We start from the raw sequence: 72089 nt of genomic DNA, 5'->3' as shown, positions 1-72089 counted from the left end.
AAATTGTGGCATATGCGCCTTGCTCATCTTAGTGAACGTGGTATGGCAGAATTACACAAGAGAAACTTGTTGCATGGTGTCAAAAGCTGTAAGCTCGATTTTTGCAAGTATTGTGTTCTTGGTAAACAGACTAAAGTCCGTTTCAAGACTGCGAAGCACACAACTCAAGGGATTCTTGATTATGTGCATTCTGATGTATGGGGGCCTTCCGACATCGTCTTTGGGTGGATCTAGGTACTATGTTACTTTTATTGATGATTTTTCACGGAAAGTTTGGGTGTATTTTTTGAAACAGAAATCTGAAGTTTTTAAGAAGTTCAAGCTGTGGAAAGCTGAGGTAGAAAACCAAACAGGACGAAAAATCAAGTGTTTGCGGTCTGACAATGGTACGGAGTACACAGATTCACAGTTCCTACAATTCTGTAAGGAGCATGGGATTCAGAGGCATTTTACAGTGCGCAAGACACCACAACAGAATGGTGTTGCGGAAAGAATGAACAGGTCGTTGAATGAAAGAGCCAGATGTTTGCGGTTGAATGCGGGGCTTCCCAAAACTTCTGGGCTGAGGCTTGTTAACATGGCGTGTTACCTTATCAACAGATCGCCAAGGGCATCGCTGGCTGGGAAAGTTGCAGAAGAGGTATGGACTGGTCATGATGTTAGTTTTGATAACTTACGGATTTTTGGTTGTCCTGCTTATGTGCATGTACCTGCTGATGAGAGATCCAAACTTGATGCAAAATCGAAGGAGTGCATTTTTCTGGGTTACAAAAGGTGTCAAAGGATTCAAGTTCTGGGATCCAGTGCGAAGAAAGTTGTGATTAGTAGAGATGTCGTTTTTGATGAACAGTCTATGTTGCAGCAGAAGCAAGACACGACAGTGGTAGATTTCGAGCAGTTTCCAGTTGAGAAACCAGAAACTTCTCAACCGACTTCTGGTGGTTCCACTACGGATGATTTGCAGGATTATAGTCTCGCCAGAGACAGGGTGAGACGGACGAATATAAAGCCTCCGAACAGATTGGGTTTTGAAGACTTGGTATCTTTTGCACTTACTGTTAGCAGTGATGATCCAGTTACTTTTCATGATGCCGTTACTAGTCAGGAAAACGACAAGTGGATGGCAGCCATGGTTGAGGAGATGGAGTCTTTGAATCATAATCGCACATGGGAGTTAGTTCCCCTTCCTGAGGGTAAGAAGCCAATTGGTTGCAAATGGGTGTATAAGAAGAAACCAGCAGTAACAGAAAAGAGGGGGAGAAGTTCAAGGCTCGTTGGTAGCGAAGGGTTTTTCACAGCAGAAAGGAGTGATTATGATGAAATCTTTTCTCCTGTGGTCAGGCATACTTCAATCCGAGCAGTACTTGCATTGGTGGCTAGTTGGGATTTGCATTTAGAGCAGATGGATGTTAAAACTGCTTTTTGCATGGTGATTTAGAGGTGCAGATCTACATGCGGCAACCTGAAGGTTTCACTCAACCTGGAAACGAGCATTTAGTTTGCAGATTGAAGAATCTTTGTACGGGTTAAAACAGTCTCCGAGACAGTGGTATAAACGGTTTGACTCCTATATGATCAAGATTGGCTACAACCGATGTGAGTATGATTGTTGTGTCTATGTTAAGAGCCTTGATGATGGTTCTTTATTTTTCATTACTGTATGTTGATGATATGTTGATTGCTGCGAAGAACATGGATGATGTTATCGGTTTGAAAACTTTATTGAGTCAGGAATTTGATATGAAAGATTTAGGTGCTGCAAAGAAAATTCTTGGAATGGAAATTTGCAGGGACAGAGACTCAAGGAAACTGCGGCTATCTCAACGGGGTTATGTTGAGAAATGCTAGAAAGGTTTGCGATGAGCAGCGCGAAACCAGTTAGCACTCCATTGGCGAATCACTTTAAGCTCTCATCAGAACAGTGCCCTAAGACAGATAAGGAAGCTGAAAATATGGCAAAGGTTCCGTATTCTAATGCTGTTGGCTGCTTGATGTATGCGATGGTATGTACTCGTCCTGATTTAGCTCATGCGGTTAGTCAAGTTTGTAAGTACATGTCTAAACCTGGTAAGCAACATTGGGATGCAGTCAAGTGGATCTTTCGGTACTTAAAGGGTACTGTGGGACATGGAATTGTTTTTGGGAGTCAGCGGGATAATCCTTTGGTTGTAGGATATGTGGATTCAGATTATGCAGGTGACTTGGATAATAGAAGATCTACGACAGGGTATGTGTTACTCTTGGTGGAGGGCCTATTTGCTGGAAGTCTACTGTTCAATCTGTCGTGGCACTATCTACAACTGAAGCTGAATACATGGCAGTGGCTGAAGCTGCAAAAGAAGCTTTATGGCTTACTGGTTTAGTGAAGGAGTTGGGTGTTCAACAAGGTGGAGTTCAGTTGCTTTATGATAATCAAAGTGCTATTCACTTGGCTAAGAATCAGGTGTATCGTGCTAGAACTAAACATATTGATGTAAGGTTCCACAAGATCAGAGAGTTGGTTGCATCTGGAGAGGTTTTTGTTTCAGAAGGTACATACTGATGAGAATGCCGCTGATATGTTCACCAAGGCAGTTACGACAGACAAGTTCAAGTATTGCTTTGGACTTGTTGAATGTTTCGAGTTGTTAAAGAAGCAAGGTAACCCAACCCACATTGAAGTTTCCAAGGGGCAGGATATTCGCCAAGGTGGAGATTTGTTAGGTATGGCTCATAATTATACCAGTAAAGAGGACAGGAGATGGAGCGAGCGAAGCGAATATCAACTGTCCTTACAAAGAAAGTCTCGTTGTGGGGTTACAAATTATGTGGGTTGGGGGTGCGGGGGCGTAGCCCCCGCGGTACGGTACAGGGTTGATTTTGTAATTATGTACCAGGGTTTTTCTATTATAAATAGAGATGTAACCTAGACCTAAAATATCATTGAATAAAATTCTAGCGCCGCCTAGGCACCGAGGACGTAAGCACATTGCCGAACCTCGTAAAATTCTCGTGTTCTTTCGTTTTCTTTACCCGTTTTCGTCAACATAAATAAATAAACCCATTATGCAGCTAGTAATTTTGAATGAAGATATTGTGTGGCTTGGACGGTGACTACCAATCGAAGAGGGTTTGGGAGGCTCTTCGGCGCAAGCAAGGATAAGGCCCTCGGTTCAAAATCATCTGGGCCTGGGGTGATTTGTTTATCCTCCATCACTCCATCTCTTGATTAATTTTTTTTATCGTTTGTCGATGAAAATTCGTATGTTCCTTTGGGGAGGGGGTCACATAGACCCTACTAGTGTTCATTGTGATTATGGTGTTGAAAATAGTGATCATCTTTTTACTGAATGTAGCTTCTCTAGGTGGGTTTAGTCTAGTGTTTTACGAGCATGTCACGTTGATTGGTCTGTCTGTTGTTGAGTGGATATAATGAGTTGGATTCAAGCTCATCGTAGAGGGGAGTCCTTGAAGGCGACCATCACTCGAATAGCCTGATGATGTATCTTTATTATATTTGGCATGAGAGGAATGGTAGATTACATGGGGCTAGTCCTCATCGAGTTAAGTGTATGGTTCTGCAGATAAGGCATTATGTCAGATTGAGGTTGAAGGGATGTACTAGGATAGTTCTTTCTTTTGTGCTCGCTGCAGAATGAGATTTGGTATAGCTTTTCTTTTCTTTTGCTTATGGTGTTTATAGGTGCTGCATTATTTACTTTCCCCTGGTTGTAATTGGTTTGTATAGTGGGTTTCTTTTGGATGAATAAAATCAACATTTATCCAGAAAAAAAGATATTGTGTTGTTCATATTGGTCACTCATTCCCTGGGAAAATTCCGTACTGTAACCTAAGTAAGATCCTACTTTTGTATTAAACTATAAAATGATGTATAGTATTCAATCGAGTCGAATAAAAAATCTTTTAAATTATTCGAGTGATGAGTCTCATTTTATAACTCAAAGTTTTTTCTCTTAATATATGCATGTGCCCACCCTGAAATTTTATCATGCCCACCCTAATTTTTTTTTATCTATTTAGGTATAAAAATTTTATATTATTAATATACTTGTGCACACCCTCAAAATTTTTCTAGATCAGTCACTACATATATTGTACATAAATGAGGGATTCAACTCAAACTCAAATTTAATTTTTTTAGATAATTCAAATTCATGAAATTATGATTCAAGTCAAATTTTTAACGTTGATTCAAAGTTTTAATCACTTCTATCATTTTAATGTTTTAAAAATAATGTTTTATATTTATATAAAATAGTTTTAATAATTTTAAAAAATAAAGTTGGAATTAAATAATTATAATAAATTATGTAAAATATAATTTAAATAAGACATGGTAGCAAAATAATACAGGAGAAAATAATACTCAGACAACAAAAAAATATGCAAATATTTTCAAATTTAATTATTATGGTTTAAAGATTAATAATATTTTATCAATAAGGGTTGGTTCAAGTGATAAGTAGCTTGATATCGCTTGAGTAAGGTCTCGAGTTTGAGTCCTTGAGTATGCAGAAAATCTCTGTTGGGAGACTCATTCGTCAAAGTCAGTTGTGCAACGTGGGTCGATCTGGATTAGTTAAGGTAAATCTTTAGAATCGAGAGGACAAAAAAAATTTAAACACATAAAAAATCGAGAACACTAATATAAACACATTTTTTTTTCTTTAAAATGAATAGTATAAAATATAAAAATACGAGATGAATTATAACATATTATATAAAATATTATTCTATAAATTAAATCACTATGATATACCCTTCAATACATAATGTGACATGAAAATGATATGCACACTTAAGAAATATAATATGAATTATTAACACGTGTCCTTATGATAAGTATGAATTTATCTCTTAATTCAAATTTAGGGTTCGAAACGTCATATTGATAATAAAGTATGTGAGTTTATATTAAAATAAATTTATAGTGAAAAAATTAAAAATACGATACTCAAAAAATGAATACAATACAAATAATTGAAGAGACAAACTCAACCTAAAATAATTTTTAACATTATTGATAACAATTACAAAAACATTATTATTTAAATATTGATAATAAAGTTTGTGTATTTTTTAATAGATTAGATTAATTTTTTTATTTAGTCGGTATTGACTTCGGTTTTGATGTTGGTTGTCGTCCGTCAATTCTCAGTTCTCTTTGTTTCTTTTTTGATATTTTAATAAAAATAGTTATACCTTTGTGACACGTTTTTCGTTTTCTTTCTCAGTTGTTTGGTCGTTATTTACTTTATATTTTCTTAGAGTATGATTTGATGACGTCACGACTGATGAAGATGACATTTACTTGTAGTCATGTTGATCTTTCCTGATATGGACTCTCAGATTGAATTTGGATGCGCGATTTTGCTTTCGTGGATAGTGTCTCATGACACTCGGCTCTAATTTACGGTTCTCGATGGTCTTTCAATAGCTTAATCCTCTTTTGTGGTTAATTTGCCGATGCAATCAAATTTATTAACATCTATTTTTTATCTGAGTATTTTGGTTGAGTTTTTAACTTTTTCTAGTCTTCATATGATCTAAAGTGATTAGTTTCAATGTTATGGAGAAATATCCAAATTATGTATTATTTTACGGTGATAGTTATAAACCCTTAGGGGACGTTTGGATCGTGGAAATCTTGTTTATTGGTAGGAATTTTCTTTTCCCGGGCTGTTATACTCACGTTTGGATGGGAAAGATTCCCACTTGAGGGTATTATCTCATTGCAAAAAGAATTTTTTTTACCTTTTTACTAGGAATGTCATTCCCACATATTACATAGGTTTTTATTTATTCCCGGGCATTTGGGCTAAAATACCCTTTCTTCTCATCTTCTCCCCGTGACCTCGCTTCTGTCCAATTTCCTTTGCTGAGAATTTTTCCTAGCAAGATTTCTCCTCCACTCATTTTCTTTTAATTTCCCAGTAATGTTACTTTGCTTTTGATTTTGATTATTTTCCTTTGCTTTTAATTTTTCCTTTGCTTTTGATTCTTTTCCTGGTAGTCTAGTTTCAACTTTTCCTGAATTTGACATCCATGCTTTTGATTTGAGCTTACTGTGAGTACTAGTTCTGTCGTGAGGATCCAGAAATCACATGAAACTCTTACTTTCTCTGACTTTGCTTCATAATGTTACATTGCTTTATTCATTTTCCTATCCACAAAGTACACAATTTCATGCTTTCTCAGCTGAGCTTGTTGCTTTTCGTATGTTGTTTAAGCGTTTGGAACGTTTCAGTGTTGAGCTTAGAATGCGAATTCTTGTTCCTTTTCTGTGCAAATAATCCAAGTAATCAATTGTTGAAGTTACGGGACTGGAAATCTTTTACATTGAAGTTGGGTCTAACTTGAACCGTCTATACGATTGCCCAAAAAATTAAGTTATTGATAAGGCATAAACACAAAAATTTAGTTTATATGCTTCAATGTAATTACTTAACAGAAATAGGTTCTTTTTCTGAACTTCTATGATAGAATATGATAGAATTTGAAGGTAGAACCTGCCCTTTTCTAATTCAAATTTGAGGTTGCAATTTCTTACATATGTTTCTGGATAGAGTGTGGATCTCCACAATGTTTTACATGTTTTGTTATCCACATTTCCATATACTTTTCCTTGATGTAAGAAGCAACCATGTCCTTTCTCTTTGAGTTTATTAGATCTACCCTTTTTCCTTCTTTCCTAGCAGTCTTTGATTTACATCTACTTGAATTTAATCTTACTGAACTTATCAAACTAAAATTTACTTGGTTCTCTTTTTAAACTTCTTGAGAATGTTGCTGCCCATTCCACACACTTGGCCTTTCTGAACTGCCACACCAGTCTTGGGGATTGACTTTCATCCAAAATAGTTTTCCAGGTACGTTATGTTCTTGTTTTGCTTCATTTTGAGTTCTATACTGTTTGGAGTAATGTTGAAGAAGGATAGGAAATACAGAGACGAGAGATTTTGAGGGAAAAGGGAAACTACAGTTAGTTAGCAAAAAAAGGAAATATCATACCAACATTTAAGATTCTCAATAATTTATAATCTAAAGTTACGAGTAAGCAGGATGTTTATGGTTGTTAGGGCATGAGAGTAGGGAACACATTGGGTACATGCAGATGACAAGAGTGATGAAGCTATAGGCTGTTGGGGTCCTTACATTTTAATTAGTTATCTTTCGAAATTAGATTTTGTCTCTAGCATTTAGTTTATGTAATTCTCATTTTGTGAACTTGTTTGGTGTTTATCTCCATAGGTTATTATAAATTAGTTTTATCATGTTGGTTGTTTAGGCTATGAACATATCCTATTTTCTTTGTGGTTATAAACCAAGTGGCCATCGGTAGCTTAAGCTCAATCTGATAGTATCCATTGACCGAACTGTTATATGGGTTTAATCAGTTCACATAGACTCATATCAGATGCAGGATGGCATTTCTACTACCCAAATTTTAGGCAACCTCATAGTACAGAAGAATGCATCATTCTAACATCTGTCTTTTTCTTTTCCATATTTTATAATGCTAAGCTTGTGCATCTTCACTTTTTGCCTCCCTTAAATTTATTGGTTAAAAGCAATCAGCCTTTGGGATGTGTATTGTCTCTATCATTGTACCAAGGCTTCTTGGTTAAAATATAAGAACGCCATGCAAGTATGTTTCAAGCAGATATTGTTATGTTGGATATGTTTGCCTTTGGTTATTTGGTAATTACTTCCAATTCTTGCCATCTTTACTCTTATCTCTATGTTAGAGTCTATGACTTCGTTTATCAACTACTTCCAAGGATTTTGGAAAGTTTATAGTAACCAAAGCTTCTGTTCTTTAAATAACAGTTATAGAATTAAAATTTCCAAGTAATCTGTTTTTTTTTGTTACAAACGAATCTTAAGTTTTAGTATTGAAATTTCCAGCTCTTGGATTGAAATTTGCATCAGTGGGTAGAACAGTGTAGTTGTTAGCTGCTTTTGTCATACAAGGTTTGCTTATAGAATGATTTTCCTGGTAATAGCAGTTGAAGTCCACCGCTTGTAGATGAAAAGAATCACAACCGGTGCACTGATAGACATATGAGAGCTTTAGTGCCAAGGCCTGAATAAAATAACACTCTATAATCTAGGGATTAATAATCATATACATCTAATCTGATATATATATATATATATATATGAGAAGATTTACTTGAGAATATCTGAAATGGAAAAGAAGAATGTTTGGGTTAATGCAGATACCCTTTTTTTTCACCAAAATTAGAAATATCACACTCAGGTGCCTTCACGGTGAAGGCAGATTCCTTCTAGATTCCGAGGTTGGAATAAAAAGAACCCTGGATACATCATAAAACATGAAGTTGGTACGAAACTGGACCAAGAATAGGTGACACTGTTCCTTGCATGCACGTACGATAAGGCTCGACTGGTAGAAGGAACCCCTTATATGCTTTTTCTTCTTTTCGAGAACTGGTTGGAGCCGTAAATACGATAAAGTTGAAGGTGGTTTGTCTAGATTTTAAGTTTTGCTGAGATGGTTACTTATTTTTCTTTCTTTCTTTTTTTAACATTTAAAGTTGCATACGGGTTTATCTTAGCCTGATTCTCGAGTTCCACTAGTCCAACAAAAAAATGTGTGGCTACCTATTTGTTTTACAGTAACTTACTGAACTGTATTGACATAATTGTTCTTCTATCATCATTTTATTATAGTGTCATTTTTATTGTGATGACAAATAATTATTCTTGTTAAATATTATTATTTTCTAATATTAAAATATTTGTTCATAATAACAGTTATGACTCGTTTACCAATGCGAAAGAAGACGCATATCGCCACAATTCTTATTTTACAACTGCAAATGATGGAGATTGTGTGTCATATGCTTATGATTATTTCAGTTATTCTTAGAAAATATAAAAATCGACCTAAAATAACTTATGCACATGAAAGACTTCATAGACATAATATTATATCACTTAATTTACATAAAATTGTATTTGAAAGTGATCGACAAAGTGTTGATAATTGTCGAATTGATAGGAGAGTATTTATCAAATTGTGTCACCTATTACAAAGTCAAGGTGGGTTAAAAGAGAGTCGATATATGTCTATAGAAGAAATGATTATTATTTTCCTTCATATTATATCCCACCATATTAAGATTAGAGTTTTAAAACGTCAAACAGTAAGATCTGGTGAAACAATTAGTAGAGTTCTCCATACAGTGTTAGCTTCAGTCTTGAAACTGCATCCGATCCTTTTTAGAAAACCAGAACCGATACAAAATAATTCAACAGACGATAGATGGAAATGGTTTAAGGTATTGTATCATAATTCTGAACTTTCTTTTAAGTTAATTAGTAATGCTTAATACATAAATGGATGATAATAATGAAATTTAACTTTATTTGATGAATATAGAGATGTTTGGGTGCTCTAGATGGAACGTATATTAAGGTCAATGTAGATGCAATCGATAAACCAAAAGAATTCAAGCAAGATTATGTGATTAAGCAATTGGTTGAATGCCGTCAATTTAGACCATCATCTTGACTGTCGTCCTTCTACAATTATGTCGATCTATTTTTGATTATGACTTTATAATATGGTCCCAACTTTTTTGTGTAGCTTAGCCAAGTATATGTCAATATTTTGACTTGAAGAATTTTGTGTGTATATAATATAGCAACATATATGATTACGTTTAGAATGTCATGATTATTATCTTTTGTAAGTATGAACATTGTACAATCTTTTGATGGTTAATGTTAAACTTCTTTTTGTTATGTAGTATATGAGTTGCAAGTAATGTGCTAGTTTTCGAATATGTTAATTACTTTTGATAGTTTTTGTTATGTAGTAAAAATCTTGTCTTTGATAGTTAAGAGTTATCGCTTTCTTGTGTATCGCAACTTATCGGTAGTGAATATTGGAAGTCTTTGACAGATGGTGTTACATAGACAAGTAGAGCACCGTACTGGATCAGCCACTGAAATTGTCTATAAAAATCAGCATATCTATCAGTCCCTACGCCTTACGTGTTCATGAGGAGATTTCTGAAAGCTGCTCAATCAAACAAGAAGCTTGAGTTTCTGTCATACTTCATGATTGAGCTTTGCCTGGTCGAATACGAAATGCTTAAGTTCCCACCATCTTTGTTAGCTGCTGCAGCTATCTTCACTGCCCATTGCAGGCTTAGTGGGTGTAAGCATTAGAGCAAGACCAGCGAGTGGTATACTTCCTACTCGGAAGAGCAGCTTATGGAATGCTCGAGAATGATGATAGGGTTCCATCAGAAAGCGGGGACAGGAAAACTTACAGGCGTTCAAAGGAAGTACAGTACATCTAAGTACGCCTATGCTGCAAAGAGTGAACTGCCAACTTTTCTTTGGAGGCTTAAAATTCGAGCACAGTTTGCTTGCGTTGCCATTGATTGATCAAAACTCTATCCTACCTAAGGATCTGCTATGGTCCCAACAACACTAGTTGCTGCCTTTGTTGGTTCCATTATTTGTCAGTCAGTATTTCTCATCAATCATAATCACCCACTTTCATGTATATTTTTTAACGGTAAATTATATATTTAGTTATTTAACTAAAGCTAAAAACAAACAAAACAAAACAAAAGTAATTCCCTTCTTTTAGGAAGTTAAATAAATTTATTTTAACAAACTAAGAATCAAGTGAACAAAAACTCATATCTTCATGTGGGATTTGGATTATGAACTTTCATTACACTGTATTTGTCATCCTGTTCAACTGAATAAATTCATGTGAACACTTTTATGGATTACATAGTCATCCATGAATTAGCTAGCTACATTTTGTAATGTGGTTCTTGTTACAATAAAATAAAAACTGATAATCATAATTCCTCAAAATAAAGATACAGAGTTTGAATTTTAATTTACATTTGTATTCTTACTCAAGTATTATCTCATTTGTTACATAACAAAAACTCATTTTAATATATTTTTACATAAATTATGTAAAATTTAATATTAGTTAAAATTAAAATAATACATTATATATTTAAATACTCAAGAAATATATTATCAAAAAATAGAATTTTTATATAAATAATTTTTATTTAAATATTTAGAATTTCACTTGTTAAAAAAACAAATATAGAACAAGGACAATTTGGTAAAATATACATTCTAGTAATCTTTTATTCCTTCAACCAAACACTGTAATCTTGCATTCCTGCCAAACTAACTAAACACAGTAATGTAACATTCCCAGTAATCATATTCCCTGGTAATCTTTTATTCCCACTGGTAATCTTACATTTCGTGAACCAAACGCACCCTTATTGTAATTTTAGACATTTTCACCTTTTAATAATACTATCTGCTTCTATTCAATATATATATATATACACACACGAAATGACCTAAAATTAAGGTTAAGAAAACTATTAAAAATTGTTTAAACTATTATTCTAATAATGTCTTAAAACTACACGAATCAATTTACCTCAGTAGTTAAATGGATAGATGTTATCTTTATAGGTTCCAGATTCGAGCAACAATGTCTGCAGAGATATTTGATTGTTTACTATCAAATAATTTAGAATTTTTAAAATATATACTATCTTATAATCTCTTAAGTTAAGAAAAAAATAATCCCTCAAACAGAGACAAACATTAATGGATTAGAAGGGATACGACCCTAAATTTTAATAAAATTATTTGATTCTTTATATTTTTAAAAAACAATTTGACAATTTAATACTTTTTATTCTCATTAAAATTTAATTTCTTTAAATATTTTAAATAAAATTTCCTTTTAAAATTTTTAAAACATCTCAATAAATCTTTTTTTTTTGGAAAATTTAAATAAACCTTTCAAAATTATTTTATTAAAATCCGTAATTGTCTCAAAACAAACTCACTTCCTCGTATTATTTAACTCAAAATCAATAAGTTAATGTTTCAAATTAAACATATCACATGTCTTTTGGGATACGATGCACAAAACTTGACTCAACTCGAAAAATTTGATATTTTCAATTTAATTTGATTCATAATTTCATGAATTTGACTCAACTAAAAAAGAATTCAATTTCAAGTCAAGTTATAAAGTTGAACTCGAATAATAATTCAAATAACTCAAAATTTTTAGTAATTAATGTATTGATTTTTAAGTTTGAGCAAAGTCCGTCAAATTTATATGATATATATTTCACATATGAATAGGGATGGCAACGGGGCGGTTTCGGGTCGGGGATTGGTCTCCCGTCCCCGCCCCGTTTAAAAAACCCGTACCCGTTCTCGCTTAAAAAATCACAGAGATTTAAACGGGGATCCCCATCGGGTAAACGGGGATCCCCATCGTGTAATCGGGAAAAACCGCGAGAAAACGAGTATCCCCGTTTAGCATAAACGGTTATTTAAACGGGTAATTTTCACCGCGGGGACAACCACGGTGAAAATTACCCGTTTAAATAACCGTTTACCTTAGATGATTATTTTTCACCGCGGGATCCCTGTTACCGTTTAAATTTCACACGATAACACGAGTTATTTAAAAAAATGTCATTATCGGATCTAAACTTATTTGAAACGCCAAACAACATCAAATGCATCCAAAATATAAAAACAAAACAATTCAAATAGACAAATATAATGACAACGACTAATAATATAATGTTTCAACTTTCATAAACGAAATCATTCTTCCAAAGTTTCAACTTCCAAGTCACGTCAAGGACACCACCACCGTCATCAAACAGTTGTAACCCCCGATTGCTACAATTACACAAAAAAAATTACAAGCCACCAAAATTTATATAAAAAAGTTAATGATATCACGTATAACTTGTATATCAATTTAGTACTTCGTCACCATCATCACGATCATATTCAATGCTTTTACAATATGCTTCGGACTCTTGTGAACAAGTTGTTGTATTTATTAATTTATATACCATATCATATCAACAATACAATTGAAAAAATAAACTTATAAGTAAAAGAAATGATTGATTACCTCTTATTTCATTTATTAACCAACTTTGGGCACACATTAGCGCTTCCAACGTCTTTGGATGAAGAAGACTCCGATGAGGACTCACCAATCTACCACTTGTACTAAAGGCAGACTCAGACGCAACAGTGAATATTGGAATTGCTAATATGTCTCGAGCAATTTTTTGTAATGTTGGATACTTGAAACCATTTGTTTTCCACCAAGATAAAATATCAAGCTCCGAATTTTGTGTCCTTACTTTCTCTTGAAGATAATGATCAAGCTCCGACTTGATACCTACAATAATAATTTTATACATTTAAAAGATAATATATTTTTTAATTTAAATTAAATTTATTAATATTATATATATATATAAAATAATTATTTTTAATATTTATCGGTCCAGGTATCGGGCCGAGTATTCGGGTAATCGGGGCGGGGATTACCAAACCCGTCCCTGTTTAAAAAATTTAGTTTTTTCCCGACCCCGTTTATAATCCCTGAACCCGACCCGTTTAATTCGGTTTTCCCCGACGGGTTCGATTTTTTTTGCCATCCCTACACATGAAATATTATAAATATTTACAATTAAATTTAAAGAAAAACTCGAACAACTCAACTCAAATTTTATAAACTCGACTTGAAAAATTTTAAATAAAGTTTGAGTTATAAAATATGATTTGTTAGCTTGAATAACTCGAATCTAATTTTATAAACTCAAATCGAGAAAACTCAAATAAAGTTGGAGTTATGAAATAAATCTCATCAACCTTAATAATTCAAAGTTTTTTTTAACTTGACTAGATTGCTCATCGCTATTTGGGATATAGATGAAAATGCATTTATATTTACTTTAACTGAGAATAAATATTCAAATTATATATTCTTTTACTTCAGATATTTAAAGTTCATTGTTTTTATCAGGATAGATACCTAATATTTTATTCTATTATCATTTTAAGGTTAAATAGTTAACATTCATTAAAAATCATCATCTAATGAGTATATGACAACGTGATTTGATTTTGAATTTCCTTTTAACTTTTTTAAATTCTTAAAATTCCTAATTTCATCCTAAACTCCTAAAATAAAAAAATAAAAAAAAATATCTATCTATCTAAAAGTTATATTATTTGAACACTTTATTAAGTAATATCTTTATAATTGGTATATAAATGTGGAACAAAAACCTAATGATGTGAAGTCAAATGGTATTTCCAGGTTGAGAAATCTGTCCACGACAACAAAATGCTTTTTGCATGGGAGAATCTGTCTGTCGTCCATGTTTCCATCCAATGAATTTTTTTTTTTTGATAATTTCCATCCAATGAAATTACATTAAATCTTTTCATCACTTTTACTACAACTCTCCATAGCTTGTTCCGTGATTGATTATTTACATGCCATTCACATCTCATCATTTAATCATCACAAATTACATAATAAATTATTAACCATTCCAATGATTTCATTAATTACAATCAATTAATAACCACTTTTATTTTTTATTATTGCCCATCACTGGCCGTACAACATTTTGATTTGACCATCATCATAAAATAGAAACATATTTGAATCCAACCAAAAGTAGGTCATACTTTTTGCTGTTGGGCTCCTTGGAAAATTTCATCTAAAACTTTCTTTCCAGAGATTCTTCTGCTCTGACGTTAGTTAACCCTAAAACAAACAAATACAGATCAAAACACTAAAAGATTACACATGAAAAGGTTAGATGCCCATTAAAGGCCCTATCATTCTTGCTCTAAATATATATAAAAAAACAAAGAAATTTATGCATAAACAGAGCCATATGAGAGTGCCATTAGCAGCACAGCAACTTCTTCTCCAAGCTTAGTTCTTTGATTCTCAACCGTTGATCTTTGCATCAAAACTTGTCTCCCCAAAGATAATAGCCTCTGCCTCAAATTATCTCTTAAACTTCTACTGTTACGGCTGCTGTTGTGATTTGGTTTCTTTGATTTCTTCATTTCTTGTCCTTTGTTTAATCCCAGCATTGCTCTTCTCTTTGTCCTGCTTCTGATCCCATATGCATTACAAAGAGACTGCCATGGGAAAAAAAAGAGAATCATATCAAAATCAAATACAAACAAAGTTAATTGTGTCGGTATTGTAGACTCTGTTGTTGACATTAAGTGTGTTCTGGATAGGGAGACCCCTTATCTCCTATTTTGTTTATCTTGTCCATGAATGTTTTATCTTTCAAGTTGCATGTTAAATGTGGCAGCTGCTAGGAAGGTTTTTTTTATATCCATCCGAAGTGTAAGAGGATTGGGTTGACTCACTTATCTTTTGCTGATGATTTGCTAATTTTCTTTCGTGGTACTGTAGACTCTGTTGTTGGCATTAAGCGTGTTCTGGATAGGTTTTATATATGTCTGGTTTGAGGCTTAATGCAGCGAAGTGTGAGCTTCTTATTTCGGGTGTCTCGAGTGAACAACAGGGGATCATGCAAAGCATCACTGGTTTCTAGCTTAGTTGTCTGTCTATTCATTATCTTGAAGTTCCTTTGGTTACTAGGAAACTTAGTGAAAAGGATTGTACTAAGCTCATTTAAAGTGTAAAATCTCATTTGGCGCATTGGTCAAATAGGCACCTTAGTTATGCTGGCAGGTTGCACCTTAGATATGTGGGTTGACTAGGAAAGTTGAGGTTGGAACGAGGAGATTGAATAGGCTGTTGCCAATCTCAAGAATTTTCGTTTCTCACCCTCCTTCTTAAGTTGTCCTAGAATGCACATGTTTATTTTATCTGGGAAGAAAGGAATCGTAGGCTCTATCAACATAAGGTAAGGGGAGTTGCTGACATTCTTTTGGCTGTCAGAGAGGTTATTCGGGTCAAGCTGCAGGGTAAAAATATTGCTAGGTGCGATCATGTGAGTAGGAGTCTTTGTGATAGTTGGGGGCTTTGTTGAGGGTTTTCTGTTGTATTGTTGGGTTTTTCTGGGATTTTGTGTTGTTTTGTAACCGCCTCTCTAGAGTGGGGTTTTAGAGGTACCACAACCGGCATAAGTTTTCTTGGTTTCATTGATAAGTGAAGTCCCGTTTGGATCTTCAGAATCTGATCCCTACAGGAGAGATAATGATTATCAAATGAGTAGGGGTTGAAGGAAGAACATTTTGAAGAGTTGTGATCACTAACCTTTTCGATTAGATCCATCATTTTTTAAGTTGCAAAACAGGGGGAAAGATGGAGATCGCGTGTTAAAGCTTGTTGTAAAGAAGAAAGCAAAGAGAACATATCGGAGAGGAAAAAAGAGGAAAGCTTTGGGCCATGCAAAGGGGAATCAAAATCAGAGCAACATAAAAGCACCGGAAGTAGGCGGATATGGAAAATATCTTTTATAAACGGGAAGCCAAACCCTATCTCGGTGGACTTTAAATAAACTATCAAGGTATAGTGTGCATGGCATGCATGCATAAGTCACCGTGTGCGTGATATACGTGTGTGCATGGAAGCTGTTAGCTGAGGCAGTTGGGCTGAGTGCAAAGGCTGTTAGAGATTAGTTTTCAAACTGTTAGGTTATTTTAAAGTTAGTTACAAATGTGCTATAAGTACCAAGTGTGCTAAGGTGTAAACGTATCTCAGATTGTTTAATAAACAAGTTTATGATTTCAGTTTATATTTCCTCTGATTTGCATCACTGCAATACCTAATATGGTATCATTCGCTGGTAGTTCCTGAGGTTTTTTCCTCGCTATCTGCGCTTCGATTGATTCATGGAGTTCGCTGCTGGTAAATCATTCACAAACAAGAATGTTAATATCATTCTCGATGAATCCAACTTCTTACTTTGGAAGCAACAAATTTTGTTAATTGTTTGAAGTCATTGCCTAGAATGACTGCTAACCGGAATTGCTTGTCCTCCTCCTGCCACGGTGGTAGATGAGCGTGGTGATTCGATACCAAATAAATTGCACGAAGAGTATGTGGCGCAAGACAATGCATTGGTGTCTTGGTTTCTATCCATAATCAACCCTCACTTGTTATCCCAGGTTGTTGGAGCGGAGACGACAGCGGCGGTTTGGAGCACGGTGTTGCAGTTCTTTGCCAATTGATCCACCACAGCAGTCATTAGTCTTCACTACAAGCTTTATTCCCTCAAGAAAGGAACCAATATCATGCGTGTGTATCTCACCCGCATCAAAGAAGTATATGATGCGTTGGATTCGTGTGATAGTGCAATTTCACAGGCAGAGCATGTAGCAAGCATATTAAAGGGTTTTCCCCGAGAGTATCAACCGTACATTACCATCATAACTACCATGAAAGATGCCTTGTCACTGGACAAGATCTGCTCGATTCTTATCGATGTAGAAACTCAGCTGGCCGGATTTGATGCTCAAGAAGATTCCCTTCCAATGAGTAATCATATAGCTCAGTCCAATTCTACCTTGAAATTTGTTGGTCATGGCACGCATGATCGATCGTATGGACGGTCAGGGCCTGGTGGTGGGGGTTGATTTGGAGGTCGTGGACGTGATCGACCTCGTGTTCAGTGTCAATTGTGTGGAAAGAACATATACTTGGTTGTTGACTGTTGGTACATATTTGATCAGACGTTCACTGGTAGGTCGTCTGATCGTGCCTTATCACGTGGTGACTCAGGGGCAGTTAACTACTCCAGCCTGGATTTCGCTTCGAGCAGTGTGGATGAATGTACATATTGTACAAAGCCTCGTGCAGAAGCACATGTTTGTTATTCCTCACAACCACAGTGTCATGTAGCCACTAGTACAAGGTATCACTGGGTGGTTGATTCTATGGCTACACACCATATCACCTCAGATTTGGCCAATGTTCTTAATCAGAAGGATTTCTCCGGGCCAGGTAAGCTCGTTGTTGGTAATGGAGGCTCACTTTCTATTCGAGCCATTGGTAACACTGTTTTTAGTTATTCTTCTCGAGCATTGATGTTGAATGAGATGCTGCATGTCCCTAAGATAACTAAAAATCTTCTCTCGGTCTCTAAGTTGCTAGGGATAATGGGGTATATTTCGAGTTTCATGCCTCGTCTTGCTGTGTTCGTGATGAAGATACTGGTGAGTTGCTGCTGCGAGGACAGGAGAAGGATGAGCTCTACACATTTCGAGTTGATTGCATTAATAATACACAAGCTTCTTTTGAAGCAAATAATGTTGTTGCTACACAAAAATTGTATGAACTGTGGTATAGACGCCTTGGGCATCCTACACATGGGACCCTTGAGAAATATGCAAGATGATTAATGTAAAAGTTGAAGAAGAAGATAATGGAATTTGTGTTGCTTGTCATATGGGAAAGAGTCATAAACTTCCCTTCTCTAATTCGTCCACTATGTATGATTCACATTTTCAACTTATATTTACTAATTTATGGGGACCATCCCTTGTTGCTTCGAATGACCATAGGTACTATGTTAGCTTTGTTGATGCATGTACTCGGCATACGTGGTTATACCTGCTTAAGGACAAGTCTCAAGCTATCCATGCATTTCAACTCTTCCAGCAGCTTGTGCTAACGCAGTTTGGGGTGAAAATTCTGGCTGTTCAAAGCGATTGGGGTGGTGAGTACCAGAGGTTATCTCGGGTACTAACTTAAGCTGGAGTTGTGCATTGTGTTACATGCCCACACACATCAGAACAAAACGGTGTGGTAGAGCATAAGCACAGACATATAGTTGAACTTGCTTTGGTGCTTCTTGCGCATATATCTATGCCAGTTAGCTACTGGTCATATGCGATGGTTATGGTTGTACACTTGATTAATCGACTTCCTTTGAAAGTTTTGGCTGTAAGGTCTCTATTTGAGTGAATGTTTAGTAAAATACCTGATTATAACTCACTCAAGGTGTTTGGTTGTCGGTACTTTCCTCACCTGCGTTCTTTCAACAGTCATAAGCTAGATTTTCGATCACAACCATACACGTTTTTAGGCGTTAGTCCTCGGCACAGAGGGTTTCTTTGCTTAACACCTGATAACCATGTCGTTGTCTCTCGTCATGTACGCTTTGATAAGTGACACTTTCCCTTTGCTAGTAATAGGCATACTGCTCAATCATTAGTTGGCTCGCAGTTTAGTCGGTCGCTTGATATAGATATGGATACTACCAAGTTGGGTACTGAGGATGTTCATGTGCCAAATGTTGGTGCACTGCCTATAGGTACGTCTGATGATAGTGTCATACGATCAGAATCAACTTGTGAGTCAACTGATATGCCTGTAGATTCTGGTGTTGGTAAGTCAGTACATGAAGCTGGTGAGGAGGTTCAGTCACTTCCTGCTGATAGAGTAGAACCTGCAGCTGGTAGTAGTCATCCAATGTTAACACAAAGTAAACGTGGGGTATTTAAGCCAAAGATTTATACTACATTTTTTGATGACGATGTTCCATCCAATGTTGAAGAAGCCCTTCAGTCAAAATCGTGGACTGCTGCAGTACGTGCTGAGTACTCAGCATTGCTTCAGAATGGTACATGGATCTTTTTTCCCTTACCTACTGATCGAAATGTGGTAGGGTGCAAGTAGTTATTTAAGCTAAAAAAAACCCTGACGGGTCTCTGCACAGACACAAGGCTCAGTTGGTTGCAAGAGGTTTCACACAAGTGCCTGGACTCGATTTCAAAAATACTTTCAGCCCAGTGGTGAAATTCTCAACTATGTATATACTTCTTGCATTGGCAGTTGCAAGAGGATGGGTGTTAAGGCAAGTTGATGTTAATAATGCCTTATTGAATGGTGATTTGAGTGAAGAGGTGTATATGCAGCAGCCTCCAGGGTTCGAACAGTGTGCTGTAGATGGTACACCATTGGTGTGTAAGTTGCAGAAGGCACCCTATGGTCTTTGCCAAACACCTCGAAACTGGAATGAAAAGTTGAAGTCAAGTTTTTTAGAACTAGGTTTTGTGGAGTCAAATGCAGGTGTGTCATTATTTGTTAGATTACAGAATGAATGTTGTACATATGCCCTTGTGTATATCGATGGCATTATCATCACGAGTACTTCTTCCACTATGGTTAATCAAGTTGCATGTATGCTTAGCACCCGATTTTCGCTTAAAGACCTTGGTGAATTGTTGTATTTTCTGGGCATATGAGTTAAGAAGTTAAGAGCTAGCCTGATGTTGAGTCAGTGTGCTTACATTTGCGAGTTGTTAAGAAAAAACTAACATGAGCAAAGCAACGACTGTGTGTACTCCGATGGTTGCTGCAAAGGTTGCTGATCAGGAAGGTAAGCCACTGTCTAATGCTCGAGAGTATCGAAGCATTGTAGGAGCCTTATTATATGTGTGTCATACTCGTCCGGATATATTGTTTATGGTTAATAAGGTGGCACAGTTCATGCAGTCTCATCGAGATGTTCATCTTGTGCTAGTTAAGCGAATCTTGCGATATTTGGCAGGCACGCTAGATTAGGTTTGGTATTTTTGATAAGATGCTCGGCTATGTGTTAAAGGTTTCTCAGATGCTGATTGGGCTAGAGATGCTCGTGATCGTAAGTCCATGTCCGGTTACTGTGTTTTTCTTGGGGGAGAGCTTGGTTGCATGGAGCTCAAAGAAGCAGAAGACTGGCCACGCTCAACAATGGAAGACGAGTATAGAAGTGTTGCTGAGTCTGCTGCAGAAGTCACTTGGCTCACTGCACTGCTCCATGATCTTGGATTGTCGTTATCGGATGTGCCTGTTATTTGGTGTGATAACACGAGTGCGGTTGCTTTGAGTGTAAATCCGGTTTGCCATGCTCGGTCCAAGCATGTTGAACTAAATGTTCACTTTGTTCGAGAGAAGATTGTTGTTGGGCACCTTAGAGTTATCTTTATTCCTGCTGAGTATCAGTTGGCTGATGGTTTAACCAAGCCACTGACCAAGCCAGCGTTTCAGCGGTTTAGCGAAAAGATGAGGGTGCTGACTTGTTAGGAGAAGAAAGGAAGAAGAAGTGGAGAGAATGTCAAGGTATATTGTGCATGGCATGCATGCATATGTCACCGTGTGCTTGATATGCGTGTGTGCATGGAAGCTGTTAGCTGAGGCAGTTGGTCTGAGTCCAAAGGATGTTACAGATTAGTTTTCAAGCTGTTAGGTTGTTTTAAAGTTAGTTACAAATGTGCTATAAGTACCAAGTGTGCTAAGGTGTAATCGTATCTCAGATTTCTTAATAAACAAGTTTATGATTTCAGTTTATATTTCCTCTGATTTGCATCACTACAATACCTAATATGAAATAAATGCCATTATTGGTTACGCTTTTTACCGCATGTTCCACCATTTTTCTTTTCTTTTTCTTTTTAAAAAAAATCTGAGCTTTACAGGAAATCAGAATCCTGAAACCTGGGTAGGGGAAGGCAACAGGACAATTTTTTGTTGCCCTGCTTGATCCTTACTATACATAAATATTTTTTTAAAAAAAAAAAATTTCATACCACTTTACTTATTTATAATACTTTAATTATATTACAATTTTACTCAAACTTCGAAAGTTTCGACTCGATTCAATTTTATAGAATTAATATGTTTTATATTCAAGTTTAGATTTAATTAAGTCTGAGCTGGGCGCTTGATTGAGTTGAGTCGAGTTAAAAATTTTTGAGTTAATTCGAGTTAATGAATCTTATTTTATAATTTAAAGTTGACTTGAAGCTTTTTCAAAACGAGTTTATAAAATTCGATTCGAGTCAAGTTTTTGAGATTTTATTTAAATTTAATTGTAAATATTTATAATATTAATATTATTTGATTCTAATTTAAATTATAACCATACAATACACACACACACACACACACACACACATATATATATATATATATATATATATATATTTCTTCATTTTTTCATATATCATACAAATTCGACGTACTCGACTCAAACTTGAAAATCAATCCACTAATTACTAAAAATTCTAGTTATATGAGTTGTATTTTACAACTCGATTGAAACTTGAATTTTTTCGAATCGAGTCGATTTTTTTCAAATGAATTAAATCAAAAAATTAATTTTCAAGTCGAATCAAAATTTTACTCATCTTTTAATAGAATATTGTGAAGAATGAGGTTTAATATATGTTTAAAGTAAAATAATTCGACCCAAGACAAATATTATAAAAATAGAATTTTCCTACCTCTATCCCATGCCTCTATGTATCACATCACTTATATCATGACAAATAATATATTAAGGAAGTTTATAATAATATAATATTTATTTCTCTAGATTGTTTTAATTCTTAATTTTGCTAAATAAGATAAGGATAATTTACATGATTGATCACTTTATTTATGTTCTGTTTATTTTTTCTCACTGATTTCAAAAAACCTAATATATGATCACTTTCTTTTTTATTTAATTAAGATATGGTCACCACAAGTTAATCATCGTTAAATATTTTGATATAATAATACATTTGATTTTTGTTATTTACATATTCTCTCAATTTAGTGATACTTTTAATAAATTAAAATAAATTTAATCATCCAATAAAATGATGTCACATGTCACTGTTACCACGTGTCGTGCCACATGTCACCATTTGATTGGAGGACTAAATTTATTTTATTGTAATATATTTTTGTTTTAATATAAATTTAACTTTATTTTAATAAAATAAATATATTAAATTAACATAAAGTTAGTTCTCCAACCAAATGGTGACACATGACACCAGTGACGTGTGACATCATTTATTGAATGATAAAATTTATTTCAATTTATTAAAAGTAGAACTAAATTGAGAAAATATGTAAATAACATGAACCAAATGTGTGATTATACCAAAACACCATGTCACCTAAAATTAGATAACATTCCTTCAAATTTAAAGAAAATCAAATATCAAATAAAATTTATATAATATTTAGAAAAAATTTAAATCAATAAAAATGATCTGCATCATCAGATATTTTAAAACTTAATGAGTTAAAAATAATTAGAAAATAGAAACTCTTATTAAAAAAAATGTTTTAAGTGACTCGTATTAATAGTTTATACATATGATTAACCACACTCGATGAAAGTTTTATATCACCAAAGTTGAAATAATACAAATAAAAAGTTATTCTTAGAAGTTATTGTCGACACCGTTTTTCGCCTGGCGGGGAAAAACTTAGTACGACTTGGGGTTTTCTTTGAAAAGGTTTTGAAATGTTTTAGAGTCGCCATCGACCTTTTGGGTTAGGTAGGTCGAATACCTAAAAAATTTCTTTTAAAAGAATTTTTAAGAAAAACGTCATTTTAAAAGATTGATCCCACGTGTAACCAGAAATTCATTTTTAAGCAATAATAAGGGTTCGGGGGTCAATTACGTGTGGGGAAGGATATGCACCCCCACAACGCTCATAATTGGTACCCCATCGATTATAAATTGTCTCTAATAGTGAAAATCTAAGAATTTTAATATAAATTTAAGTTATGATCCTATTATTCCAGATTCAACCATACAATTTTTATTTACTGAAAAATTCTAAGGAGAAATAGAAAATATTCTAATATTTCCAATTGAAGAGAAAATAATCCCTAAATACTGTAGGACGAATATTTCTTTTTCACTGAAATAAAAAGAATATAATAATTTCTCCCAAGAAACTCAATATTAAAATAATGTGATTCAACAAATTGATAAAACTAAAATAAGCATATTCAAAAGTTTTATGTTTTTCTAAATAGAGATTTTATTTATTTTAAAATATCAGAATAGGACATCTTGTTACTTTAAGACCGTCTCTTCTTAATATTTTAAATAAATAAATACTACCCTTAATCCAATTATGAAATCGATTAAGTTATGCTTATGAAGCTTTCATACATATTCCAAATATCTAGATCTATATGCACAAACAAATTTCATGGAAAAGTTATAAATTAAAAATACTAATTAGGAACAAATAAATGAAAATAAAGTAAAGATAAAATTAAATGCTATTCAATGATGGAAATAAAATTGAACTAAATTAACAAGTGCATACTTTAAAGCATAAATATTACGTTAAATAAGCAAAATATAATTACTAAAATGAACATTACAAAAATTAAGTTCTAAATAATAAAGGTTAAATAAAAATACTAAAATGAACAATACAAATGTAAATAAAGAGAATAAAGTACGTAAGTTTAAAAAATAAAATTGTACATTCACCTAAATTTAAATAATAAAATATAAAACATATGCATCACTTAAAATACATACTACAAATTTTACATGCCAAATATAAGTATAATACATTACACCACAACGGGGACTAAATTAGAATATTACAAATTATATGCCAAAATGAGAAATAAAAAAAAGTGACTAAAATAAATAAATTACAAATATCACATCCAAAATAATATATAAAAAAAAATCCAAACAGTGACTAAAATGAATAAACATAAAAAACAGTGACTAAATTCGAAAGTTAATAAAATCAATATGCATATTCAAATAAATAACAAAAAAATTACCAGAGTGCAATAGAAGCTAAAATATGAGGGCTTAAGGATGCTTTTACCCTGATAGTGACCAAAATGCAAGATACGCTGAAATAGGGAGGACCTGGAATGCGATTTGACCCTGAAATAAATGAACCAAAAGAAAACCCCTAGAAATAGGGGACCTGATACGTGATTTAACCATTTTCCATACAAACATAATATTTCCTCCTCCATTTACGTGAACCAGCAGAAGCTTTCCAAAGCTTCAACGCTTCGCTTCGGCCGCCGCACGCCGGCCCCCACTCGCCGGCCACCAGGACGATGACCGAACTACAACCACGGCGACCTTTACCACACGACCAATGGAAGCCCGAAGACGGCTTAAACGGCCAAGAACCTCTCCCGTTACCCTCCTCTCCCATTCTTTCTCTACAACGCCGAGGGACGTAAAACCGACCCCAACGCCGGCCACACACCGAAGTTTCCTAGCCGTGAGAGGATCTCTCTCGCACGCCGGCCACCGCTCACGTGGCCACTCCTCTGCCTGTGAACCCTGAAACCGAAGCAAAACCAAGTGAGAAAGCCAAAAAGAAAGGAAAAGGAAAAGCAATATTGGAGAGAAAAAGAGTCAAAGCAAACTGTCTTTCATTCCATATTTTCGGGAAATGCTCTCTGATTTTACAAGGGTGGTTGGGGGTATAAAACCTCAACCACTACATTTTAATATTATTTTTTTACACATAATAAAATAATATTGAAAAAATGTTGTTTACAGTTATAGATTCGAGCATCAACGACTATAGTATGGTGAATTTTTTTTGGCTCCGCAACAAATTTTTATTCAATAAACCTTGTTATGAGTCTCATTAAAAACTTCCCTAACTTATTATGGAGAAAAAGAGTGCTACATAACAAGTGAAGAGGAACAACATAGTGAGTAACAATGCAGAAAGAACATCCGAATCTAGAGTGGTTGGAACAGAATAATCCCTGCCACAATACCAGACTTGGACACAAAAACACAACCCACGCCACAGTTTTGAGAAGCAACATGTAGACTCACACCTGCACAACGGCTTACACCACGCTTTAAATAGATCTTGCCTGAACATACCTTCCTTTGCAAGGTGATCGGCCATCCCTTTATGAGACCTGGGCTCGTAAATGACCTTAATAGATGCAAACGATTTTGAAATACTGTCAATTTCCTCCAGAACACACCACCATTTCCAAGGCCTCAACAGTGGAAACGTTAACCAATTCAGCACCACCTGACAATCAGATTCTACTATTAAGGGGGTAAGACTGCTGCACCCCGCCTCTAAGAACACCTTCAAAGCGATCAACATAGCATAAATCTCCGCAAACTCCGGGCCCTGATAAGATAAAGGACCAGAAAATAAGGATTTAACCTCACCATTCGAGGTTCTTAAGACCCCACTACACCTAGCTAGGCCTCGATTTAAAGCTCCATCTACATTGAACTTAACAAACCCACTCTGAGGAACAATCCAAGAATCGGGAATGAGATTTTCTGAAAAAATAGACAAACATGAGGATAAGTCCTTCCACCAAATTTCTGTGCACAACGAGATTTTTCATTGATGGCTTTGATCCAAATGGAGGCTCTCATTTTAGAGAAGAAAATAAGATTGATAAGGGAAGTGGCTTTATCTTTAAATATTTTTTCATTTATAGCCAGCCAAAGACTCCATAACGCTGCTGCAATGGAGATTAATCAAATCGGTTTTAACTGCCTCGACCAACACTTTCTAGGTTCATTATCAAATGATAGTATTTAGAACAATTATTATAGCTTATAAAAAAAATGATGATATGAGAAAGTAGGTAAATTAAGTTGGCATGGTGCTATGACCATATAATACACTACGACAAGAGAGTAGTTCATACAGTTTTTTCCATTGATTAATTTTTTAGGATTCATTTGAAAGTATTCATTGTATAATCTTTTAAAAATAATTTCATTTACAAAAAATCAAATAAAAATTAATATTTTTTCTCCCTTTCCGTATATCCAAAGCAAATATAGCTCTTGTTTGTGCCTTCAGCTTTGCCGAAAGGCACCAATTTGCTCTAAACGCCATTAAATTACTTTCCGAAATCCCCTGAAAACGAGAACCGCGGCGGCCGATTCGGCAATTCAGTGATCACTGGGTTCTCTCTCGCCATCGTTGTCAACCGATGCGGCGGTGAACCGTATAGGACGGATGTTTCAAGCACCTGTTGGCGAGGTGTTGTTGGAACAATTTTTGGGCGTGTAATGCGGTTAGGTATAAGCCAGCCGCCAGGAAAACAGTGATCAATGTCAACACTCCAGCCGCACAAAACAACCTTCTCTGATAATGAGACAACCGTCTCTTGGTCTCGACCAGTTTGCTCAAATGTCCCGATTCCACGCTTAGCCCTATCAACAATAAATCTCCCCCACTGCAAAGCAAAGCCTGTAAACAAATCAATGAAAACTCAATTGCTTTGCCTTTTACTTGATATTCTGATTTTACAGCCGTTGACATTTAGGTTATGTGATTGTAGACATTTATTCCTTTAAATTAGTCGATAATTTTATAATGGATGATTATTTAAGAAAATAGACATTATTTTTCTTTTTTCGAAAATAAAGAGAAAAAAGAGTATAATAATCTTATAACAAATTACTTATTTAAAATGATAGACAATATTATTCGTTTTCAAAATGAAGAGAGAAAAAAATATAGATATAATAATTTTATAGCGGCTAGCCGATTTAAGATAACATACAATATTCTTCTTTTTCAGAAGGAAGAGAGTATAACAACAACCATGGTAGAAAAGCATCTCGGTAAAGACACGAAAATGGTTTTTTTTAATGAATTCATAAGCATCTTCGGAAAGAGAATCCTCCAAAGACCAAAAGGCAGAAAAAATTAACTTGGAGTGATGCAAATGAAGGGGGCAGTGAAACCCAGAATTGAAAAGTGAATTTCTATTGAGATCAGCTTAGAATAGTTTTATGTTTCAAGATCCTTACCAAGTGGTGACAAAGAAAAACGCATCCTGCCATGTGAGACTCTTGAAACGAGCAGAATCAATGTCCCAAGAAACCAGGCCCGCCGCCGCAGGCGATTTACTCACCGCAATCAACATGTACATATGCTCCACCAACATCACAGCCGCGAGTCCCACGAACGCCACGGCGGAGCACAACAACGGCGTCTTTCCGCTGCCACTGTAAACACATTGGTATCTCACGCCTTTCCCATCATCCTCAGTCTCCACCCACTTCTCCTGAGCCACCAGTGACTTGGCTATGAGGCAAAGGATGAAGCAAAAGAGGCCACAGATTACGGTGAAGACTATGAAAACGACGCCGGTCTTGCTGCCCAATTCAGTGCTTTTACGACTTGGTGCGAGATTGGCATGCGTGACGGCCACTGTTTTAGGCATTTTTGGAGGTCTGAAAACAAAGGGTATTGTATGAAAGAGTCCATGGGGGCCGGGGGGCCGGGGGAGTTGATTAATTTAAATGGTTTGGGGGAATTATTGAATTGCTTCCAACAAAGGTTGCTTAAAGGCCAAAAATTCCTAATGGCTTCTCATCTTTTATTGTATGAAGTGATTAACTCAAACATAGAAACGAGAATAATTATGACGAAATAGGACTAGTTTTGTTTGAATGCTCGGGAAACATTTCGAATACTCGAATTCCTTTAGAAAGTTAGTATATTTGAAAATATAGATTCAGTCCGGATATATCCTTTGGGAGTGCCGAGACACTTAAAACTGACTAACTAAGGCCGATGTTTGACACTCGCAAGGAATAGGTTAGTTGAAGGTATGGTGTCCGATGCAGAGATTCCGGGGGCCATATCCTCGATAAACTAGAGGGGTGTGTGAGCTCCTTTAGAAAGTTAGTATATTTGAAAATATAGATTCAGTCCGGATATATCCTTTGGGAGTGCCGGACACTTAAACTGACTAACTAAGGCCGATGTTTGACACTCGCAAGGAATAGGTTAGTTGAAGGTATGGTGTCCGATGCAGAGATTCCGGGGGCCATATCCTCGATAAACTAGAGGGGTGTGTGAGCTCCAAGATGCAACTCCTCAGCCGCACCATGATGTCTATCATAGAGTAGAGAGTAATTATACAAGTAAACTTACTAAAGCAGAGTAGAACAGTAGTCTTGATAGCTTAAGCCTTTCAGTGATATACAATTAGTATGTTTTAGCTGCTAGTGTGACGCTGAGCTAGTTAGCTCAATCTTCGGATGTTTCCGTGAGCAGGTTAGTAGATTCAATAGTTGAGGAGCAGAAGAGTGATCGAGGTCCAGATCAGATCGGTGCAGATCAAAAACGTCTCAACATTTTAAAGGGCTGTATATTTGTAACAATGTTGTCTAGTAGAGTGGTTTGTATTTGAAGTGTAATATTTTATTTGGAGCTCTTCAGTGTAAAGTTTTATTATGTTATATTTTATATTTTATAGATGTTTTTTTATGGAAATAATTTTTAAAGTAGTCGTTTTAAATCGTCAGAAAATAAAAAAAGTTGATTACTCACTTCGTTGGTTCCGTGTAGTCCAAACCAGTCGAGGATGTGTCATTCATGATTAGGGTGTTACAATACAAGCAAACACCTTGGTGCTTCCACTATTCTCCAGTCAGAGCTTTGGGGAATTTTCGAAGGCCTTCGAATGGCGTGGGACCGCCGTGTATCGAAGCTGGAAATTCAATCTGATAGCCTGCAGGCTGTACGACTCATTGAAGATGCGGATGCTTCAGGTACTTTTCTCCCTAGTTCGTGCCATTGCTTCCTGGAGAAACCAAGCTTGGGATGCGTGTTCGACGGATTCCCCAGTCTGATAACTGTGTTGCCGATGCGTTTACCAAACTGGCTCCTCCAAGTCTAGTTGATATCACCTTCTTTGACGTTGCTTCTATTGGCATTCGAAGTCTGGTTGTAGCCGATGCACACTGCCCTCCCCATCCTCCAGCAGCTGTTAGCTAGTCCACTTTACCACTCTCAATTCAAAAAAAAAAAAAAAAACCTTAGGAAAATTAAACTTTTTCCTCTCAATCTTTAAATTTAATAGGGTATCTAATAAGTCCACGTTGTTTTAAATTTATGTAATTTATTCTTCTTAATATTTGATCTTAACTTTATCCGTGTTGTATTGAATTTTCTATGTTTATAACAAACCAAATTATGATCGATATATTTGAACAAAAAAATTATGATTGATATAAAGAAGACTAATATTTTAAAGATATATGATGAAAATTATCGGAACAATGTATCTTGAATTTATTAAAGGAATAATTTGATGAAAGTGCTCATTAGAAATAATGTTTCACCGTACAAAGGACTCGAATTCCGTATGCAAAGAGAGATTCGAGATGGTGCTCTTTCTTCTTCTTCTTCTTTTTTTTTTTTAGCAATAGATCACTTTCACTTGTGATCTAATAGAATAATTCTAAATCATCCTCTCATTTTCCATCAAAAAATAAATAAAAGTTTTATTTTCTTGCCAACCAAACGCCACTTACATTCATCATAAACCCTATATATTGAAAAAATAGAAAACAAATTAACCCACAACTACTATACTATTTTCAAGTGATTTTGTATTTCTTTTTGTGTATATAATGAAATCAACAAGGTCCTTATATAGGCACTAGGTACTACTCTTCCAAAAACAAAAATAAATCTATTAAAACTCATAAAAGACATAACTCCTATATCACCGCTTGCCTTTCACCTACTAAAACTCATAGACCTTTATTTTCCCATTAACTTCTAAATTTAAAGAAAAACATTAAGGATTACATTTAAGTTTATTCAACAAAACTCCCCCTAAACTTAAATGTTTCTACCATCCATCATGCCAATCATCTTCTTGCATTGTCAAGAGTACTTTCGGTAGCGGTTTTGTGAAGATATCCGCAACTTGATCCTGACTTGCCACATGCACCAATTCCACACTTCCTTCCTTCACATGATCTCGGATAAAGTGAAAACGAACATCGATGTGTTTGCTTCTTTCATGGTTCACTGGGTTTTGCCAACTCAATTGCTGATTTGTTGTCAACATGAATCACAGTTACACCTAGTTGCTTTAGCTCCATCTTGCTCAACAAATTTCTAAGCCATATCACATGATATACACACCAAGATGCTGCCACATATTCTGCTTCACACGTCGAGAGCGTCACGATCGGCTGCTTCTTTGAAAGCCAAGTAAACGAAGTATCTCCCATAAAAAACACATATCCCGATGTGCTTTTCCGATCGTCTATGTCTCTGCACCAATCGCTGTCGGAGTACCCAACCAATTTGTAATCTTCTGCTTTCGAGTAGAACAACCCGAGTGAAACTGTTCCTTGGATGTATCGTAGGATTCGCTTCAATGCCTTCCAATGTGAATAAACCGGCTCCTCCATGAACCGACTTGCAATGCCGACACTTAACGAAAGATCCGACCTTGTGCATGTGAGATATCGAAGGCTTCCTACCAAACTCCGGTATCTACTCGCATCAACACGTTCCCCTCCATCGAACTTTGATAATTTTGCACTTGGTTCCATTGGTGTTGATACCGGGTTGCAATTTTCCATATTGTATTCTTCAAATCTCTTTGCATATGTCTCATGCGATACAAAAATACTTGTCTCTACTTGTCTAACCTCCAAACCAAGAAAAACTCATTAAGCCCAAATCTGTCATCTCAAATTCCCGTGTCATTGTGCCCTTAAACTCTTCTATCATCTCATCATTGTTACCCATAAAAATGAGATCATCAACATAAAGAGCAAAAAACACGTTACCTCCATTATTCTTTGCGTAAAGGGCATGCTCGTAGGGACATTTCTTGAACCGTTCTCCATGAATATGTATCGATACGTGTATTCCATGCCCGTGGTGCTTGCTTCAACCCGTAAAGAGCCTTCTTCAATTTTAACACCTTTTATCTTCTTCGACTTTTACGTACCCGGGTGGTGTTCGATGTAGATATCTTCTTCAAGCACACCATTCAAGAATGCCGACTTGACATCCATTTGAAATATCGGCCATTTGAATAGAGCAGCTTGTGAAATGAGTAATCGAATTGTCTCCATTCTTGCAACAGGAGCAAACACCTCGTCATAGTCGATTCCTGCCTTTTGCTTGTATCCTTTCGCAACAAGTCGCGCTTTGTATCGTTCTATCTCGCCTTGAGCATTCATCTTTTTCTTGAACACCACTCACACCAATGTTGACTTCCTTTCGGCAATTCTGTTAGCTCCCATGTGTTGTTACGGTCAATCGCTTCAATCTCGTCATGGCAGTTCGCCACTTCTTGTCTCGCAACGCCTCTTCAAAGCTGATATTTTCAGCATCTGGCAAAAGACATACAAGGTTTACTTCATTTGTCGAATCATACAAATCTTGTAAACTTTGTATTTTGGGTTATCTTGGTTCATCTTCATCGGTAGTTTCAGAGTTTGTTGGTATGCTTTTTGGTGAAACGATTGATGATCTCCAACTTCGATGATAGCCTCTGTCGAATTGTTCCAGTCCCACTCGCTTGCTTCGTTATTCGCACATCACGACTCACCATCACCTTCTTGCTTATCGGATCGAATAGCTTGTACCCTTTTGTCTTCTCATCATACCCAATAAAATATACTTTTACTTTTGTCTTCGAGCTTCGTTCTTCGTTGATCCGGTACGTGTGCATAAGCAACACTACTGAACACTTTGAGATGAGAAACTGTCGGCTTTTGTCCGCTCCTGCCTTGTGTGTTGATCATCTAACTTTACATGTGGACATCGATTTTGTACATAGATGGCACATTGCACGGCTTCTGCCCAGAATTCCTTCGGCATCTTCTTGCTCTTGAGCATTGATCGAACCATGTCGAGAATGGTCCGGTTCTTCCTCTCGGCCACACCGTTTTGTTGAGGAGAGTATGGTGCAGTTAGAAATCTCCTTATGCCTTGCTCCTCGCAATACTCCATGAAAGCTGTCGAAGTATACTCGCCACCTCTATCGGATCGTACGACTTTGATGTGTCTACCAGTTGCCTTCTCCACCATCACTTTGAACTTTTTGAACACCTCAAATGCCTCGGATTTTCTTTCAAAAAATGAACCTAAGTTTTTCGTGAGAAATCATCGATAAAGGAAATGAAATACCTTTTACTGTTGAAAGATTCGGGGGTGATTGGTCCACATATGTCGGTATGAATCAACTCGAGAGGTGTTTAGCTCGATTCTGCCTTCTTTTGAAACGAGGTTCTCGATTGCTTGCCAAGCACACATTCTTCACAAAATTTGCCCTCATAATCTATATCCGGCAGCCCGTGCACTATGTTCTTCTTTGCTAACTCTTTTAGACCACCATGATGTAAGTGACCAAAGCGAAGATGCCACAGTGATGCTTTGTCTTCTATGTCGATTTGCAAACATTTTTCTCGCACGCTTCTCAAATTTAGTTTGTACATCCGATTTTGCCCATCTCGACTCGAGCAACTATACGCCCTTGCTTGTCCTTCAAGTGTAGTATACGATCTTTCAAAAGTGTCGAGTAACCTTTCTCCGTGAGTTGCCCTATACTCAAAATGTTTGTCTTGAGATCTGGTACATAAAAAACATCTTGGATTGACCCTATCAAGCCATCCTTTGTAAGTAACAAATCGTACCTCGGCCTTTGACCTCCACTTTTGATGCATCTCCAAAAGACACATGACCATCTTCAATCTTTTTCATCTCTTTGAATAGGTACTTGTGACCCACATATGGTTGCTTGCGCCCGAGTCGAGGTACCACAGAGTGTCATTGTTGATGTTGAATTCATTTTGAGCCATCAAGAGAAAGCATCATTCGCTTCATCTTCCAAGGCTAGGTTGATTGTTTCTTCCACCTTTTTATCGGCTCGACAATCTTTTGCAAAATGCCCCACTTTACCACAGTTATAACATTTGTCAGAGTTGCAATCCTTCGCGTAGTGACCATACTTGTAACACTTGTAGCACTCGATATTGGAATAATTTGATCGGCCGCCTCTTCCTCGTCCGCGTCCTCTCCACGCCAATTTGGTTGGCTTGACTGTCCATTCTCCTTATAGTACCCTTCATGACTGTCGCCTTGACCACCGCGACCATATCCACGACCTCCACGGCCACGACCTTTACCTCGAAAATTTTGAGAAAAAATACCTTTTCGTCTTTGATTAACGCCTTGGTTTGAAGTGCTTGCTCAAGTGTCTCCTCCTTTTTTTTCTTTTTACGTTGTTCGTGTGCCTCGAGTGAACCAGTAAGCTCGTTGACTGTGAGTGTCACAAGGTCTTTTGACTCTTCTATTGCACACACAACATTCTCAAAATTGTCGGTTAATGATCTCAAAATCTTCTCCACAACTCGTGCCTCGGTTAACGCTTCGCCATTACGATTGAGTTGGTTCACCACGGTTTGTACACGTGTGATGTAGTCGGATACACTTTCCAACTCCTTCATCTTTATGCTTTCCAACTCGCCACGAAGAGTTTGGAGACGCACTTGCTTGACTCGGTCGGCTCCTTTGAACACTTTTCCTAAAATGTCCCACGCTTCTTTTGAAGTAGCTGCACCAGCAATCTTCTCAAAAGCCCGACTCGTCAACGGCTCGGAATAACATGTATAGTGCCGCCTTATCCTTCAATCGCGCCTCTTTCAACGCCTTGGTTTGAGCCGCCGTATATCCCGTGGTTGTTGTTGGTTCTGCGAAACCTTCTTCGACCACCTCCCATGCATCTTGAGATCCGAGAAGAGCTTTCATTTGAATGCTCCAGTTCTCGTAGTTCGCCTTCGTTAGTCGTGGTAGCGACATTTGACCCGTCACATTTGCCATTGACTCTGATGTCAATTTGAGAAAATAGAAAACAAATTAACCCACAACTACTATACTATTTTCAAGTGATTTTGTATTTCTTTTTGTTGTATATAAATGAAATCAACAAGGTCCTTTATATAGGCACTAGGTACTACTCTTCCAAAAACAAAAAATAAATTCTATTAAAACTCATAAAAGACAATTAACTCCTATATCACCGCTTGGCCTTTCACCTACTAAAACTCATAGACCTTTTATTTTCCCATTAACTTCTAAATTTAAAGAAAAACATTAAGGATTACATTTAAGTTTATTCAACATATATAGAGACGAACTTATAAAATTTTAGGAGAGATAAACTTATAAAATTATATGAAACGAAAATATATTATCAATAAAAAATATAAAATATATGATGATTTAAAATTCTCAAGAGTGATTGTTCTCCTCTCGCCCCACTCGGTTCATCCTTGCCTATATATATACCAATGCCTAGTGAGCACAATCAAAGCACCTCACAATCTCAACAAACAACCTCAAGTACTATAATAGTAACCCTTTCACTTGGAAAACCCTAGCGGCATCCGATTTCCACATTATCACATGGAGAGAGTGACAAAGTTGGCATCCGAGAAGCCGGTGGTGATCTTCACCAATAGTTCGTGTTGCATGTCCCACACCATCAAAACCCTTTTCTACAACTTCGGAGTATGAGATCCCTAGAGGACACGAAGTCGAGCAAGCTCTCTCGAGACTTGGTCGCAATCCTTCTGTTCCGGCAGTCTCCATTGACGGTGAACTTGTTGGTGGAGCCAACCAGATCACGAGTCTTCATCTTAATCGATCCTTAATCCCAATGCTTAAACTAGTAGGAGCCCTTAGGGTTTAATATATAAACTGTCACGTAAGCTTCTCTAGTGAAGTACAAATTATGGTTTTTGAGTAATAAAAGTTTGGAATTACACTAATACATTATATTATTTTCTTTTTTTATTTAAAATAAACCAAAAACTCATCTCAATTTGTTGAGATTTAATAATTTCAGAAATGAATTTAAAAACAACATTATCTTTTATATCAAACTATTGCATTTGCACAACACAAAAACTTGTTTTTGAACAAGAAAAAGGAACCTTGGCTAATAGGAAAGAGGTAGAACTGATTTGTCTGTTCATGTACGTTTTATAATTTATGTTTTCGTTATCAGAATTAAGTTATGGATAGGTAGCCTTCTCACAATTTTTTGGTTTTAATTACATCAATATTTTTAATTTAAAACTTGATCAACTAAATATTTTTTTATATTTAAATACCTTTTAAGTCTCCATCAAATTTAAAATTAGTAAAAATATTAGCCCTTCATTTTTCTATTCAAATACTTCTTAGGTTCTTGTCAATTTTAAAATAGAACAAATTTATCTTCCATCCTTTTTTAAATATTTCATAAATGTTTATAAATTTTGAAATTAAACCTTGATTATTTAATTCTTAGATTTTAAATTAATGTCCCTGAAAAATATTCCTTTAATCCTGATGAACCTATTTTATTAGCCTTTAGACCTAAAATCGATCATCAATTACCACAAAATTCTCAAAAGGGTTAAGATAGAAAACAACTTTGTTGCACTAGTGAGAACATTATGGCAAATGAACCTATATAAATGCTCAGAATCATATACTTGGATGGACAAAATCGCAAGGGATGGGTGAGAAAGGGTCGTAAGTACTTTTTCGTTTTTTATATTCTTGAAAATCATAAGATGGAATTAGCCTAAATTTATTTAGCAGGAAGGGTTGAGACATGATTTGATGGTTATACTGAGTAAAAACATAAGGTTCATTGGCGCAAGTTTGCTGCAAATAGTTACCATTAGGACTAAATAAGATGAGATAGATTGTGAGTTATTCGAGATCAACTTGATCAAAGTTTGATCAACAGTCGAATCAAATGAACTCGGCTAGAGTTCTTAAAGAGTCAAAGTGGGCAACTAAAAAAATATATTAAAATTTTAAATTAAATTATTAATAATATTGACATTTATATGTTATTTAAAAAAATATAATATACGGCTTTCATGTACTTAAGGTTGAAGTTCGAGCTCAAGTTTGAACTTCAATTGAGCTAAGTTTGAGAATGTTTTGAGTTCAAGCTTTTCGAGCTCGAGTTGAGCTTGAAAATTTTAAATTCACAAGCTTTCGAGTCGATTCGAACTTTAATTTTAATTTTAAACTCGTGAGTTTTCTAATCGAGTCAAACTCAGCAATACTCAAACTCGACTTGGCTTGTTTATAGTCCTTTGCCATGACTTCTGTGACAATAATTGCACATACATCATTGAAGAGTTTAACAAATTAGTGCAAAAGAGTTCGGTAGATGAGTATCATGAGAGTTTAACGAACTTAAATCTTATGGTGCGTTCGGATGGGGAAAAAAGATTACCTGGGGTAAAACTTTTTCCAGATTGTAATACCCATGTTTGGATTGCAAAAATTCTCAATACGAGATAATAAGTCATTTCCAACAGTGACATTTTGGGGTGTTTTATTGAGAATGGCATTCCCCCAATTACCTAGGTATTTGTCATTTCTCATGGTTGTGGACTAAAATGTCCTTAAAACAATTTTTTTTCGAAAATATCCTTCTCCTATCGTTGAATAAAAAATATTTTCTATGAAGGGTAAATTACATATTTATCCTTAAACTGTTTTAAACTTACAAAAAAATCCAACAATTAGAATTTTATATGAAACTCAGGGATTAAAATAAAATTAAATCCTTTCATTAAACCCAATTATCTTTTAAAATTTATAAATTTAAATTTTTATAAAGAAAATATATAAATTAAAAATAATAAAATTATATATTTTTTATGATCTTTTATACAAATATTTTCATTTGAATATTTAGAATTCAACTTGTTAAAAACAAATATATAACAAGGACAATTTGACAAAATATATATTCCAGTAATATTTTATTCCTTTAACCAAATACTGTAATCTTATATTCTTGCTATACAAACCAAGCACAACAATGCAACATTCCCATTAATGTGTCAGGTAATGTTACATTCCGAATCCTATTCCCAGAAGTAATGCTACATTCTATGAACCAAACGTACACTATATGTTACAATATAATCTTTACTTCGAAGAGGGTTATTTTGTTTCCAACTTTACGAGTGGTCTGAAAGAAGAAATTAAGCATAAGGTCAAGGTGCATGAACCACAATCCTTGACTGTTGTTTATAGGCTTGCCAAACTCTATGAATTAAATTGGTAAATGGAAAACAAAAGCTTCAGACATCAACCTAGAACCACTATGACAATATGTCAAAACCTTTCCTTCAAGGCTCCTGCTACAATCCTGAAAGGGAGTCGTAATTCACCCCAAAGTAGGCAGAATTTGATGGAATATATGCAAGCATAAACAATTAAATGCCATGGAGAAAATATAAGAAAAAGAAGAAGTTGAAGAAGCAGAAGAGGAACAATGTGAAAAAAGATTAAACATTACCTGCTGAATGAGGGTTGGAGATTTCTTTGACATGCAATATTGGGTTTAGTAAGGAAAAGGTTCTATTAAAAGGAAACCCCTTGACTATCCTGATTGACAGTGTTGGTACTCATAATTTTATCACTGTAGAATTGGAACATACTACTCCTTTAACCATCACAGACCAATGAGAGAAGCTTTACAGTATGACAGAGAGTAAACAAACTAAGTGGGCTATGTAAGGTTTCTAATTTGTGTATGTTTACCCATGGGAGGTGGTGATATTTCTTAGGAGTGAAGTGGATGAAAAAAATATAATCCATTGGTAATGGATTTCAATGGTATGACCCTAAGTTTTAACGAGGTCAAGAGATGACCTTAAAAGGGATAAAATTTACCTATATTGAAGTTCATATCAGGTAATAGAATCTAGAAGATAATGGAAAAGGATCATGAGCTATTGGGAGAAATTTTACATGTTAAGTGGCAAAGTGTGTAAAGCAGTGATACCTAAGAATATACAAAGGGTGATGCTAAATTATCCCATGCTTTTTGAAGAACCAAAAGGAATGCCCATGAAAAGAAAACATGACCATGCTATCACACTAAAATCAAGAGCAGAAGCAATAAACTTTTTTTTTTAAATAGAAACAATAAACTTAAGTTGGTATAGAAGGCCCTACCACCAGAAAATATAAATAGAAAGGTAAGTAGATGAAATGCTTTCCTCGTATATCATACAAACTAGAAGAAGCCTTTTGCTTCACTTTATGTCACTTTACTGAGAGAAATCTGGCTTACTTACGCATTTATGGTCTCCAACATTTTTGTTTTTCTTGAAGTACCTGTTTTCAATGATAAGGGTGTGGGAATGTGATCTTCCGATGACTTTTCAAATGCAAAGTCTTGAAAAGAAGTTTAATGTGCCCGGTCCGACGCCCACACCTGAGTCGAAAGTAACATATATAGCAGTGCAGCACAAGACTAATTTCTTATGCAAGAAGCTTCTGATAAATGAATCGTTCTGCGGAACTGTATCGGGGAACAAGACCATCGCCAAGACCCAATCATGTAGCAGATCCATACGAGGATAAAACTCTTTTCGTCTTTGGTGGAGCATTGAATGACTTGTACTCGCTTGACTTCGAAACGGCGAGTAAAACTTCAGATTTATTTAAGTATTTGATGCTGAAATGTTTGCAGGAAACAGACTTTTGTCTATGAAGTGCTAAAGTCCGAGTGGTCCCCGGCCATTGCGGTACTTCCGTCGTCAATCACCACTAACAAGGTGAACATAATTTTAATACCCTCATACTGCATGATTCTCAAAGACCAAGTGGTCATAAGATGGATGTTCTTGCAGGGATTTAGCCTAGTACTCGTGCAGAACACGGATAAGGATTTTCTTGTCGCATTTGGTGGATTAAAAAGGATCCATCAAATCAGGTTGAAGTACTGATCATTGAGAAGAATGAATCCTCCACTGGACGATGATCTACTCAGTAAATCTGCAGCACAAATGCAGTTTGCGAAGCATTCATCATCAGCATGGCCAGCCAACCATATGATTAACGGTTCTTCCCAATGTTCCAATGATTCTGCTGTTAAACAAAATTTAGCCTCTATAATCAAACACCGTTCTGGTAGGAAATCATTGTCAGAGTCGACAATTTTGGATCAAAATATTATTTCCAAAAACGTCTGACTACCTAAGCAATTTCGTAACGCGGAAGAACATGATCCGGTACATGATCCTCCATACGATAAATAGTTGAATCCACCTGGAACCGAGCCTTTTTCCACTGAACTAAGCATGTAATCACTTGCTCCTATTAACAATTCAAATTCAATCATATCAATTAACGAGGGAAGCAAAATTATAGGAACTCTTATCGTAACAATGAATTTGATTCAATATACAAGCCAACTACCGAACAATGATTTCAAACTTCTGTTCAAATTTCAACCGCACGTTGATTTCTGGTATCCAGTATCCTCATTCTAAATTTGCTGGTGCAGAGTATGGAGCCGGGAGCCTCACCTTGGTTCATCATCGGGTTTTATTCTCGAAAATATCGATAATGCTCAAGTGGTTTGATAACCATTGAAGACATTGGTTACAAATTCTATAAAAGCTCGGTCTCTTCTTGTTCTGCATCTGCATCTTCAACCTCATTTTCTTCCTCTTCTTCAGGTGCATCGGGATCCACCCCCTACAAGAAATCACTAGTTAGTGTTTTGCATATAGAAGATCAAAGGAAAGAGAACATTGGAAAGCAGAAGAACAAGACGGACCTTCATCTGTTTTTCCAGGCGTTCTAGACCCTTTTTTGCAGCTTCATTCTGAGGATTTATTCTGGAAAATGGAAATACATTAATCGGATCCATTGAAGAGGGAATACCGGTCTTCTCAGTCACGGTATTTCGACACAAAAAGCTTCTTTAATGATCATTCAAAACGAAAATCCGAGAATATAAACTGACCTCAATGCAGATTGATAATGTGACAAAGAGTCTGGAAACATATTTGTATCAGCAAATACTTGAGCCAATTTGACATGAAGAGAGTCATCAACCCAATCTTTGAGACAACGCTCGAGAAGAGATACAGCATCTCCATTCCGGCCCTCAAGAACATGGAGCTCGGCTAAAGCTAATGCAGCTCCAAGGTAACCAGGTTCAAGCCTAAGGGCTGATTCATAGAATTTTTTTGCCTGTAACAAGATTGGATTAAAGTAAAACTTGTCAAAACTGACTTTCAAAATACCGAGCCGAATTCTACTGGTTCAGATCGGTTTAGTTAATCAAATTTTTAAGTTATTTTCATCAATTTTGAATATTAATATTTATTATATAATATAAAAAACCAAAAAACTATTTCTAAATTAAATAAAAGATAGAATTCAATTTGAATAATTGTGATTTTTAACTTGTGAACTAAAAACCGAATATATTTAAGCACGAATTGACCGAGTTTAATAAAACCAAACTAAACAGTACGGTTCAAATCTGTTTTTGCAACTTTTTGGCTCAGTCCTACCTTCTCCCTACCACCGGAATTGCTGGCATGAACATCACCAACTAATTTCAGAGCCTTTGCAGACTGAGGCATGGCCTTCATCGCCTCTCTAGCAGCATAGAGGGCCTCCTTGACTTTAGAAAATGCCAGATAGGACTGAACTAAACCTGAAATTATAAAAGTCAAAAGGTTTGCAATGCCCCATAAACTCGAGATTCATTCTTTCTTACTATATAACTACATAAAAAATTAGAACAGTGAAAGATGAAGCTTATGCAGCTGAATAGTGAATTTGCACATTCTTTTTTCTCCATAAAACTCAAACCTTGATAAGAACGGAGATCAGCTCTCAATTCTTGAGCTCCCCTGAAGGCCATTACAGCAGCTTCTGGCCTCTTCAATGACAAGAGCAAGTTTCCCTAACAGCATTCAGAAAATTGTAGCAAATGACAAAAATGAATTATATTTTCCCGGAAAAAGAAAACCAGTGGAAAAGCTATAACGAGGATAATAGTTAATCACCCATTCAGTTGGATGGAAAATATTTCAATACCTTCATTATGTAGCCGGGAATGTGCCTATCATCAATTTTGATGCTCTGGTTGTAAAGAGTGAATGGAAATGTCATATATAAATACTTAATGGAAGGTTACAGACTACAGAAGAAAAACAAGCTAACCTTTTCAGCATAAGATAGAGCATTTCTCTCATCTTTCTTTTGCCACAAAACCGATAAAGCCACGAAAACTTCCGGTCTTGTAAGATCAATGCTCAGCAAATCATGCACTAACTTGTTTAACTTTGAATAATCAGACTTCAGCTTTAGAAGCATGGCATACTCATCCATGTAAGTCACAATGTAAGGATCAATTGAGCGAACCTGCAAGGACAACAAACTTGGAATTTGTTAAGATTCATGATAGAAGTGTAAGTATGCATTGGCAGAAAAAGAATTAGCAATAATTCATGGATATAACAAGTTCTCAATACTATAAACACCTTCTCAAAATTCATTATTGCCTCATCAGTTTTTCCAATGATGGCTTCAACCTGCGCATACAAACAAGTAAGATAATTAAAAATCGAATGGTCTATATGCTTCAAACAACCTACGACTCACAAGATTTTAAGATTCATATATACTCTAAAGTCATCTCATTAGTTTTCTTTCCTACTAAGCAGACAAAGGAGCAAAAAAGCAAGTTACATTCGTCAGAATGCAACCACCACAGACCTTTGCCGTTTCAAGTAATATGTGAGTGTTATTAGGGAACCGTTGCAAAAGTTCTGCAAAGTGTTCCAAACCACCTGCAAAAAGATTTAATGGAAACAAGAATCTTTGTTGAAAGATATTGATAAAGCAGATAAGTTAACAAGATATATTACAATAAAAATCTTCAGCAAAGGAACACCTATAAAGAGATTATGATTTGAATTATGAAACTTTAAAATTTAAAAAGAAAATTAACTTACCTTTGTAATCATTTGAAGCAATGCAACATTGTGCCTCAACATACCGCTGCACAAATTCAACAATTTACTAAGAATGGCTATCAAAGTAGAAATTAGCACTGACTTAAGCAATGAAACAAAAACAATAAAGAAAGAGATAACAGCGAATGAACTGAGTGGATAATTATTTTCTAGGAAGCCCATGATCAAAGTTCCCAAAATGTTTATATTATTCATCAAGAATCATAAAGATGATCAGTAGATCATTATGGGGAAGAGTGTCCTCCATTTCATTTGTTCTTACTTGCAGCCAACGGCTTGAGTCACTATGATCAAAATGAGCCCTTCCACCTCGATTGGGAGTCTGGATTAATACAAATGGAAAACGACCATGTCAGATAACAAAGATATATATCATCCCAGAAAAGAAACCATACCAAAAAAGAATGCTATAGTAAACAAATTGAAGCTTATAACCAAAGGGATATAAAAAGGATTCAAGACAAAAGGAAACCTTCTGTCCAAGTTGTTTAGTGCACTAAACCTTGCAGCTCTCAAAGTTGAATACGTCCTCCATCCCAGTAAAGTTGTTACATTGACTTTCGATGGTCAAAAAGGTAAACTATGACATTTAATTGGGATAAAGGGGGCAACAAACTAGACTGCACTACAAATATATCTTAACCTTTCTTTATAAATGAGAAAAGAATTGACTCAATGACTATCCATGCAACTTGACCAATATATCAAATGTGAAAAACTTGAAGTTTACAAGTAAGACTAACAACAGCTTGCATGAGAATGACAAATCCATAAAAATACTGCCCCATTTTAAACTTTTGAACATGTCTAGATGGAGTAGAATGAAAATTGAATACCATCTCACAATAAGAGTTTTAAGCGAATTCAAAGGCATCCAACATCAAAGAAAAAACACATCTTTCATGCTTGTTTAGCAGACCAAAAATAAGGACAAGGAAGGCATAGAACTTAAATCTGACAAACCTGAGGAAACAATGAAATTATGTCCTTGGCACTGGCCCCTAATTCAGCCAAGGCTATGATGGCCTCAATGACGTAAGGGCATTGCCTGCAAAGAATAAACCAAAAGACAAAAGCTATCAGAAAGTTAGCACAACAAATTTTAATGAATTAACAGTAAAAAAAATAGAGAAAAGCAATAACTGTTACACACAGCATCCACAAAGTGTAAAGAAAGCATCAAGAAAATAGGAATGACAAATGGAACAGACCTTAAACATTCCCTGTAACAAGTAACTGCACCACGGGTACGTTTAGTATTCCGATAAAGCTTTGCCATTAATAAGCTCATCTGCAAATTTCTTGCTTTGCTAGGAATTCCCTCCATCTGCAAGTTCAAAGTAATGAAAAAAAGAAGCGTCCACAAAAAAATAGATTCCATATCAATGTTAAATAACAAATATTTATAACTCAAATTACAATCACCAAAACAAGTTAACAAAAATAATCAAACAGGGAGATGAAGTAAATTATAAATAAATAAAACCTCGACAAGGGCCACTTCGGTTTCACTTAGAGCAAAATGACAAGAGGCAATTTTGAACTTCACCTGTCATGTTGAACCAAACAAATCTCCAATAAGCATTTCAGCTTGCAAGAAAAAGAGAAGACCTCAAAGTTGATTGGAAGGAGAAAATACCTCATTTCATTTATTGCTGAAATGTTAAAAGAATTTGGAGATGAAGACCTGTTTGAGGCAGTCAATGAACTTCTAGAAGATGTTGAATTTTGCTTGGGAATAATCTTGTAATACTGCAAGGATTGCTTGTATGTATGCTGACAGCATATAGGAAAAAAGCAATAAAGCAAGTTAATTTTCCCTAATCTATTAGGCTCCCAAAATCAAATCATTTCATCCCATAAATCACATTCTCTAAATAAAATCCATTTAAAATAAAAATCGCATAACAGTTTCAATAAACTTTACAGGATAACTAAATGGAACTTGAGAAATCCAATACTCTTCCATTAGAAAACTATATACAAAGCTCAAAATTCCATTTTAGAAAGGAAAAAGTGTAATCAATAGCATAGATATCAGGATAAATTAAATGAAACTATTAAAAACTTAAAAATTAATCTGTAAAAACCCAGCAGAACATTTATATTTCATACTATTTTTTCAACTATGGAGAAGAAATTATGAAATTCTAACAATACAATTAACAAATTAAGTACTCAATACTCAAAAAGAGTGCCATTTATGTTCCTTTTTTTTTTGCTATAAATCACAAGAAAAAAGTTGTCCCAAAAATATAAACTTACGATTGCCCTACGGTACTCTCTCTCTCGAAACAAAGCTTCGCCAAGAAGTATCTGCAGAAATAAACATAAAAAAATATTATGAAAAGAATCCAGATAACATTTGGAAATCCGTTTTAAAAAAAAGCAAAAATAAGAATAAAATCGCGACCAGATTTTCAGCCTTGAGATGTGGACTAGTTTCAGCATTGACGGTAGATGATGAAACAAGAAAAGAACCCTATCGCAACCAAACAAAAATAATAATAATAACAAAAATCAATGCGAGAAAATTTAAGTTAGGTTAATTATAATCATAAACAATTAACAAATTAAAAACAAAAGATTACGAGAAGCTGAGCAGAATTAAAGAGAGCATTATCAAGAAGAGCAGTGATTTGGTCCTTTGGAAGGTCCATTTTTTGAGAGCAGCACACGCAGTAAGGCTTCTTGTTTTTGCTGTTTGGGGAGTTTTCTTCTCTTTTTCTTTTTGAAATGTCAAAATGAAATCTTTCAGGTATTAAATTGAAATTTAGCCCGAAACAAGCCCCCGCGGTCTTTTGAATTTGTAAACCCCGCTTTTGCCCCTGAAATGATAAAGGCGGTTTAACCTTTTCCACTCTCCAACTTTACAAATGTTCTCATTTTGACCTTTAAACTTGTATTATATCTCTTTTGATCTTCGAAATTTTTATTCGAATTGTTAAGTTGATTTCAATTATTTTATCTTTATTAAAATGTTAAGTTAATTATTTTTTTTCTATCACTTCATTAAAAAAAAAACTGGTGTTAACTAAAAGTTTGATCGTTTGTTATGCTAAATAAATTAGTATGAACAATCATTTGATGTTTATTTAATAAACGAACGAAAACGAACAAAGGGTGTGTTTGGTTCGTTTATGTTCATGAACAATCTCGTTTATAAGTTCGTTTATTGACTCGTTCATTTATATTCGTGAACATCTCATTTAGAAGCTCATTTACATAGTTCTCATTTTCATTCTTTTTACATTTTAAATATTGGTGGAGCTGGGAACTAATTGAACACATTGTGAATTTTTAAGTTTAAACTAAATTTTAAGGAGTTTTAACCACTAGTGGCTGAAAAACAAAAATGTAAAAATTAAAAATTGAACATATAAAGGAACATTAAACGAACATTAAAATGTACACTAAACGAACATGTTCGTGAACAATAAATAAACGAACATGAACTCATTCAAAATTAAATAAATGAACTCGGATGAAACAAAAATATATTTAAAAAAAATAAACAAACAAACATAAACACGCCTTTATTCATTCAAACTCATTTACGCCCATAATAATATTTAATTAGGTGTATTCATATGTTATTGAAAGTTACATGTATTTATGGGTGTGAACCTTTCTGTCTATTTTCTCGTTTTAAAGTTCTCACTGAAAATCTATTCATGAGAACGAACTTTTAAAGAAACTTCTTAAAAAGAAGACATTGGAAATTTATGTTAGGTGTACTGATTTCCCAAAAGAATTCATATTTTTTTAAAATATTTGTATCTATTATTTATCTGTAAGATATCTGCATTATCTCAATAATTTAGCCTATCATACTATTTCCATTTGAATTTAAATAAAATATTATTATCTATTGCATGTTCGAATACAAAAAGAATAAATTTTTTAAATATATATATATAAATATATAATATCTGATTCTTCAGAAATCTAAACCTGTTAAAATTCTAGAAGACCAAGGTGAGCGACTCCAAGTTAAAAGGGAAGGATTTAGTTTGGATAATCTGATTTCTTTAAGCTCAATTTTTAGGCATTTCCGTTTAGTTTATAATTAAGCGTTCGTTTATTGGGTGAAGAAGTCAATAATTAGAAATAAAAGGGACTGTATTGGACATTTCAAAAATCGTTTGTAGCCCAAAGTGTCAGAAACAAAAATTAAAAGGATGAAAAGTAAAAATGCCCATATTTCTTCCCGGTTAAAACAACTTATCGGTCTACCGCTACAAAGAAAAACCCTAAACACAGAGCAGAGTCTAAGAACAGAGCAAGCCAATATTCTGCTTAACTTCAAGATATGGGTAAGCTTTTTTCTTTATTTCTTCTTCCTTCATTGCTTAATCTTTCTATTTCCCACCCTTGCTTTTCACGTTATTTCAAAACCATTACTACCCTCATTGAAGCTTCAAGCAAGAATTCCATGTTTGTAAAGAAAAAGCTACAAAGGTATGACTACTTCGATAATGTTGACAAAGCTTTCACTTTGTTTCATAAGGCGATTCACAAGTATCCAAAGCCTTCCATTGTTGAATTCAACAAATTATTAGGAGCCGTTGTTAGAATGAAACGGTATGCCACAGTTGTTTCTCTGTATCGCTTGGTGGAATTATTAGGAGTTCCCCCTGATGTTTATTCTTTCAACGTCTTCATTAATTGCTTTTGTCAATTAGGTAAAATTGATTTCGGGTTTTCTGTTTTGGGGAAAATGTTCAAGTTAGGTTTTGAACCTGATGTTGTGACTTTTAACACTTTGATTAAAGGACTTTGTAAGCAAATAAAGATTTCTCAAGCTGTGTGTTTGCTTTATAAAATGCTTGAAAGAGGTTTAGAACCTAATATTGTAGCATATAACACTGTCATTGACCTTCTTTGTAAGAATGGCTTGCTAGAGGAGGCTCTCAATTTCTTCTTTGAAATGGAGGTTAAGGATATTAGACCAAATACTGTTACTTACAGCTGCTTAATTCATGCTATGTGTAAGAAGGGGATGGTTTCCAAAGCTGAATATATCGTTGACACAATGAGAAAGCAAGGCATTAAGCTTGATGTTGTCTTGTATAGCATATTGATTGATGCACTTTGCAAGAAGGGGATGGTTTCCAAAGCTGAAGATGTCTTTGACACAATGGGAAAGCAAGGTATTGAGCCTAATGTTCTAACATATGCTATACTAGTGGATGGCCATTGCAAGGAGGGATCGATTTATAAAGCTAAAGTTATTGTTCACACAATGATAAATTGAGGCATTGAGCCTAATATTGTCACATGCAGCGCTCTTATGCAAGGCATGTATCAATTAGGGAGAGTTTCTATGGCATGTGAAATTTGGAGATTATGCAAGGCATGTATCAATTAGGGAGAGTTTCTATGGCATGTGAAATTTGGAGAATGACTTTTGGACCATTTCCAGACCTAGTGACTCATTCGATTCTGCTAGATGGTTGCTTCAAAAATGATAGACTTGAAGAGGCTTTGAAATTTTTTGGAGGAATGCAGAACAGTGGGTTGGAACTCAAAATTGTCTGTTATAATATCCTAATTGACGGCTTGTGCAAAGCTGGCCGTATCGAAGCTGCAAAGGAATTATTTCTTGAACTCTCATTCAATGGTTTTAAACCTGATGTTTGCACATATGTTATAATAATTAATGGTTTCTGTAAAGAGGGATTGCCAGATGCAGCATACCAGTTGTTGAGCATGGGAGATAATGATGGTTTGCCTAATAGCTGATGTTATAATGTGATGATCCGGCTGTTTCTTCAAAACAACTACACCTCAAAGGCAACACACCTTCTAACTGAAATGGTCAGTAAGGGTTTTTCTGTAGATCTATGGACTGCCACCTTATTTGTGGATCTCATCTTACGATTTGGCAGATGGACGCTAATATGAATGTTTCCAGAGTGTAAAGATAGTCGGTTGTGAATGTGAAGCACTTTGTTCATACTGCTGGGATAAGTCATGTTTCAGTTTAATTTATATTGTGCCTTGCTTTATGTGATGTTTGAATACCTGCAATGAAGGGTCATAAGAAATAACCTAAATCCCCTGGAGCAGGCTGTCTACATAGATTCTGCAAGTTTGAATTTTTCCACTTTGAATTATAACCTGATGTTGGGCCTTTAATTTAGCTGCTGTTATTCAGGAATTTGGCACCGTGTAAGAATGGCTACTGTTTATTTGATTGTTTGGAAGGAAGTCTTATCTAATCTTGACATGAAAGATTCGTGAATTTTGTATCATATCTGTTGGAATTATAGAGATATGATTTGTTATGATTTGATACCATTCCTTTAATTAAGGGATTTTGTACATATATTTATACAATCCCTTATTTTAAGGGATCACATCCTAAGATTAATATTTTTCCTTTCTTAAGTGTTTCTTACTTTAGAGAGATAATTTGTATATAAATATGTAATCTATCCTATTGAAAATAATATGAAAATACAGAGAATTACTCTGATTTCTACATGGTATCAGATTAGGTCACGATCTCTTTCCAACCTAGACGATGTCCACAACTTCTTCTCCTACTCTGGAGATCACTTCGAATCCAGAAAATTTTTCTAGTTCTACTGCTCAATCAGAAGGTAATCTGGTCATGAAAGAACCAGAAGGTAAATCTCATGCTACAGTTTTTTTCTCCTCCCAGTCGACCCCTAATTGGATCCTTGATTCTGGTGCTACGGATCATATAACTGGTAATAAGGATTTGTTTTGTAATTTTTTTCCAAATTTTGGTAAAGCTGTCAAAACGACTGATGGTTCTTTGTGCAAAATAGAAGGACACAACACTATTATTCTCAATGACCAGATTGTACTTAAAAATGTCCTCTTCGTACCAATTCTGGCTTGCAATCTCGTTTCCGTTAGTAAATTTTCCACCGACTTGCACTGCTCTGCAATCTTTAATGATATTGATTGTACTTTGCAGGCACTGAACTCGAAGAAGATGATTGGTAAGGTCAGCTTGCAGAATGGTCTCTATATTCTTCCTGTCTCTACTAAAACTGAAATCTCGAAATCTTTCACCGCTTTAGAAAAAGTTGATAATGTTATGTTATGGCATTATCGTTTAGGTCATCCTAGTTTTCACTATCTTGCAAAAGTTTTCCTGCTCTATTCATTCATAAAAGGTCAAATTCTTTTTCTTGCAAAGTTTGCTCTCTTGTCAAACATACTAAATCAACTTATTCTCCTTCTACATATAAGCCTTCTCACCCTTTTGCTTTGATCCACAGTGATATTTGGGGCCCTTCTCGGGTGAAGAATGCTGATAATTGTAAGTGGTTTATCACTTTCATTGATGATCATAGTAGGATAACTTGGACTTATTTGCTAAAAGATAAATCTGAAACTGTTGGTGTTTTAACCCAATTTTATAACATGGTTCTCACTCAATTTGGGTCTAAAATTCAGCTATTTAAATCTAATAATGGCAGTGAATTTTTTGCTAAGTCTTTGGGTGCGTTTTTCAGGGAAAATGACATAGTTCAGATTAGTTCTTGTGTTGACACCCCACAACAAAACAGTATTGCCGAAAGAAAAAATAGACACCTCCTTGAAGTTACCCGTTCTCTTCTATTTACCACTAATGTTCTAAAATATTTGTGGGGGAAAGCCTTATTAACTGCCACATATTTAATCAATCGAATGCCTAATAAGGTTTTACAATTTCAAACACCTCAATCTATATTTTTGCAATATTTTCCCCATTTTAAACCTATCTCCTCCATTCTTCCACTTAAAATATTTGATTGTACTATTTTCATCCAAAACATTGCTCCTAATAAGTCCAAGTTAGATCCTAAATCATTAAAGTGTGTACTGGTTGGGTATTATTCACTTAAGAAGAGTTATAAATGCTATCATTCTCCTTCTAAATGATTTTTTACCACTATGGATATAACATTTTATGAGCAGGATCTCTATTTCACTCGGGCTGAAATTCAGGGAGAGACATAGAATGATTTTCAGCCACATCAAGTATCTTCTCCTACTCTTCATTCTCAACCTTCAGAATTGCCACCGATTTTGTCTTTACCTATAGATTTGTCACCTGTAACTACTCCCATTGATTCATTTGTATTACATATCACTACTTCACCCACACATACTTTAAACGCCCTTCCTGAAAAAACACCTATTCCCATTCAAAATCTTCTACAAACATCACCAATCAAACAACTTCGTGTCTATACAAGGAAAAGAAAACATATTCCTGAGGTTGTTTTGCAATTTGATGCTTGCCGAGAATTGGATTTGGGTCCAGCTGTTGAAATAGAAGAATAAATCAGTAAGTCCACTTTCCCTACTCTAGAGATTTCCCTATTGCTATTAGAAAAGGGGTTAGACAGTGCACCAAACATCTAATTGAAAAATTTCCTGGTTATAATTCATTGATGCCGTCTTTTTAAGCATTTACAGCAAACTTGGATAAAGAACAAGTTCCCAGAAGCATAGCTGAAGCTCTAAAGGATTCAAAATGGAGAAGGGCTGTTGAAGAGGAAATTTGTGCACTAGAGAAAAATGCTACATGGATGTTAAGGACCTTCTCAAGGAAAAAAGGCTGTTGGCTGTAAATGGATCTTTGCTGTAAAGTATAACTCTAATGGTAGTATTCAACGATACAAAACTAGACTAGTGGCCAGAGGCTTTACACAAACATATGGGATAGAATTCACAGAAACTTTTGCACCTGCGGTGAAGCTGAATACTGTTCGAGTACTCCTAAGTTTGGTTGTAAATTGCGATTGGAAATTACACCAACTTGATGTAAAAAACGTTTTTCTTAATGACAAGCTAAAAGAAGTCTATATGAAGTTGCCACCTGGCTTAAAGTTTGTTGAAGGAAGTAACAAGGTGTGCAAGCTCAACAAGTCTCTATACGGAGTAAAACAATCATCCAGAGCTTGGTTCGAGAGGTTCACTAAATTCATTATGAAAAACGGTTACAAGCAGTCCCTCGTCGATCATACTCTTTTCATCAAGGTAACTTTTACAAATAAGAAAGCTATCCTTATTGTGTACGTGTACGACATAATTCTTACCGGAGATGATGAAGAAGAGATTTGCAATTTGAAGTTGTTAAATGAGGAATTCGAAACCAAGGAATTGGGAAAGCTAAGGTATTTCCTAGGAATAGAGGTGGCAAGGTCAAAAGAAAGACTTGTAATCAACCAAAGAAAATATGTACTTGATTTACTCAAAGAAACTGATTTTCTTGGTTGTAAGCCGATTGATACACCAATAGAGACAAACTTGAAATTTAGTAAAGAAGATGAGTCCTTAGTAGACAAAGAGAAATTTCAAAGATTAGTTGGGAAACTAATTTATTTATCCTTGACAAGGCCAGATATAACCTTTCTCGTAAATGTGGTAAGTCAACACATGACTAATCCTACTGAAGAGCATATGGCAGCAGCAAATAGAATTCTCAAGTACTTGAAGAAAACTCCAGGACACGGCTTAATGTTTAAGAAGACACAAGACAGAACTGTTAAAATTTTTACAGACTCTAGTTGGGCCGGAGACCTTACTGAAAGGAGATCCACTAGTGGCTACTGCACATTTGTTTGGGGTAACCTTACAACTTGGAGAAGTAAGAAACAATCTGTCGTTTCAAGAAGTAGTGTTGAAGCTGAATTCAGGCACTAGCATTGGGATTATGCGAAGGAATTTGGCTACTTAAACTACTGAAAGAACTTGGCACTAATCAAGAGAATCACTTTGAAGTCTTGTATGATAATCAATCTGTTATTCAAATTGCCAAGAACCCAGTTCAACATGATCGGACAAAGCATGTTGAGATTGATAGGCATTTTATAGCTGATCAAGTTAACAAAAAGACAGTCACACTTTCATACATTCCTTCAGAAGAACAAGTTGCAGACATTCTTACTAAGACTTTGCCAAAGCCTGTTTTCAATAAATTCCTATTCAAGCTGGGATTATCCAATGTATATTCTCCAGTTTGAGGGGGAGTGTAGGAATTATAGAGATATGATTTGTTATGATTTGATATCATTCCTTTAATTAAGGGATTTTGTATATATATTTATACAATCTCCTATTTTAAGGGATCACATCCTAGGATTAGTATTTTTCCTTTCTTAAGTATTTCCTACTTTAGAGAGATAATTTGTATATAAATATGTAATCTGTCCTATTGAAAATAATATGAAAATACAGATAATTACTATGATTTCTACAATATCCAGAAAAAGAAGAAGAGATAAATCACAGATTAAAAATATGCCAATGAAATATCCCATAAGCTTAACTGTTGGTTTCTCATCTCTGAGAATTCATTAAATGATTGATGTTTTGGGAAGAACCTTTTCAACATGATATGCTCATGGAAGGTTTGACTGATGATTTGCACTAGATCAGGTTCAATGGTCTGAGGGAATTCTTGTTGTTTCTATGGTGATATTTGGAGTCTTCATTGTCTGGCTTGTGATGGATTTGATTTGGATTGTAACCTGAGTAGCAAATTGTTTTCTATTGGTGATCATCCAGGTAGGGTCCATCGGTGGTGGTCTGTCTTGGGGATGTACTTCTATTGTCTTAGCATTGAGGTAATTTTTATGAGTTTGTTTCTGATTTTTTTTTGGGTTTAAGGGTGGTTTTGTCAGTCATGTTGGTCATCTTTTTGAATGTGGTACGAGTTTGCTCAGCACGGAATTCCCTGATTTTGTTTTTGGTTCATGTGTTGAGCACCTTCAAATTTTATATTTCTTTATATGGTATGTTGTCCTCGTTGCATGTTTTGTAACCCTCTGCTAATTGGATCTATATTCTTGTTAATTTAAGTCCACTTGCCATATCATAAGGTGATGTGGTACTTGAGATAAGATTTGTTGGCCAATGTCCAAATCTAATATGTCAAATACGTTGATAGTGGAAATGAGGATTTGCAAGATGGTGTTTTCATATTTTGATATGTTGACTTTTAGTTTGATGTACATGCTATGAATTTTGAGTTTAAATTATATTGTATGTTACTTTGTGTGTTGTTTGAATTCCTGCAGAGAAAGGCAATAAGAAATAACGTAAATCCCTTGGAGCAGGCTTGTCTACACCCAAATTCTGCAAGTTAAAAGAACTTTACTGCTATCACAGGAGAAAAATAGAAAAAGAATAACAAATAAAGACTTTAACATCAGGTATCCCCACCTCTTAAAAGGCAGAAACAATCTGATCTTTTGCTAAATGCCGATGATCTGGATGGCTTCCCATTCTTTATCTTGATTTTTGGAAACTGCTTATGTAAATAATGTATGAGGGAAATACGATGTACTAATTACACTCTGATTCTTCTCCTAGATATGTTTCTTGCCCTTGATTTTCGGGAACTGCTTATGTTTGATCAAAAATGGTAGGATACAACATTTCTTTTTCCGGAGTATACCTCGCTTTCTCATGTTTTATCCTTAAGCCTGGTTGTTAATTAAACACCTGTCCTTCAAAGCAAAATGAATTAAACTTTGGAATGTTAGTAAACCAACCTCTCATATATCCTCTTCCTCTGCTTAGAAAGTAGTTTTCTTTCTGCTATTGTGTGTGGATTTCATTTTGGGTTTTCTACTCATTAATTTTTGGATTTTTCATGCATTCAATAGTATTTGATGAGCATGCCCGTCGTGGCAAAACTAGTGCTGGAAATAATCAAGAGATGGATTTCGAAAGTTTTCTTGACTTTGTTCTGGCCCTTAGGAACAAAGACACCCCAGAAGGATTTACATATTTGTTTTTTCTGCTGTCTCGATCATAATGGTAGAGGATTCCTCACAATGGCAGATATTCATTCTTTTTTCAGGTAAAGAACTCTTCATATATTCTTAAAGTTTAATTTTGACTGTCACGGTTTGGACCTATCTTGAAAAAATGGAAGTGAAGAAGGGGAGCATCACAGTGATGAGATGTTACCTGATACAATCTTCCTACATAGAACTCTGTATTTTCCTGCTTGTAGTAACTGAGCAAGTTTCTTCAAGTCTCATATCTCCAGATACATGAATGATGAAATTATTGATTTATTTGAACATTCCCCACCCATCATAATCGTCAACTGAAAAAACTTCTCATTCGACTCTTGAAAACAGGGTTGTACATCAGAAATGGATCGAAGGGGGCAACTATGAATTGTGTATTGAGGTTGTTCAGAATGGAATTTAGGATATGGTAAAGCCAGTTGATCAGTTGAAAATTACACTAGCTTGACCTCCTAACTTGTAAACAGTAAGACTTAGGTTAGAATAATTGCATTTGCAATATGTATGCGTATTTTCAATAGAATTGAAGAAAATTATGAACATATATTACCTTGTAATTAACCTTTGATTACGAAGAAAAAAAATTAAAACAAAAAAATTAATAATAGAGTTGGTTAAGTAGGTTGTAGGAAGGTTTAAAGTTGGGATAATATTTATATTTAGTATCTATAAAATTTTATCAAAGTGATTTGATACTTACTAACATTATTTACTTACATATTATAATAATGATAATTTAAATATCACATTTAGCATTTTAACAATGTATAAATACCATATTAAACATTTTAAATATATGCACAAAAATAAATATGATCTTTTAAGGTTGGGAGTCTCACGGTCTCACCATAAGTTCATTTGGTATTTTAAAACAAATTGATGTTTGATGTTTGGATTTCGTTATTAACTTTTATTTTAATTTAATTTCATTTCATTTGCATATAAAAGAATTGCAACCATACATAAATTTTATAGTAACTTGTTGATAATATGATCTCAATTAGAGGTGAGTATTCTATTAGATCGAATAAAATAAAATAAAAATTTTGAGTTGATTGAATTGACAAGTATTATTATATCGTTCAAACTATATTTGAATTTTCTCAATTTGATTTTATAAAATTTAAGTCGAGTCAAATATATTTACTCTAATTTTTATTTAAAATTATTTATAATATTATGGTACTGATTGATTCCAATTTGAACGACTTTCTCTAGTCATATATAATACATATTTATAATCCTTCATATCCATTTTTATATGTCAAAGTAAAAATTATAATAAATAATAACTCAAAACATTTTTTATATACAAACTCACACACCACATTTTCAAACGCTCGATCTAAATAAAAAGAATGAACTCTTATTAGTCACCAAGTCAAATAACTTATTTCAATAATTCAAACTTTTAAATTATGTTAAAATCAAACATGAAGAGAGAAAAATAAAATAAAATGGCAATCTAGTTTTACACATTAATAAATAAAAATTAAACGAATAATCAATCATTAAATATGTCATCGTTACTGCATTTAATAATTGTTTTTATAATGTTAGACGAAGACCTATCTCTTTTCATAATAAGCAAAAGATGCTAAATATTTTTTTGTACGGATCTGGGTATATGGGCATAAATATAAGGGATGATGGGCCCCTACTAAAATCTTCAAAGATCCCATTTATTATCAATTATTCATAAATAAATGGGCTTGCATTAAAGTTGTCCAATTCCCATGCCCATTGCTTGTGACTAGTGAAATCTATCAACTATCATTCTATTTTCAAAATATAATATATAAATTAATTGACTAAAATTTCAAATTATAAAAATGAATTAAAAATATTTTTTAATAGCATGTAAAAAAATATTCCATATGTTATTTTTATATCGTCCATTGTTGGCTTTTCAAGTAGTTTTAAAAAGAAAAAAATGTGTAAGAGACGTGTTGTAAAAAATTAATATGACAATTTATACCGAGAAAATTGAATTTTTCTTTGTTGGGAAACTAACAAAAGATAGAAAGGAAAATGTGTCTAATAAAAGTTAATGATTTTTTAAAGGGACAATTTAAATGGACAAAATAAATGGAATAATCTTAAAACACAAAAGAGAGAAATTTAATGAGGAAGGGAGTAATTGATAAAAAAAATCAAACAATAAAAAATGAAATTAAAAAAACTTATTTTAAAAATTTACTTTTTATTTGTTCAAAAATAAAATATTTTATTTTTTCTATAGTTTTTAATTAAATTAAAACGCATAACATTGAAGTTGCATACGTTCAAAGTTGAATTATAAATTTAGTAATAAGAACAAGTTTATCTCGTCGATCATCGACGATTCACTCATTCTATATTGGATAAAGAGTCGTAATCGGTGAGTGAACGACCATTATTCGATATTCTATGTGAGAGAAAGTTGATCATAAGGAAGAAGAATGAGAGATCATGTCTAGATTGTAGAAGGTTTAATCCCCTCTCTCAATTGTAGTCGAGGGGTATTTATAGTAACCCTTAGTTGACGGTGACAAATTTATCTCATTGGTCGTTGGTTGTTAGTTTGGAAAAAGTTGTCATCGATGAGGAAACGACCGTTGGCTGGTGTTTTTTTAATGAGGGGGGTTGATCATGAGGAAGAAGAAAGAGAGATTGTGTTTAGCTTGTAGAAGGTTTCTCGCATCTCTTGATCGTGGTTGAGGGGTATTTATGGTGACCTTTAGCTAGTGAAGTCAAAAGTAATGTAATTATGGCTATTTTTAGGTCAGTAGGATAATTAGATATAGTCACCAGATTTTGGATTTCGTTTTGATAGATCACATGAGTCTTTCAGAGATCTTATCTAGACGCAATAATTGTGGGCTTGTACCCAAAGAATGTAAGCTTTTTGAAGGCTTTGGAAAGCGAAGAGGTCTGTAAGGCCTTGACTTGCATAGAACTAGCAGTTTTTAAAGGTTTTCTCTAAAATTAAATTGTTCTCCCTTAATCGAAGGATGCCATAATATAGTTTATTCTAAGCCTTATGGTAGAAAATACAACATACATCTCTCAATTTGGTTCAATAATCGAAGGATGCCATAATATAGTTTGATCTAAGACTTATCTTATGGTAGAAAATACAACATACATCTCTCAATTTAGTTCAATAGCAGAGGTGTCTTATCATATTGTTATTTTCAAGATAAAGGCAACTCATTTTTTTTTATGTGGGCCTGATTGATAGGTGGAATCATATCTGTGTTTGGCAATTGAATCACAATACTTATGCTTAAACAAAGGATAATAGCCTTAAGTGGGTCGATGTCTACCTCTCACCGTCGTATAGGGGTAAAAGATAATATCCTACTACTGAGACATACACATTTGGATTCTCTCTTGAACATACTTCGGAGAATTTAGAGGTGTCTTGGCGTCGGTAAATAGGTAAGAACAACTCTTGTAGAAGTGAAGGATAAGATAGTTTTGGAGACATAGGTTCGTTTAGAGGATAAAGGGTATGATGTCCTCATCTTGACACTCTATTAAGGTGGAGGCTTTAAGCTCTTTCAACTGGTTCTAGAACGTGATTTTGTGGGGTGAGACATCTCAACACCTCTTGGCTAGATGTTGGTGGCAGCAACAGAATCACTATATCAAAAGGTAGGGTTGTGGTTTCACAAAACTCGCTGTCGAAGAGAAGGCAGCTCATCATCCTCAGACTAATCTGGTAGGTGGACAAAGACTTCTTTGCTATGAAAAATTCATACCGGAATGCACATTAGTTCCATATGTTGAAGGAGAATTATTATATGAAATTAGAGAAAAAAAATACCTTAGGCTGGGTTACCTATTCTGTTCAAACCCGTTTTGATTTGACCGATCTAAAGTGACTGTCTAGTATTGTGTCGAACGGAATGGTTAGGCAAAGGAAGAACTAGTTCATCTAGTCGACCTTGAACTAACGAAATACTTAACTATGGACCATGTCCAAAACCTAGTGCTTTCGTGTCACAGGCAAGAACATCGGTGCTTTCCCATCCAATCCCATATATTGAACAACCACATGCAAATCCATTTGGATCCAGTAATCCAATAACACTTAACTTTTCCTCCATGGTCGGATGAGACATCGATGGAAGAGGTAGGCCTATTAAAAAACTCACATCCTCTGTCAACCCATCATTGATACCCACCGGTTTTGCTTGACCCAAAAGATCGTCGAAGATCTTCTGAAACTTAGCTAAGGTCGTCCAACTTCGTGAAATCAAAATGGAGGTTTTCCATCAATGTCTTCTCAAATTGCGTGAACTGATCATTGAGGGTATTCTCAAGAGAACATAACCGAACGTCAGGCCCTTAAACTGCTACCTGAAGCTTTGTAAGGCCCTTAAACCCATTGACGAGAACCATTGACAAATCTAATAATACCCTTGCAATGAAATACAAACAGAAAACTAAAAGAAATAGCAAAAGTGAATAGAACAATGACCACCACCAGCCCGAGCAGATGCTAAGTTCTGCTTGCTAGAAAGATGATCAATGGAGAATGAAACCTAATCTCTGACTATAACGAATCATTGTCATCGTTACTCAAATGGTTATTGATTCTCTGATATCATTACATAAAACAAGGTTCGCCTCAAGAGGAGCATAGCTGCATGGAATTACTCCAACCTTGGCATTCTTTGTGACAAGATTACTAGATAGCATTCTAAGGAACACATTTTAGTTGTTTTTGGCCAGACTATAACTCATAATGAGATGTGCTTTCCCCAACAGTAACATTCTTGCAGCTATATAATACCTAGTCTATGAATATGATATGAACTTGTTTTGTCACTTAATATAATTCTTAAAATGCAGTACAACCACATTGGAAGTTGAGTCAAAACAAGAATTTGGCAAGACAATATAGCAGAACAACCATCTAGTTACCCTGGTCACCGTCCATACCTAACACTACACCTAGATGATGTATGCATGTCTATACTAAAACATAAGCATACAGATGGAGAAACAGGAAATGCATGTGCATGTGCACTTGCATGAAAATAACATCTTTTGTAATTTATCATCCAAGGCAAGCCACTAGACAAAGCACCAACATAGAAGAGATGTTTTGGAATTGATCTCCCACGCCCACCAACTTGCCGGTTCATGTATTCCTTTCCCTCTTTCCAAGCAGAAATAGTGTGTTTCAAGCTGTCAGAGTTGATCCATGATTTCCAAGCTGCATAAAGAAAAGTGTAAGCATTAAGAGAAATACACAGAATGGAAGATTCATATACAAGATATCTGGTGTAAATATCTTGAAACTTTCTAGTTATTTGGAAATAGAACACTAATTTTCTTGGTAAACGTTAGAACTTAGAAGAGTTACTAGTTCAAAAAAAGATTACGTATTGCGAACATACCTCTCTCAAAATCAATATAAAATCCAAAGCACTGAGAACTCCAACAAACTTCCCCTTGGAAAAGTCCCAAAGCGGAGCCGATGCAATACTCTGAAAACGACTAGACTCAGAAAAGATATGTATCCAACTCTTTATCAGCAATAAGTAAATAAGCATGAATGTTATGGAACGTACATAATGTCCATGGAGAAACTAGTTACATATACAGCTAGAAAAAGCTCTATGAAGCATTAACAATAAAAATCAGAGAGACGACCACTTATTTCTTTTATTTTTTTTCATATGTGGCTAGGCAGAACATCCAACAACTCAAGAAGTGTTACACGAGAATAACTTTATTCCCATCACTGAATCCTATTCCTCTGAATGAACTAAACAGATACCCGCTCTGACATAATTTGAAATGCTTGCTTTACAGGCAAATCAACATCCAAGGAAATAACCTGTAAGGCAAATCTGTCTAAATTAGCAAAGTGGATTAACATGCACCCATCATAGTCAAATATGCAGAGAAATTTGAGAAGGGTCAATAGAAATGCATCCAAGCCTTGCCTGACTCATAAGCAGTAAGAGCTGCCAATAATACAGAGAAGCGATGGCAGCAGACCTGTACATCCTCTTCTGAAATCCTCGGCATTGCTTGGTTCAGTGTTACAGCAGAGACTCGATGCCGCATTGCAGAAAGGCATCAAAATTTACTTACACAAGAAAATAAAAGGAATTAATGAATGAAAAATATGAAAGGTACAATATGAGCATGCGTTAAGAATTTAAATGCAGCAAGCACCAATCATATGCAGACCACAGAACTTGCAAACATAACTAGAGTTGTGACAACTTAAACTAATGTACAAAGAATCCAAGTCATTAGAGACATTGACGTTGGAACTGCAAATGCAAGGTTAAAATTTTGGTAAAACAAGAATCTCGATAGAAATGAATTGTTAGCAATCACAAAAGATGAGTTCCTACGTGCGACCAACTTTTGATACCAATTTTTAAACTCAATCAAAGAACTAAACTAGGGCTTAGACTAAAAATAATTTCAGGAAATAGTAATGCATAAAACTATGGAATATAAGTAATTCGACCAATATCCACATCCAAACGAGGTTGCACCTGAGAGACCTGTGCAGGTACAGGTTGAGCTTCAAAAGTATTAACTATTCCACATTCACCATTCTTGTGAGGTTGCCGTTCACCATCAACAAGAAGCTTGTATTGCAAGTACAAACCAACAGGGTATAGCAATTACAATGTTAAATTGTTAAAGTTATACACTTTCACGTAAAAACATTTAAATACCACATCTTCTAATTGTTTTAATGTTATCCAATAAAAAATCATTTTTAGATATTTTGTGAACTTTGTTAATTTTTTTTATAATTTTATGATTGTTTAAAATTATTTATTATTTTGTTTCTAGTGGTAATGAAGTTTTATCCTTTCTTAGTGACTCGAGTTCAAGCAGCGTAATTTGTGTGTGTACACCAATTTAGATCTAAATATTTAAAAAATATATTTAAAATTTTAAATATTTTTATATTATTTTTATCTTTAGGAATTTTTAACATTTTTTACTTTTTAAATTTTTAAAGGTTTTTTAAATTCAACTAAACATATGAATGATTATAATTTTTTTCTAATTGTATAATTAAGTCTTTATTTCCTAGTTTTTCAAGGAAAACATGCTATCATCCACCGGTGAATTTTGACGAAACATTTTAAAGTTTAATTAATTTTTTTAAAACTTTAAGGGGATTAGTGATATTTAAAAAAAAAAATGGTCTAATCCAAAGTTTTCAAAGCATTGTGAGGCTTAACGAGATTTTTAAAAAATATTGTGGGATCTAATTAAAAATAGTACTAAAACTTTGGCGTTGAATATGAATTTTTAAAAAGTTAAACAGACTTAATTAATATTTTAAGTTTTAAAAGGATTTAATATAAAAATTTCAAACTTTTTTAGACACAGGGTTTAGGATCATTCTAGATTAGTAAAAAAATAATATATATATATTTAAACATTTTCATTAATATTATTTATTTAAATTACATATAAAAAACTACTTAATTTTATAATAATGTATGAGCCTAATTACTTTCTGTTTTTTTAATAAATGTATGAACTGAATTACACGTTTGAAGGAGAGTCTTTGTACTTTTTTCTTTTTTCGAGTTTTTGGGAGTCCTTTAATCTAACACATTTAAACGTGAAACGATGTGGTTTATGTTTTTTTTATATAGTGGTGAGTAAAATTGGATTTAAAAAATTGATCTTTTTAATTAGATTCAACGTTAAAAAAATTAATTCGATTTTATAGTTTCATAAACTTGACTCGACTCGAATTAAAAAATTTAAATAAAATTTAAGTTATAAAATAAGACTCAAATACTCGAATAACTATATTTTAGTAATTAGATGTTTGATTTCCAAGTTTAATTTGAGTCCATCAAGTCTGATTTGAGTCCATCAAGTCTTTATGATATATGTTTATCGTATATGAAAAAATTACAAGAAATATACATTAGGAATGACAAACGGGAAGAGCGAGTGCGGACCCCTTCCCCTATTTCCATTCCCATTCTCATCTAATATTTTTATATTCACCACCTACCCATCACCTACGACGAGTAAATCTTTTAAATCCACATCCGTCCATGCGGATACATTCTCAAATCTACACTCACCCACGTGAAACCATGTGACCACTAACAAAATGACACGTGACACTCTAAAAATATTATTTTAATTTTAAAAAATAAAATTCATTTCTCATTATTTTGATAAAAACATATAACACATGCCAATGTAAGCATGTGTTACTATATGTTTTTTTATCAAAACAAGGAGGAAATGGGTTTTGTTTTTTAAATAAAATTAAAAAAAAAATTTTATAAAATGGCACGTGTCATTTTGTCAGTGGTCACATGATTTCATGTCGCTTTCCATAACAGAAGTGGGTAAACCCGTTAATGACAGAAAACATCATGTATGAAATCGAAAATTTTAAAACATTATATATGAAACTAAGAATTTGATATATTTCATGTATGAATGGGGTAATTAACACAATTCATAATAGTCTAAAATTTATACAATGATAATTAGTGAGCGAGCAGATGCGGGGCGGGCAGATACAGGGAGGGTAAGGTCTCAAACCCATCACATACCCACTACCAACGACGAGTATGAACTTTTACATACACACCCGTCCATTACCCACTAAACTTATATCCATCTCCAGCACAATTGGAGCGGGTGCGGTGTGGAATCCACGAAATTATACCCATTTGCTATCTCTAATATACATGCATATTGCATATGATTATATAAAATAATTTAAATTAGAATCAATTAGTAGCATAACATTATAAATATCTACAATTAAATTTGAACAAATATTCAAGCAACTCGACTTGATGTGACTCAATTTTTTTAAATAAAAGTTGGGTTATAAAATAGGGTAAACTACACGTTTAGTATCCCGACTATCATTTTTATTTTGGTTTGGTCATCCAACTAATTTTTTTTCTTCAAAATTATACCTAAAGTTTAGTTTTAGTTTCATTTTGGTTATCCATCATTAAAAAATTAACAGTGATGTTGATGTGTCACCATAAGATAATGTCACATTATCATTGAAAAATTAAAACAATGTCATGTCAGTAGTTCTATTAATTTTTTAACGTTAGGTGACCAAAATGAAACTAAAACTAAACATTAGGTATGATTTTGAAAAAAATATTTGGAGACCAAAATAAAATAAAAGTGATAGTTGATATATTAAGCATTTGATTTATTCTATAAAATAAGACTCATCAATTTAACTAACTTAAAATTTTTGACTCAATTTAATCTGATTGAATATTCATCCTATTTTATCAATTGGCCTTTTATGAAAAATAATCTAACCTCCAACAAAAACGACTTAAAATCTTCTCTATAAAGTTCTTAAAATTTAAATTACAATCAATTAATATTTTTTTAAACAATAAAACATATAAATATTAATATAAAAATAAATTTTATTATAAAACATAGAAAAAAATAGATTAAACCAAATTCAAGGGTAAAATTAGGTCAATCCAAACGAATTGATTATTTGACCCAATAGACAACCTAACATTATTTTGTATTCCACGATATTTTCTGCAGTATAGGGCGAACTCGACACTATCACGTGACGAGTTTACCCTGATATTATTAATTAATAGAACCAGGTCTGTGGACTCCATGGGATCAAATTGTTTATTAATTTCCTATGAATTCATTGCGCCCACGTTACGAGTTTAATTAAAATATATTATTTTTTGAATTAATTAAACTAATATATTTTAAATATATAAAAAAGTGAAACTTGTGACAAGTTTAAAAAGAGTAGTCGTTATTGAACGTTGGACAACGAGCATATTTCAATCGGTGACAAGTTCCAGTTGATTAACCGTTAATGACCATTAGATTAGTTGTACAAATAGGGGTTTAAGGTTTGTATTATTATTTGTTGAGAAGAAAAAATTAGATTGAGACAAAAATTGTATTTTTTTTGAATAGTTTGTTGTAAAATTTCTACTCGAAAAGAAATGTTACGTCTTGATGATGTCTATATTTTCTCGCTTGAACTCAGTTTGAAAAATTTATTTTCTTCCCGTTTATAAAAGTTGAAATTATTATATTAATGTTGTTGTTTTGAAAATTTTATTAATTATTTGAAATTTAAATTGTAGGTAGAAGAACAAACCATTCGTCACCAAAGAATAAAAAGAGAAGAGCCACATAATCAAATTGTTATTTACATATAACAATTTTAATTGTATCTTATGGTATTTCTTCAAGATTTTAGGGTGATGTCTGCACTAATTTCGAGGTTGTTTGAACATTGGAGGCGAAAAACTCATACGTTTCATTTTCCTAAGGGTGAAGCGACTATTATGTTGAAAACATTTTGATGTTTTGATATAACAAATTAAGTTAAATGAATTTTAAGATTTTACAAAAGATTTTCTAAGTATATTCGATATAATTATTCGAATATAAAAAATTACTCCAAGCCTTTCAAAGTTCATTTTAATCCTTACTAAAGTGTTAAAATATGTTTTAATATTTTAAACAAATTTACAAAATATTTCGAGCCTTAATCGAGCCAAAAATAATTTCTTAATTAAAATCAAACCAAAATGGGCAGATTGCCCAGAGGGAATCGATTCCCCCCCAAGGAGATACTGATTCCCCCCTGAATGGTTTGGCTCTGAGAAAATAACAGAATGCTCTGAGGGAACCGATTCCCCCAGGGGGTACTGATTCCCCCTGTGTAACGGTTAAAATATTTGAATTTTACACTGCAGGAACTGATTCCCTATGAGGGGGTACCGATTCCCCCACGCTCCAAGCAATTTTATTATTTATTTTCACACTTAAACGGCTCTATTGACTCCACTAATCATCCCCAACGTTCAGAATCAATTGAAGGAGTATTTAAACAAGATTAGAAGCCATTGATCAACAACAAGAAACAACAATCAACAAGAATCAAGAGATAATCAAAGAGAAAACATTAAACCTCAAGTTTGAGCACTTTCAAGCCTATTTCATTCAATATTCATTTTTTCTTTCAAGAACACTCATTGTGCTTAATTGTATTTTTCTTGAGTGTTTTTTCTTTGTTCTAGAATTGTGCAAACACATTTACCTTGTGAGGTTTTTCATTAAGTTTACAAATTTGTAATCTTCTCTTTGAGAAAGAGTGTTCTCAAGAATTGGGGTATATTCTTGAGGGAGTTGTAAGGTTATCTCTTTGACCTCAAAAGAAAGAACAAATTAGTGAATTTCTTGGAAAATCCTTAGTATGGATGGCTAAGGTAGTGGACGTAGACTTTGTTTGAGAAAGTCGAACAACTCTAAATCGTTGTGCAATTACTTTCAATTTTATGCAAAAGCTTCCACCAAACTTTTAATTGCCAATTCACCCCCTCTTGGCCAATTCCATCGATCGATTAACTCAACAATTGGCATCATAGCTTGACTCAATTACAAGTTTAATCGCCTCTTGAGTAGATCTGGGAAGAGTTACATCGATAATCAAGTCATCAATGGCCTCCACTTCAAACTCCAACTTCGGTCTTGATTCATTGCCCGTTAACAAGCCTCCTTTCTTTAATGGAGCTAATTATGCTTATTGGAAGAATAAGATGATGTATTTCATTCAAGTAAGTGACATGGGAGCATGAAATATTATAGAAGACAGATACATCAAACTTTCTACTCATCCAAGATTGTGGAGTGAAGGAGAAACAAGAATGTTATAGCTCAACTCCAAAGCGATCCATATTATCTTTTGTGCTCTTGGACCGGATGAATAAGGGAGAGTTTCATCTTGTAAAACTGCCAAGGAGATATGGGACAAACTACAAGTCACTCATGAAGGCACCGACGAGGTAAAAGAATCTAAAATTAGTCTTCTAACTCATAGCTATGAAAATTTCAGGATAAAACCGGATGAAGACATCAAAGCTATGACAGATATATTTTCTACGATTGTAAATGGTCTCAAATCATATGGATAGATCATTCCAAATGAAAAGCTTGTGAGGAAGTTGGTTTACTCACTTCCAAAATCGTGGTAATCAAAGAAGACGACAAATCGAGGATAAGAACTTAAAGTCCTTAACTCTTGAAGAACTAATCGGTTCACTCATCTCTCATGAAATGATGCTTCAAGATGAGGTAGACCTCGATAAGATTGATGAGACACCAAAGGAGAAGGAGAAAAAGAAGAACGTTGGAGTTGCTCTCAAATCCACAAAAGATGAGAGTGATTCGGATGAAGATGACGAGGAAATGACATTATTTGCCAAACGGTTTCGAAAATTAATGAGGCCCAACCGATGAAGAAAATTTAAACGAAATGAAGGCTTCAAAACTGAAGCAAAGGAGAAGAACTCGATCATTTGCTACAAATGCAAAAAGTCGGGGCATGTCAAATACGATTGCCCTCAATTGAAGAAAAATGGTCAATCCAAGAAGAAGCACAAGGCTCATATGGCTACATGGAGCGATGAAGAAGGCTCCGATGAAGAGGAATAAGAAGTAGCAAACTTGTGCTTGATGGCATTCGGGGAAGATTCTAAGGTAACCTCTAACTCATTCGATTCGGATGAATTATCTTATGATGAGTTATTAGAGGATTATAATGGGTTGGCTTCAGATTATAAGACTTTATTTTCAAACTACAAAAATGATATTTCAAAATTAAAGAGTGCAAATAGTCTTATGTCTAAAACCGACAATGATCTTGAAAGTAAAATAAAAAATTTGCAAATCAAACTAGAAGAGTTTGAAAAGAAAAAATTTGATTTGCAAAATTTACTTTCAAAGGTCAATGATGATCATCAAAAGAAAATTGATGATCTTAAAACTTCTTTTGATAAAGTTAGAACCAAACGTTTTGAAAATGGAGAAAATTCAAAATCCAACTTTGTTAGAAAAAGTTTTAAAAACTACAATCATAGAGGTCCCCAAAGAACCTCTAATGAAAAAATCGTTAGAAGTATATGGGTTCCTAAAGAACTCATTACTACTAAAGATAAGGATATCCTACACAAATGGATACCTAAGGGGACTAGGATTTTAGAGACTAATGAATATGGACCCAAGAGAATTTGGGTACCAAAAATAAAAAATTAATCTATGTTTGTAGAAAAATGAGCATTACTACAAGGCATGAGAAATGAATTCAAACTGATGGTACCTTGGTAGTGGATGCTCAAGATACATGACCGGAGACAAAAGTCGATTCATAGAGCTAAACGCCAAAAATGAAGGAGATGTGACTTTTGGTGATAACTCAAAAGGTCACATTGAAGGTATAGGCATTATAGGTAATACCTCTTCCATACAAATTAATAATGTTTTATATGTGAATGGATTAAAGCATAATCTATTGAGTATTAGTCAATTGTGCGATAAGGGATTCAATGTTATGGTTGATATTAATGGTTGTAAAGTCATTGACATTGTATCTAATCGGATTATGCTTGTTGGTCATAGAATAGGAAACATCTACATGGTGCATTTAGATTCTATAAATATGACTAATTTATGCCTAGTTGCTAAAGATGAGCATGATAGTTGGTTATGACATAGGAGACTAGAACATGCTAGTATGAGTGTTTTGCAACGACTAATTCAAGGAGACTTAGTTAGAGGGTTGCCAAAGATAAAATTTGAAAATGATAAAATATGTGATGCTTGTGCTAAAGGAAAACAAAAGCGAGTTTCTTTTAAATCCATTAATGACGTATCCACTAGTAGAGTATTACAATTGATCCATTTAAATCTTTTTGGGCCATCTAGAACTACTAGCTTGGGTGGAAAACAATATGCATTTGTATTGGTAGATGACTATTCTAGATATACTTGGGTTCTATTCTTAAGTACTAAAGATGAAGCAATAGAAAAATTCATCACGTTTTCAAAAGTAATCCAAAACGAAAAAGGTTACTCTATAACTAGTGTTAGGAGTGATCATGGAACTGAATTTGAAAATCTTGGATTTACTGAATTTTGTGATTCTAATGGTATTAGCCATAATTTTTCAGCACCTAGAACCCCTCAGCAAAATGGAGTTGTTGAGAGGAAAAATCAAACTTTAGAAGAAATGACTAGAATCATGCTTTGTGAAAATAATTTGCCAAAATATTTTTGGACGAAAGCCACAAATACCACTTGTTATGTTATTAATCGAGTAATGATTAGGCCTATTTTGAAGAAAACTCCATATGAACTTTTTAAAAATAAAAAGCCTAACATTAGCTATTTTCATTCTTTTGGATGTAAATGTTTTATTTTAAACAACGGTAAAGACAATCTTGGAAAATTTGATGCTAAAAGCGATGAAGGAATTTTTATGGGTTATTCCTTAAATTCTAAAGCTTATCGAGTATTTAATAAAAGAACTTTAGTTGTAGAAGAGTCTATACATGTTGTTTTCGATGATAATACCCTTCCGAGGAAGGATTCTCGTGTGAATGATGATGTAGGTATTATAAACATAAATGACATTGGACATGACGTTGGAGAACCATCATCAAAGGAAGAAACGAAAGATGAGGAAACTCAAGATCCTCTCGAGAATCTAACCATTGAAGAAAGGGAAGTCTCTTACCCAAGGGAATACAACTATGTCAAGGATGGTGAAATAATAGGTGATCCATCCAAAGGGGTAACAACTCGATCTTCTCTTAGAAATATTTGTAATTATGTTGCATTTATCTCATGCATAGAGCCTAAGAATATTAAATAAGCATTAAATGATGAACATTGGATTATGGCTATGGAAGAAGAGTTAAATCAATTTGAGAGAAGTAAAGTATGTACATTAGTTGAAAGGCCTAGTAATAAATCTACTGTAGGTACTAGATGGGTATTTAGGAATAAGCTTGATGAAAGTGGTAATATAGTGAGAAACAAGGCTAGACTTGTTGCTCAAGGCTATACTCAAGAAGAAGGCATAGACTATGATGAAACATATGCTCCCGTTGCTAGGATGGAAGCAATTAGAATTTTATTAGCATTTGTATGTTTCAATGAATTTAAATTATATCAAATGGATGTTAAAAGTGCATTTTTAAATGGTTTTATAAAAGAAGAAGTGTATGTGGAACAACCTCCTGGTTTTGAAGATTCAAAATTTCCATATCATGTTTTAAAATTGACAAAAGCTCTTTATGGTTTAAAACAAGCTCCTAGAGCTTGGTATGAAAGTCAAACTTTTTAATTGAAAAAGATTTTTCTAAAGGGAAGGTTGACACTACATTGTTTTTAAATCATAAAGGTAAAGATTTATTAGTAGTTCAAATTTATGTTGATGATATAATATTTGGTTCTACTAATGATGTTCTTTGCCAAGAATTTTCTAAGCTAATGCAAAGTGAATTCAAGATGAGCATGATGGGGGAGCTCTCATATTTCTTGTGACTCCAAATCAAGCAAAGAAAAGATGGCATCTTCATCAATCAACCTAAGTACGTCAAGGACATGCTCAAGAAGTTTGGACTGGAAAATGGGAAACCTCACGGCACTCCAATGAGCTCATCAACAAAGCTTGACAAAGATAAAGGAGGTAAATATGTGGATGTTAAATTATATAGGTCAATGATTGACTCTTTGCTTTATCTAACTGCAAGTAGACCGAACATTATGTTTAGTGTTTGATTATGTGCTAGATTTCAATCATGTCCTAAGGAATCACATTTACTAGCTGTTAAGAGAATCTTTTGATACCTTAAGGACACTCCTAGTTTAGGACTTTGGTATCCTAGAGACTTTAGCTTTAGCTTTCATGCCTTCTCTGATGCGGATTATGGAGGACGTAAATTAGATAGGAAAAACACCTCCGGTACTTGCCAATTCCTTGGAAATATACTGATTTCTTGGTTTTCAAAGAAACATAATTGTGTTGCATTATCTACCACTGAAGCGAAATACATTTCAGCCGGTAGTTGTTGTGCACAAGTTTTATGGATGAAACAACAACTTTTTGATTATGGAATTGAAGTAGGTATCATTCCTATCAAGTGTGACAATACTAGTGTTATTTGTCTCACTAAAAATCCCATCCAACACTCTAGAACTCGGCATATTGAAATTAGACATCACTTCATTAGAGACCATGTCACTAAGGAAGATGTAGTTCTAGAATTTGTTGATACTTTGCACCAATTAGCGGATATCTTTACAAAACCTTTAGACAAAGAAAGATTTTGGACACTTAGGAGAGAATTAGGTTTAACTGACCTATCTTCACTTAGTTTTAAATTAATTTTAGCACTTTTAAGAATAAATGAAAAATGCTTATACTAATAATAATTTTGATTACATTTTTTGCTATTAGTTAGGGGGAGTTTATGATTCTTAGTGAAAATTAATTTTATGTTCAAATGTAGTTTAAGGATAAAATTGATTAATTGAACATGATTAATTTTCAACATATGAGTTGCTAATACCACTAGAGCTATTTAATTTAACATTCTATGTGTTTAAAATCCATTTTTTAGCATTTTGGTGCATGAGGAATCGATACCCCTTTAAAGGGGAATCGATTCCCCCCACGGGGGTCTGTTAATATATGCCAAAATAAACCTTTTTTTGCCTCAAACTCTTTCTTCTCTCTTTGGTGTTGTTCAATCTCTCCATCTCTCTAAATCTTTACATTGCTTCAAAACATCGATTTCTAGTCGGAATCACTTCGTATTTCAACTCCTAAACCTACTAGAATCATTAAAATCGTGCAAACTTCATCCAATCTCACTCAAATCCGAAAAATATTCAAGGTATTTTTCTAAAACTTCTATTTTATCAATTTTTAATTTTAGGACTAGTTTTAATTAGTTCTAAGTTGAACATTATATCGGGCATTGATTGTTTAGTGTTTAGAAACTAGATTTTACAACACATTTCATCAAAAACGAACAATTTTTCAAAATTTTCTTTGAATTTTGAAATAATAATAAAAATTATTTTTCAAAAATTATTGTTGTTTTTTATTCAATTTTATTGTCTTTCATGAAAACTACACGTCTTAAGACTTTCAAACATTATTTTTCAATAGTTTTTAAAACTTTGCCCATTAAGATTGTTTTAGAGAACCTTGAAATATTAAGGACTTATTTGAGTTTTGGGATTGATATTTGTTACATACATGTGTTTTAAAATTGCAGGTTACTCTTTACATTCCGATTCTCTTAAGTCATGTCTCACAAACGTTCCAGGCCTTCATCTAGTCGATCTAACCAACCACCAAACTCACCTCCAAATCCTCCTCATATCAAACAAATTCCTAATCCTAATCCCAATGATCCTAATATGACCATTCATAATTCATGATTCAATGATCTCGGTCGTAGAAAAAATCTTTTCTTTAGGCATTCTCAATACTTTGAGTCTTACAAAATCCAGGAAGAATGAATCCCATCTCTTAAAGCTATGCTAAACATAAATTTCCGACATCTTCCTACCCTTCAAGAGTGGAAATTTGATAAAACTCTTCGAACTTGAACCAATAGTTTATCATCAACTCGTTCGAATCTTCTATTCTAATGCCATTTGCGTTCAAAACTGGGCTAAAACCGCAACCATAAGAATTTGATCCTATCTTCTAGGACAATTCTTTTATATTGACTCGGAATACATAGCCAACACATTAGGATTAGATAATGCAAGCTTAGACAATGAAAAAAAATGGTAGGTTCTCAGTATAAACGAAGGGATAGTCCGAGTGTTTTAGATCTCCATGATCGTTTCCTCCATCTAATGATCTCTTGGTGGTTTCGACCATCCGGAGGTAGATACTCTACTCTTCGAGCCTTGGATCTCTTTTGGATACATTGTATCCAAAATAATCTTAAAATAAACCTACCTCAGATTATCTTTGCTGAAATTGTCAAAACCGTAAATCTTGTTCCTAATAAGAAACTCTATTTATCTCTAGTTTACGGTTGCATTCTGAGTAATCTGTTTTCAAAAGTTGAGCTTAGGGTTGGCCTTGATGCCTCTTTTTCACTCAAAAATCAAATCAATCTATTTTCTTTAACTAAATCGGGATGGAAGGCCAATGAAGAAATGTGTCTATGGGTTCGTACCAGTGAGCAACCTCTGGAAGCTGACGAAGCCAACGAATCC

At 34.3% G+C, this 72089-nt stretch overlaps 3 protein-coding genes, 1 long non-coding RNA gene, 1 other non-coding gene and 2 pseudogenes across 5 annotated transcripts; 4 read left to right on the top strand and 3 right to left on the bottom strand.

Annotated features, from left to right (window-relative positions):
* Positions 1–26399: 26399 nt before the first annotated feature.
* On the bottom strand, positions 26400–27809 carry LOC120151194 (annotated as a pseudogene).
* A 2596-nt stretch (positions 27810–30405) lies between these two features.
* Positions 30406–30978, bottom strand: LOC120148157 (secreted RxLR effector protein 161-like). The gene has a single exon (XM_039161358.1). It carries the CDS (start codon positions 30976–30978, stop codon positions 30406–30408), a length of 573 nt encoding a protein of 190 aa, XP_039017289.1.
* Positions 30979–34783: 3805 nt separating this feature from the next.
* On the top strand, positions 34784–35102 carry LOC120151100 (annotated as a pseudogene).
* Positions 35103–39564: 4462 nt separating this feature from the next.
* On the bottom strand, positions 39565–44955 carry LOC120157059 (anaphase-promoting complex subunit 7-like). Its single transcript, XM_039168344.1, has 18 exons — positions 44814–44955; positions 44636–44704; positions 44488–44538; positions 43834–43998; positions 43709–43771; positions 43434–43549; positions 43186–43270; positions 42485–42544; positions 42202–42247; positions 41963–42036; positions 41728–41778; positions 41408–41608; positions 41282–41326; positions 41054–41147; positions 40750–40895; positions 40194–40423; positions 40005–40065; positions 39565–39922 (listed from the first exon to the last, which is right to left on the bottom strand). Exons 1-18 carry the CDS (start codon positions 44880–44882, stop codon positions 39836–39838), a joined length of 1713 nt encoding a protein of 570 aa, XP_039024275.1. The 5' UTR covers positions 44883–44955; the 3' UTR covers positions 39565–39835.
* Positions 44956–46486: 1531 nt separating this feature from the next.
* On the top strand, positions 46487–48401 carry LOC120148066 (pentatricopeptide repeat-containing protein At1g62680, mitochondrial-like). The gene is made up of 2 exons (XM_039161287.1): positions 46487–47474; positions 47648–48401. The coding sequence occupies exons 1-2, from the start codon at positions 46535–46537 to the stop codon at positions 47965–47967; spliced, it is 1260 nt and encodes a 419-aa protein (XP_039017218.1). The 5' UTR covers positions 46487–46534; the 3' UTR covers positions 47968–48401.
* Positions 48402–52661: 4260 nt separating this feature from the next.
* LOC120151031 lies at positions 52662–54502 on the top strand. Its single transcript, XR_005518588.1, has 4 exons — positions 52662–52820; positions 53274–53408; positions 53865–54061; positions 54348–54502. It is a non-coding gene; the product is annotated as an uncharacterized LOC120151031 (long non-coding RNA).
* LOC120157157 lies at positions 54144–54261 on the top strand. Its single transcript, XR_005519125.1, has one exon. It is a non-coding gene; the product is annotated as a small nucleolar RNA snoR104 (small nucleolar RNA).
* Positions 54503–72089: the final 17587 nt, after the last annotated feature.

The sequence above is a fragment of the Hibiscus syriacus genome, unplaced genomic scaffold, assembly GCF_006381635.1.
Source record: "Hibiscus syriacus cultivar Baekdansim isolate YM2019G1 unplaced genomic scaffold, ASM638163v2 tig00000218_pilon, whole genome shotgun sequence".
NCBI classification, from domain to species: Eukaryota; Viridiplantae; Streptophyta; class Magnoliopsida; order Malvales; family Malvaceae; genus Hibiscus; species Hibiscus syriacus.
Note: the sequence above shows the minus strand (reverse complement) of the source record. Positions and strands in the feature narration are given on the sequence as shown.

Bases quoted from the DNA above. Each gene is read 5' to 3' on its own strand.
- LOC120157059 (XM_039168344.1), bottom strand. From the start codon at position 44,882: ATGGACCTTCCAAAGGACCAAATCACTGCTCTTCTTGATAATGCTCTC. The intron at 43,772-43,833 runs GTCTTCTCTTTT...TCAACATGACAG, and splicing joins TCCTTCCAATCAACTTTGAG to GTGAAGTTCAAAATTGCCTC. The intron at 41,609-41,727 runs GTGTTTATAGTA...TTGTCCTTGCAG, and splicing joins CAATAATGAATTTTGAGAAG to GTTCGCTCAATTGATCCTTA.
- LOC120148066 (XM_039161287.1), top strand. From the start codon at position 46,535: ATGGGTAAGCTTTTTTCTTTATTTCTTCTTCCTTCATTGCTTAATCTT. The intron at 47,475-47,647 runs ATTGAGGCATTG...GACCATTTCCAG, and splicing joins TATTGTTCACACAATGATAA to ACCTAGTGACTCATTCGATT.
- LOC120148157 (XM_039161358.1), bottom strand. From the start codon at position 30,978: ATGGAAAATTGCAACCCGGTATCAACACCAATGGAACCAAGTGCAAAA.